Source organism: Cupressus sempervirens, chromosome 3 (genome assembly GCF_028749045.1).
Source record: "Cupressus sempervirens isolate cs-2001-9-10 chromosome 3, ASM2874904v1, whole genome shotgun sequence".
Classification (NCBI taxonomy): domain Eukaryota; kingdom Viridiplantae; phylum Streptophyta; class Pinopsida; order Cupressales; family Cupressaceae; genus Cupressus; species Cupressus sempervirens.
This window is the reverse complement of record NC_143120.1, coordinates 43,438,413-43,510,501: the sequence shown is the minus strand read 5'-3', so window position 1 is coordinate 43,510,501 and position 72,089 is coordinate 43,438,413. Positions and strand designations below refer to the sequence as shown.

Sequence of the window (72,089 nt, the reverse complement as noted above, 5' to 3'; positions counted from 1 at the left end):
TTATAGAGGTGTGTAGGTGGAATTTTAGAAGGTTGTGGATATTTTATTAAATCATGTATTTAGTAATTGTTGGGTCACATGGCGGTGCTTAGTTGTATTTGGGTGGGAATTAAATATTTTGTGGACATTTTATTAAATCATGCATTTAATATTTGTTGGGTGCTTAGTTGTATTTGGGTGGGAATTAAATATTTGTTGAAGGGTAGTTGCATTTACCTTTTATCCCACATTGGTTGTGTTGGTAACATCTTGGGGTAAGTGCCTATTTAAGCAAGGCAGGTGAGCATTTCTAATCAAGCTTCAAGGTGTGAAAGCTTCAATGTGTGATCTTTTCTTAGTAGAAGCTTGGAGAGAAGGAGGAAGCTAAAGGGTGAGTTTTCCTGAGTTTGTGGATAGAGCACCGAATGTGAGGCAGTTTATAGTAGGATTGTGGTGGAGTTGTGAGTGTGTGGACAGAGCGTCGAATGTGAGGCAGTTTACACTTGGATCTTGGATAGAGTTTGAGAAGAGCTAGTAGTTGCAGCTTAGAAGACAAGGAGATTGCTTGGTGGGCTTGCGAGCACAAGTTTAGATCTTCCTTGGAGATTTCTACCAGAGTGTGGATCTGGACTAGCTAGTGTATGGGTTGGATCTTGCATAACTATTATTGTAATTGTTATTGTATTTGGTCATAACCGAGAAGGCCTTATAGCCTAGTACATTGCATGTAACAATTATTTTATGAATAAAGAGTCATGATTTGGTATAAGATCTTGCATTGTTATTATGTTTCCACTATGTGGTTATTTGCCGGGGGCCAAGACATCTCCTTTGGGGATTCTCCTACCTTGTGCTGCATCATAGGATGATAACAAGGGTTAGTGGAATAATTTACAGTCACATTACAGAAAGTACGACATGAGATAGATGAATGGGCCTACTAGAGTATAGGAAGATTATGAATAAGCCCGATCAAACTTATTATACAAAGAAGAATTGATATAATCATATATATATATATATATATATATATATATATATATATCATTTAATCAAGGAGATGTCCTTTAGGTTTACACTATGTTTTATCTGATTGATGCTATAAAACATTAACACTCCATCTTAGCTAGGGAGGATAACAAGATTCATACACAATATGAATAGCATATTACCTCAACATAATATTTTTTAAAAAATGGATATCAACTCATTTGACATTTTGTATTATGGATATCATTATAGTTTCTTTAATGTCGACTCATTCGACATTTGAATGTCAACTCATTTGACATTCACTAGATGTCTTTTAGTAATGGCCTCCCGAATGTTGAGTTGCAAGATATTCGCCAAGTACTATGAGTAATAACCTCTTGAATATCAATTTCTATAACATTCACCATGTATTAAAAAAATTTCATAAGGTATGTAAATGCACATTCTCATAATGCTTACGATATGAACATCTACGTAATAAAAAATTAAGTTATTATGAGATCATTGCCTTTCAATAACTTCTACAAATACAAGTGATAATCATTTAGAAGTTGTCACTCCATGATGTACATAGGGCCTATATGAAATAAATTTTATTAATAATTAATTCATTAATCAATACTAAGACTCTTCTAAGTAATGAGACTCTTTCTTAGTAATATCGACATGCCAAGTTTATCTCAAAAAGTAATCCACTTTTATTTCGCTAGAACTTGGTGCAGATGATAAGGAACTCCCTCTTAATCTAAAATTTTGCAAAATTTAAGATTTGAAGTTATTTAGAATAGATATTTTTTCTAAATTTAGGTTTGAAGCATTGACTTTAGCAAAGGAACCTTTATGTTTGACTCTGTTAGGACATCTTGCTACAGTGTGACCATATTTGTCGCATCTAAAACATAGTACATGAGAAAGATCTTTTTGTTTCTTGAATATATGTTTAACATTCTTCCCCCTTTTCCTTTTTAAGCTTTTGGAGAGAGCTTGAATGTCTTCATTTACGGAATCTATCTCAATTCCTCTCATTTTTTTATTACACTCTTCTTGAATGCAGTCAACCTTTAATCGATCTAATTTGGGGAGTTTAGGATGAGCACCTATTCCTTGTCTAAAATTTTCCCATGAAAAAGGCAATCCATTCAATGATATCATAATTAAATCATTATTATCATAGTTGTGATCAACTATTATTAGTTAGTTTCTTGACTCTATTATCCTCATAAATTATGAGGTAATGATCTCTCCTTTCTTCATCTTTATATTATTGAGTTGAATTTTCAAAGTGAGAATCCTACTAGTGTTGTTGATCTTGAACATAGCTTCTATAGATTTTAACATATCATATGCAGAGACTAATTTTTTGATAATAGTTAGAAGATGATTTTTTACTCCATCAACTAATAACTCCATAGCTTTGGCATTGTCAATTTCCCATTCATCGGTCTTCTTAGTTTTACGAGCATATTCAACAATTGTTGTTAACTTATGTTTTCTTAGTATCAGCATTATATGTAGTTTCCAAGCTTCAAAATTTGAAGCACTTTCGAGTCTGTCTTCTATTCTCATTCCACTCATCATTTTTATAAGTATAGTTTAAGAATGCTTGAACTCACAAAATAAATAAATCTAATCGAGATTCTCTTTTAGACCAACTCTGATACCATGTTAAATTTGATTTGATTTACAATTTAGATTCTCTATAATATATTATCTTAAAATAATATATAATTTTATAATTAAGAACTCCACTTTGTAATAACACTTTTTATAATATGTATGTTTCAAAGGAGGGTTCTTACTCCCTTTAAATATATCTTACAAAGTCATGAACCAATACTTTCCTAGGAGGTACATCTCCTCAGAAAAAACCCATCAATTTAACAAAAGATGCTACTTCTCATTAGAAAAAGCCAATAATAATAAATGCCTGATGACAAGGTGCTTCATTTAGCAAGATCTATGAAAAGGAAGCCTGATACTATGGACGTGATAGTTTAATAAAGGAAAGCCTGTGAAGTTGACTTTTCCACATACATGTTACATGTAAAGACATTTATTTAAACCTTCTCAAATGCCAACAGTTATCTCATCCAAGTTAAGAAATGATAGCAAGGGTCAGGGAAATATTTTATAGTCACATCATACAAAGTCTGACATGAGATAGAAGAATGAGCCTGCTAGAGTATAGGGAGATTATGAATAAGCCCGATTAGATTTATTTTATATATATATATATATATATATATATATATAACACTTAATCAAGGAGATGTCCTTTAGGTTTACACTATGTTTTATCTAACTGATGTTATAAAACATTAATACTCCCTCTTAGCTAGGGAGGATAACAAGATTCATACACAATATGAATAGCATATTACCTCAACGCAATATTTAAATAAAAAAGGATATCAACTCATTTGACATTCATTGAATGTCTTTTAGTAATGGCCTCCCGAAAGTTGAGTTCCAAGATATTCACCAAGTACTATGAGTAATGGCCTCTTGAATATCAATTTGTATAACATTCACCATGTACAAAAAAATATGCACATTCTCATAATGCTTACGATATGAATATCCACATAATAAAAAATTAAGTTATTATAAGATCATCACCTTTCAATAACTTTTTCAAGTACAAGTGATAATCATTTTGAAGTCATCACTCCTTCATGATGTACATAGGGCCTATTTCAAAGAAAATTTATTAATAAGTAATTCATTAATCAATACTAAGACTCTTCTTAGTAATGTGACTCTTTCTCAATGATATCAACATGCCAAGTTTATCTCAAAAAGTGATCCACTTTTATTTTGCTAGAAACTTGGTGTAGATGAAAAGGAACTCCCTCTTAATCTAGAATTTTACAAAATTTAAGATTTTAAGTTCTTTAGAATAGATCTTTTTTTCTAAATTCAGGTTTGAACCATTAACTTCAGCAAAGGAACCTTTATGTTTGAGTTCGTCAAGACATCTTGCTATAGTGTGACCATATTTGTTGCATCTAAAACATTGTACATGAGAAAGATCTTTTTGTTTCTTGAATGGATGTTTAGCATTCTTCCCCCTTTTCTTTTTAAGTTTGTGGAGAGAGCTTGAATGTCTTCATTTATGTAATCTATGTCAATTCATCTCATTTTTTGATTACACTCTTCTTGAATGCAGTCAACCTTTAATCGATTGAATTTGAGGAGTTCAAGATGAACACCTATTCCTTGTCTAAATTTTTTCCATGAAAAAGGCAACCCATTCAATGATTTCATAATTAAATCTTTATTATCATAGTTGTGATTGACTGTTAATAGTTAGTTTCCTAACTATGTTATCCTCATAAAGTATGAGGTAATGGTCACTCCTTTCTTCATCTTTATATTATTGAGTTGATTTTTCAAAGTGATAATCCTAATAGTCTTGTTGATCTCAAACATATCTTCTAGAGCTTTGAACATATCATATGCAAAGACTAATTTTGTGATAATAAGTAGTGTACATGGTATAATTGCATATTCACAAGACTTTAGCGCAAAGTGCAGATAAAATGACAACGAACTAAACTAAACCCAAGAAATCATTGTCAGAATGTAAGCTCTACGAACGTCCCATGTTGCCCTAACTACAACCACTAAGAAAGCTCTTAGACCAACATCTCAGTGACAGTTCTAGAATGGGAGTATGCTTAAAATGTAGATTAAAATGTAGATCTACAAGAATGCATGCAAGATCTATGACTATAATGCAAATTATATGTGGGTAACAACTCTTAGAATGCTATCAAAATGGACATGCAATGAGCTACACATATGCTAAAATGATACTAAATAACATGAAAACAAAGCTATAATGCTATTAAAATGATATGAACTTACTATAATGACAATGCTACAAAGATGATGACTAAGAATGTGCCTATAGTGCAGATGCCTAAAACTTGGGTCCCTTAGTTCTTGAATTTCCCTCCTATTTATAGGATTTCAGAAGGCGTTGGGGTAAGAATTAGGATTTTTACCTTTGATTGGTGGATGGAGGTGAAATTGAAAATATCTTATAAGAGACTAGGGGGAAGAGTCCAACAGACTTAGTTTTGGGGATAAATGAGGATTTTTCCAATTCTTTTAAATGTAAAAGGGGGATTGTCACCTTTGTGAGGATAAATGGCTTTATTGATTTAATAAATGTTCTATTTATTTTCAAAAGTTGTCATTTTCTTTCTCCCTTTTTGAATTTCATTTTATGATTTTGAATTGTTTTTCTCCTCTTTTTAAAATTGATTTAGGTCTTGTTAATTTAATAGATTATTAATGACCTGATGTGATCCTTGATTTGAAAGTTTGTTATGTTCCTCTGATTTCCTCCTTAATTTGCATTGATTGATCAAAATTGTGTAATTCAGGTCTTTGCCAATTTTTGGGTGTCTATAGGTAGATGATGATATTTTACTCCATCAACTAATAACTCTGTAGCTTTGGCATTGTCAGTTTCCCATTCATCGGTCTTCTTAGTTTTATGAGCATTTTCAAGAATTGTTGTTAACTTATGTTTTCTTAGTATCATCATTATATGTAGTTTCCAAGCTTCAAAATTTGAAGCACTTTTGAGTCTATCTTCTATTCTCATTCCACTCATCATTTTTATAAGTATAGTTTAAGAATGCTTGAACTCACTAAATAAATAAATCTAATCGAGATCCTCTCTTAGATCAACTCTGATGCCATGTTAAATTTGATTAGATTTACAATTTAGATTCTCTATCATATATTATCTTAAAATAATATATAATTTATAATTAAGAACTCCACTCTGTAATAGCACTTTTTATAATATGTACATTCCAAAGGAGGCTTCTTACTCCCTTTAAATATATCTTACAAAGTCATGAACCAATGCTTTCCTAGGAGGTACATCTCCTCAGAAAAACCCAATAGATTTAACAAAAGATACTACTGGTCATTAGAAAAAGCCAATACTAATAAATGCTTGATGACAAGGTGCTTCATTTAGCAAGATCTATGAAAAGGAAGCTCGATACTATGAACATGATAGTTTAATAAAGGAAGGCATGTGAAGTTGACTTTCCACATGCATGTTACATGTAAAGACATTTGTTTAAACCTTCTCAAATGTTGATATTTATCTCATCCAAGTTAGGAAATGATAGAAAGGGTCAATGAAATAATTGCTAGACACATCACACAAAGTCTGACATGAGATAAATGAATGGGCCTGCTAGAGTATAGGGAGATTATGAATAAGCTCAATCAGACTTATTATTATACAAAGAAGAATTGATATATATATATATATATATATATATATATATATATATATATATATATATATATATATATATATATATATATATATATATATATATATATATATATATATATATATATATATATATATATATATATATATATATATATATCAAGGAGATGTCCTTTAGGATTACACTATGTTTTATTCTAGACCAATGCTATACAATATTAACAACCCTCAAGTTAGCATATCCCTTCATGTTACCATTTTTTGTTGTGTGCTTATTTCCCTTGATATGTTTCTCTTCTAGCGAGCATCTCATAGTGGTAAAATTCTTTAGTGGATACATGTAAGCTTCCATTCAAGCTATTGCTCTTGTTATGGTGTTTACAATCACTTTTATGTGGGTGAATACACTTTGCTAAACCTTTTGACCATGAAGTTACAAATATGGATTCTATATATAGCTTGGAGTGAATCCTTGAGCGGTTGATATGATTTATGAGTTATTTCCAAATCTATGCATTGTGACTTCATGTTTGTTTTTCCTTCTATGCATTATTAGTTTCTTGGAACTATTAATAGTTTGGGATGCCCAATTCTTGTTTCGGCCCTTCTTTTGACTATTGACAATTTGGGAAGCCTGGTCTTGTTTTAATTCCTTAAGGATATGCACATCCTTATGCATGGGTCACTTTTATGATTCTTCTTTTTGGGACATGGAGTTTCCTTGAAGTTGGATCCTTTGATGGAGTGACTAGCATGCGACACACTTCCTAGACCATTCAACTTTGATGGGTTGACTAGTATACCACACACACTTGCTAGACCATTCAACTCCATCCCCTTTTACAAAAACCTTCCCCCCATTTATTTTTGTCTCTATTCTTGTGTAGTTGACAATAAGGAAAGCAAACCTTATTGGATGAGTAACTCCACCACTCAGTAGCACTTATATCTCTTATTAGGCTTTCAGATGTAACAAAGACTCAATTATCTTGGGGGGCTTGATGATTTCTTTTTCTCCTAGACCATGATAAGATCAACTCTTTTATTTTTATCTACTTTACCACGAGTTTGAGGAAACTCATACTCTTGCTAAAGTGGGGGCTAAAAGTACCATCTTAAAATGGACACACTTGCCTTTTAAGACCTTTTAGCACCCTTTCCATAATGCCTTCCTAGACCATGGATCGACCTGTGCTTAGTGCTTCTTTTTCTCTCTTTCCTTCCCCTTTCTTCCTTATTCCTTTTGGCTTCCACCTAAGCTTTATGTGGCTCTCATGTCCTCCCCTATGGGACCAAGCCAACCTAGGTTGACTTGAACTGGTCAAGGTTGACCTAAGTTGACCTTGACTAAGTTAATGTTGACTAGGTTGACCTTGAACCTAGGGTTTACGGGGCCCGAAGAACAAAGAGTTTTGGGGGTTTAATTAGTTTAATCATGCTCTCTAGTTAGCTTGTATTATTTTCCTGCCCAAAAACTTGTATATAAGGAGGCTTGGAGGCTTCATTTTCATATTTCATATCTCAATTCACACTCATTAAGTATCCACACTTTTTAAGAAGATGAAAAAGCTATACTTTGCATTCAAGGACTTCAAACATTCAAGAAAGGGAGATTTCGATCAAGCATTAAAGGATCCTTTGTGAGCATTTCCTCTTCAAGGTCTAGCTTATTTTTGGCCATCAAGGGAGGAGATCTACATTGAAGCATTAATAATCTTCTACATTAATGCACACTTACATCCATGGCAGTATAATGGGACTATGGTAGACCCATTGCGAATTGTGGAGATACATTACATTCTTATACCAAATTCAAGATATACAACACACTACAAAACAAAATCCTTATTGACAAGGGTTTTAATAAAGGTGAATCCTAACATTTATCTTGTTTGATTCATTTACATTTACATTTATCATTTACAAGGTCGATTCCTCAATCTAGGGCTTGACCAAGGCAAGCCTTTACCAGCAAACAACAAAATCTCTTCATTTTGTGTGTAGGAATACGATAGCAAGATTTTTCACACAGACTTGGAAATCATTAGAGAATTTCGTTTGACTTCATTATAGTGCCCCTACTACATGTCAACCTCATGGGAATCTAACCCTCTAGGTTCACCTGGACCATGTTGCTCTTCTAAAAACACAATCTTCCTAGTTAAGCTATGTGAACTAAGCTAAAGCATGACATAAACTAAGCTAAAACATATACCATAATGCAAGTAGATTGAAGACTAGCTAAGAATTCAAGAATTCTCCAAGTGCTCCAAAATCACCAAGAAAACCTATAGCATAAGAATAACACAAGAGAATATGATATGAGAGAGCGATGAGAGAGCCTCCTTGTAAAGAGAAATGGAAGGTAGAGATTAAGAGGCAAAATCAATGGTGGAGAATGATTCTTGTGTAATCCATGTGCACAAGAATCTCACCTAAGAAAGATCTACAATGATGTTTAAGAGGCAAAAGATGTGTGGAGGAGAATAAAGATTCCACCCACCTTGCGAAGTGTGTCCCTAATGTGAGAAAAAATGCATTTTTATTTTGCTTTTAAAATAGGAATAATGTTTTTCATGTGCACACTTAGGATAAGTGGGACTTTAGGGAATTTTATTTAATTAAAAAGGAGCAAGTTCTTTTAATTGAATAAATACTTTATAATCAAATAAATAGAAAAGTGATGATTCGATCAAGAATAAACAATGGATAATTTAAACAAAAGTGATAGAAAAGGAGCTAATAGTCTAGATGACCATTTTTGGGTGATTACATTTTCCCCTCTTTGACTAATGTGTGATTGATCTGTGAACACATTAAGTCAAAGAATGAAGAAGCCAAGCTGATAGAGAAATCTGACTCCAAAGAACGAAGCACACAGAGATAGCTAATCTTGAATGCATGATCGATAAGTAGTGAGACTAAACACTAGGATAGAGATAGATCCAGATCAAATGGAAAGGTCAAGCATATGTCCTAGAGAGATAGATAGATCAAGAGAAAAAGGTCAATCATGTGTCCCTGAGAAATAATTTATACTAAAAAAAGAAATGATAAAGTATTCCTGCCCCCTCAGGATCAAAATAAAAATGAGGTAGAGGAGATGCAAAAATGAGATGAATTTGATAAAATCAAAATAAAAGATCCATAATGATAGATAAGTGATAAAGACCAAAGAATGACCACCAAGCAATGAAGAGATGCCTTGGTGTGACCAGATTTGACCCAAAAGATAAAGCATGAGAGTTAGGTCAAAACAAGGAGAAATGTGAAATGAAATGATCAAGAGAAGAGATGAAGAGAGTAGAAATCAAGAAATGATGATTTTCTCAAAAAGAATCAAAAGGTTAAGTCTCAAAAGACTATTCAATAGCACAAAAGAAGAGAAAAATTTAAAATACAATTTTGACCATAAAAATGATCCTAGATTTTGATTTTGATTCTAAAAATGGATCCGGGTGCAATTTTTATGCAAATCCAAGAGGTTCAAAATTAGGTCAAAAAGAGGTCAAAAGATAAGGGGTCTAAAAGGATAGATTAGATAAGATGATATGGTTAACTCTTTTCCTGACAAGAAAAGAAGAAAAGAGTGATGAAGTGAAAATACCAAAGAAGATGAAGACATGATTTAGAAAAATCAAGGAGATGAATGCAATTGAATGACATGTACATGAAAGATAAAGAAGACTTTCTTGACACTCATGTGAAAATTTAGTCTAGGATTAACCCTAAAATGCAAGCTAGTATGCAAAGGTGCAATTGGAAGGATTATATAAGTAGGTCCTCACTATTATCATCGAGCCTTTTTAGGGACATAAGAAGATCATATAATCATCACTAATGTGAAATATGAGGATATGAATATGATCTATATCAGATAAGTATGTGGGAACCCAACTTATACATTAAAGACATAAAGGTCACGATAACTATGCAATTAGATTCCCTAGGTTTATTGTAGCAATATTATGCTTGCATCAAGACACAAAATGTTGAGATGGCCACAAGCACACACTTTCAAAAAATAGATAAGGACGTAAGTTTGAAGACCCTATGTTTCAACTGGGTCAAGAAAGATGCTCAAGATAACCAAGATCTACAAAGTACATCCATAGATAGAAATCAAAAGAGAACATGTCACATGCCCCTAGTCCTCTAGTTTATGATATCCTTGAGAGACTATTAGGGATGAAACACTCAACAAAGCAATCATTATAGACAATGCACAAAGAAAATAAGTCAATAAGTCTTATTCAATTTAATTGTATGTGTGAAAGTTACATGAGAATCTTCTTGGGACTTAAGTTTATTAGTGAGAAATATCACAACATCATAGATTGTAGCCAACACATCCAATAAGTGCTGAAAAACACTCAATGTCAAGGGAAGTCTTGAAAAAACATTATTTAGAGAGCTGTCAAAGAAACACCAATGCAACCAAGAGACCCAAATAAATAATATAGTTTGTGCCCCCTAGATGTAGACAAGAGTCAATTCTAAACTAGGTAAGACAAAGAGATAGGAGATTAGTGGTTCATGAGCGCAAACTGAGATGTTGATAGACATAGATGCAAGGGTGTGAAGTAATGCATATTTCTAGGTTTTCACCACTTGGCAATATGTTTATTTATTTATTTATCTTTTAATGACTTTTTATGAATTCTTTATATTTTTAAAATATTTGATTTTTTTGTGATGCATCAAAGCACCTTTTGCTAGGTTTTCACTAAGATGATCATTTTTAGGACATTTTTCTTCTTTTAAGGAATTTTTCAGCATCATATATGATTTTTTTTGGATTTTTTCAGCATCATATATGATATTTTTTGCACTTTTTTCAGGATCATAAAGCATGTACAAGCTCCGAGTAGGGAAAGCACTAAGCATAGAACTTATTTAGATGTATTATGTTGATGGGCTTAGGGTGTTGTTCTCCCACAGGTATAGAGAGATGATAAGCACCATAGCCAAAAGAAGAAATAATAATGTAAGGAACCAACCAATTAAGTTCAAACTTGCCCCAAAAAAATGCAAAAAGAAGAAAAAATTTGTAATGCTCAATTTGATGGATATGCCCCCTTTTATTCCAAATGGGGAAGGTTTTAAATATTCAAGCACATCAAACACACCAACAACTTATTCAAGTTTCTACTAGGATGCACAAGCTCAATTAGGGGATGTCCCAAATATACGTAATGTATGTGAGGTCCAAATCTGTAGATGAAAGAGAATATTATCAAACAACCAATTGGAGACAATAATGCAATCTCCACCTTCACTTCCCAAAGGTATAAATCTCTTTAGGGCTTAGATAAGATTGACAATATTGCTACTTCCAAGAGGCATGTCTTTAGATTCAAGCTGCACTATTTATACTCTATCAAAACATGGGAGTTGAAGTCATCCCCTAGAGTGATCACTTCTCTAGGCGTCCCCCCTAAGAAATAAAATAAAGATCCCTTATTTACGTTGCACTAAATCTCCTTAACAAGGATCCATTAGGTATCTTGATATAATCCTTGATATAGATTCTCCAGCTAATTTTGAGGGACACTATAGTTTGGTTGTCATTTACTAAAGTGTTTAGGACAAGGTAATCCCCCACAAATCATTCCAAAAAAGAGCACATCCCCCAATACCAATGTCCCACAAAATTCCCTCAAAGATAATATCCCTAAATTTTCATATGAAATTCCATACTATAGACTCATTAGGAGTTGTTGGAAATATAAGAGGAGTAACTAAGAGGGGAGGGGTGAATCAATTACCACTAAACTAAATCCAAAATCCCTTAGATGTCAACATAGAACATAAACTTCACTTAAAATATTGATGCTTGGTAAACACACAGGCACTCAGTTTACACTAGTAAATGTCGTAACTCGACAAATGCTTAACATACAAATCTTATGATATTTTTTGTGATTAGCCTTACTTAACTTAGTTTCATACATAAAAGAAATAGCATCAACACAAGTGACACCAAGATTTAACATTGAACCCAATTTGGGAAAAACCACCAATTGCAACTAGTTATTGATTTTCACTCTTCTGAAGTGAGCCCTATTAGGAGCCAACCCTGTTAAAGGTTACAAAACACATTGTTAGGTGCGACCCTATTAGAGGATTTAATCACCCTGTTAGGAGTGGCCTTGTTGGAGGTCTTTAGACACTTCAATGTAGAAATACCACCTTAGAGGATTTACAAATAGTTGTTAAGCCAACTCTGTTTAAGAGATTTAGATCACTGCTACAATGGTTAGAGAGTAACAATGAGATGACCTAATTTTTGATGCAATTGAATTATTGATTACATATCTCAATTCTGGCTTGTATACTTGATCCTTTCTGATCGAATGTATCTTTGCAGCTCCATAAGGATATTTTTCTTATCCTTCTAATTTGCTTCCTCTTAACGTCTTCAATTCTCTTTTTCTTGCACACATTCAATCCTCAACTTGACCTTATATTTATATCTTACACATTGCCAAGTCATCTTGGATACAATTTAGAATAATTAATATTCATCTCCTTAGTCAGCTAGAACCAATAAACAAATCTATTGAACTCAATATGCCAAAACAAGATAATCCTTCGTTAGCTGACCCTGCTCAATAGACATTAACTCAAAAATGATTTTCTTGTGTTAACCAAGTGAACTTGGTTAACACTGCATCTACACAAAGTTCCTTTAGTAATCGAGTGAGCTTGATTAACACTAGTTCCATCCAACTTTTCCTTCATTAACCTAGTGAGCTCGGTTAACACTCAATATTTTGTGAACTTCTCTTTGTCTCCTGAGTGAACTTGGTTGACATTGTCTTCTGAACTTGGCAAACTTTAAAATGCTCGACAGATACAGGAAATTGTCTTCATCACTCGAGCGAGCTTGACATACACTAATTGGCAATGATATGACATTTTGTGTAACATCAAAGACAATACACAATTAACCAATTGTATTCAACATGAGTCTCATGCCTAAAGATACTTAAAGGATCAATTGCATCTAAATATTTATATCTAATAATCTTGACCTATTTTAACTTTGGATCCTTATAAATCTCCCAAATTAGTTTTGCCCCTAACACTATATTTTGTTCTTTTATCCCTTTTCAATTAATACCCTCTATGTGTACTTTTATTACACTTGCCTCAGTAAATACAACACTTCAGTGGGACATTAAAACCATTGTTTAGTCAAATACAAATTAAAAAATACATTTCAAACAACCAATGAAGATCATCCTATTGCTTCCTATATAGAGTGATTTTGATTATAATTCAATGTGCTCTTAGAGTATACTGATCCTAACTAGTAACAATGCAATATTAGAATGAAAGATTTAATAAATAATATCCTCAAATTAAGCAAATAGGAATGATAAATTAAGCTAAGACATGATTGAATTGATTAACCTATTAACACAACTGAGCTAGAATGCAATTAGCTAAAATGATCTCAACTGAATGCAAGTGAGCTCTCAAATCTATAACATATAGCTAAATATGATGAAAGTGGATCCTTTGAACTTAGAATTATGAGTTTTTATAGATATGGGGATCCAATGGATGATTGTGGTTGATCCACGATGAAGGGTTGTTATTGACTCTTACTTGATCCATGTGATTAAATCTCATTAGTCTAATTCAACTTAAATCTCCTTAACTGGTGACATGTATTTTAGAACATTTAATATAGGATTGAATTATTTAAGTAGGCCAAGGAAATTAATTAGGGGATTGGTCAATTTGATGAGATTGATGATTGATTTTCTCATTTGATGATTTAGATTAATTATGCAAGTTATTAATGAATTAGACTAGCATAATTAGGAGGTTGGTTCAGAATTAGGGAAAATGGTTATACTATCCAATTTTAGGGTTCTTACACCCCCTCATCTCTAGGCTTACAAATAGAATAAGTCCTAGGAGAAGTTTCTTGATTCATTTTGCCAAGTTTTTAGTTAAGATTTTGTAAATGGTGTTATATAATGAGATAAGTCAAATGTCATCAAAGTTTGTTATGTTCATTTTCTTTGGACTCAAGGTTATAAAGATATTATTCAACTCCTTCATAAATCTACATGAGATTATAATGCTTTTAAGAACTTTCATAACTTCATCTCCTAAAAAGGGCCAACATTTTTGATAAAAAAGAGTTGGAAACCCATTAGGTCAAATGTGCCTTGTTTGGATGCAACTATTTGACCAAGGTTTTGAGTTTTTACTTTGTAAATTTTACATTTAGAATATTATTCTAAGTATTTGTAACAATATTTAGAATATTTTCTAGAATAGTCTTTTGAGTGTTCTTTTTTAAACCTTCTTTGTCACTAAGAATGCCCACGAAGTATGCCACAACTTCATTTACAATACTCTTTGGATCCTTAGTTGTTTCTCCATTTTCTGATTTTCATGACTTTTTAGATTTCTCTTGTTTTAGTATTGTTATGAAAGAATTTTGTATTCTTTTCACCTTTAGCTTACCATGTTTCTCTAAATCTTTTACACCAAAAATCTCTTCCTTAGCCAAAATGTCTCCATACTTATTTATCAGTTATCTTCCCTTCAAATAATTTTCTTCATTAATTCCTTTTGCAATCACTTTATCCTTCAAATCTTCCATCTCCTCCAAATTTTATTTTATCTCATATTACTTATTCCATTGGATAAGTTTCCTTTTTATAGATTTTAGCTTTGTCATAAAAACAAATGCCCTCTATTCCTCAAAATGTTCTTTTTTCCATCAATGCTTAATAATCTTAATGAGGTTTTCATCTCTTAACCATATTTTTTCAAACTTAAAGGGACATCTATTCCAACTATACCTTCCAAGAGAATCATTGCTTTGAAATTATAGTTTTAATCAATCTAAAAATTATGTCCAACTTCTTAGCTATATGAATCACGTTTATCGGTTGTTCCAAGTGTATTCACTATTTTCTGATTCAATTTTTAAGATTTTCCATATTACAATTTTTTTTAGCGAGATTTTCAGTAGAAGTTATATACGAACTACTAATGACAATCTGTTTACATAAAATTACAAATATTTCTACTTGGCAAATCACATATTAGAATAAACTAGATAATATATAAATTATATTGATATAAATATATATCTATACATTCAAATTCTATAATAGTTAAATTAATATAAATATAAATATCTATATATATAATTATTATATTATTATAATATATCACTATTATATATTTGAAAATATTTATTATATGAAACTTATAATAGAATCTTTAGGGAGAAATAAATTAATGCTAAAGTTGTCTTCCACAAAAGCCTTAAAACTTTGATAGAAAACTTCACTACCAATAAAGAACATAACCCTCTTCTTAGCACAAAGGAAATTGATAGAAATAAGAGGGAGGACTGTAGATGGACTCTCCCTCCCGAGGGGTGGTGTAAAGATAATTTTGATGGAGTTACCAAAGGCAACCCTGGTAAGGCTGGGGTGGGTGGAATCATCATAAATATCCCAGAAAAAGGAATTGCTGCTATTTTGGCTCCTCTAGGTATGCAAACTAACCACTATGTGGAGATGACTGCGATACATCAAATAATAAAACTTGCTCGGGACATAGGAGTTAGAAATCTATGGCTGGAAGGAGACTCCAAGAACATCATTGACTATCTTAATGAGAAGAATGAACCTACGTGGATGATAGGGAATATCATTGAGGATAACATTCAAATCCTCAAGTCTTTTAGTAATAAATATGTGGCTCATGAGTACAGGGAAGCTAATCAAGTGGCTAATAGGTTGTCCAACTGAGCAGTCATGAATGATGAAATAAGGAAGTGGATTAACAGGTATAATATTCAGCCAGAAATCCTAGAGTTGATAGTAAGGGAGAGGATCATTAGAGGCTAATTGTGGGCAGAGTGGGAAACATTAAAGGCTAATTGTGAAAGTTTATGTGTTATAGGAAATGAGCCGAAATATTATGTGTAAGTACGATTGCCAAAATATGAAACTCATTATTAATTTTAATCATCACACTTTGAGGCTTGATTTTGGGAATCAAGTACATAAGGTGAAAAGGAGTTTTGCGAAAATCATTCATATCGATTGGAATCTGATTTCAACTACCAGAAGAAAAACTTGTAGAAGGGATGAAAACATGGTGGGAGAAAGACATAGGAGGGAACCTGAGGATGAAGCAGAGAAGTCATGTCAACGCTCTAAGGTGTGGAGCATTTTGAAAAAAGGCGACGTTACCACTTTCATTGAACGACTTTATTGGTGAAAACTCTCTATTATGTGAAACATGATCAAGAGCTGGAATGAGGGAAGTGTTAAGATCAATGAGGTGGAATTCATGGTGGCAGAGGAGGTGATCTCTGCGATGATGAGAATACCCATTATTGGGAAGAAATTCTACATGGATAGACAGATTTTGGGGCAGGCAATGATCGAATTTACCAAGGATGCGAAGGAAAAAAAGGTGTTAGTGAAGAAAAGCACCAACTACCTGCCAAGCTCTATAAAATTGTTGTGGAGGTTCATGTTGAGGGTTATCATCAAGTACATTTCCCTTGATACAAGATTCAATCGCCTCTGCACTCATCATTTCGTGCTTCTTAACAATTTCCGGTATGGGCCGAAGATTTTGATTCCTTTTTTCCTATACTCATTAATTAATGAGAATATCAATGACTATAGGGAGAAGCACATAGACAATCCTACCTTCCATGAGGGGCTTTTGTTGTTAATCTATGAATTTTTTAAGGCTAGGACTTTGGGGAAAGAAATAAAGAATAGGAAGGCGGGAAAGGAGGGTAGGGAGGAGTTAGATGTGTTGGGAGATGATTATACCCCTTCTGATACTGAGGACAACCAAGAGATGCATTCGAATGTGGAGGAGGAGGCTACCCCACAACACAAAAAGGGGAAAAAGAGAGTCAAAATGGAGAAAAAGGTGAAAAAGGAGAATACTGATCCTAAATAGGGTATCGAGATTTCATTTGATAGAGACTACAATGAGAGGGCAGAGGGTATTGAAATAAAGGGTGATAGTGCTGAAGGGGAGGAAAATACTATTCTCAGAGAGGAGGGATATGAGGAGAGGATAGGTGGAAAGAGAAACATTAATATTAAGATACTTGCCAATAGAGAGGAGGATTACGTGGGCAGGCCTTTTAGGAGGTTGAAAAGAGGGAGAGATATCAAGTCCAAGGAGGAAAGGCAGGAGGAGGGGAAATTAATGATGAGGAAGATGAGAAGTAGGGGAGTGGGGAAGAGAAGGTGCAAAATTTTGAGGAATTTGGGTCCAACCACTACACTTATATGATTTCAAGCAAAGACATGAATGTGGTTTGGATGAATTTCAATAATGTTTCTGCGAGGATAGGGCTTAAGAGAGAGATGATCAAAACTCTATTTAAGGAGAATAAAGAGGGCAACATACAAATGGAGGAGTTAATTGATCCTACCCTTATTTTTTTGAGCGAAAACACCAAGGAAAACCCTTAGATGGATGTGCTTAACAATGCAAAAAAACAATGCTATTAATAACTATCAAACCATTAAATGGACTTACCATGAAATCCAAGAGCTCAAATATAGAGTGGGTAGATTGGAGAGGGATAATTGCAACACACAAAACAAGAAAACTGAGGAGGTAAAGGAGATGGAAAACAATGTGGAGGAAGTGAAGAGTAGAGTTCACACCATGAAGGGCACCCTGCAGAAAATTGCTGAGCAAAGCCATAACATTCTGAAAGCATCAAATGATAATATAAAGGTGCTCATAAACAAAATTGAAGAACACAAGATAGGTAAGGAATGACCAATCTCCCAACAACGACAAAGATAAGTCACTTGAGGATGAATTAGGGAAGAGAACTAGATCCAACACAAAGAAGAAGGACATTCAGGAACCTGACAAAGATCTTTCAGACTTGAAAGACAGCTGGAAGAATGTCTAAGCTGGAGATTCGAGCTGCAGGAATCCTCAGAGAAATTGCCTGAGTTGATCTCCTGGCTTTTGATCTTTTATTGGTTTTTTGCTTCGCTCCTTGTTTTTCTATGGTTTTATCTAGTTTTTCTATGAGGGGCTATTTCAAACTGTGGCTTTTATGTTGTTGATACTTTAAGCACTTTTTATATGTTAAACTTTAAGTTTTGTAGGGTTTCAGGGCCCCATTAAAACCTGTTTTCCTTAATAAAAAACATATGCATGCTATAAATAGTTATTACAAATTAATTTTTTTATATTAAAATTTGCAATTTTTAAAACTAAGATTTCTGTTTCTATTACAACTTACTATAATGACAAATACAACTGCTATGTGACACTTTTCTTTCAATGCAAGGCTCCTTGTGCTTTTCCATCCACTTGAGTTTCCTCTTAAATCCTTCTAATTCATTTATAAGCTTAGGGATAATTTGCAATTTTTTCTATTTCTCTATAAAATAGCAATTAACATTATTAAATACATTATTCATTTATTAATTTAACTTTTAATAAAGTAATAATTAATAAATATAATTTTAATTCTTTATCAATTAATAAAATTAGTTAAAAATTATTATTTTCAATTAAAAAATTATTATTTTTTGATAGACAAGAGGCTGAAACTAAGATTAATTATTATTATTATGTGTTAAGATTAATTATCAAAATTTATTAGTTGAAGATCTTGCTCACAATTTACCGTTGTCTTGTAGTTCTTGCCTTATTTTTTATCAACTCATTTAAATTAAAAATAATAATATATTAAAAAATTAATTATTTGTTAAAACTATTAATTAAGATTTATAATATAATTGATTTAATTTTTAAAATTATATTATAATCATTTTAAATTTCAAATAATAATTAATAACTCAACACATTAAAAGAATTATATAAAATATAGCTCTAACTTTATAATTTAAAAGTATTATAATTTGTGATATTCTATCAGGTTAAGTGTGTGATTTTGAGTCAAACTCATTGACCCATGTTTCATGAGTAGTGATTCAACATGAATCCATCTCTATGAGAATAAATTGAACACTTAACACTCATTGGATGTAGGTGATGCTCACAAGGGCATCACCTAGATCCAATGAGTATAATTACTTATTATAACTTATCGGTATAATTACTTATATCATCACCATTTTAATTATGATATTGCTATAGGATAAATTTTGAGCTAAACTCATTGACCCATGTCTCAAGAGTTTGACTCAAAAACTACATAATAAAATCCTCACAACAATATCACAATTTGACTTGTGTGAAAAATATCTCTTCTTACCATTTTAATTTTTTAAAACATATTTCTTTTTATTAAATAATTATCATTCAAAATCATTTTAATTAAAAAATAATTAATTATTTCTTACATTTGTATAGTTCAATTATAATTATAGTTGAAGAAAAATTTAAAATTATTATAATCATCACAATAACTTATCACAATATTAAACACAATTACATTTACTTCATTTCAATTAGAAAACACCAAGTCTTTTATGTAAACAATTAATTATAATCAATTATGTTTATTTACCCAAAGGGATTTTCTTCTCCCTTACAAAATATTACAAGGAATATCGATCACTTGTCATCAAGGTGTTAAAAAAGAGTCTTCGAGGGAGTCCTAACACGAATAACTTAATGTAAATAAATTCATTCCAAATCAGTCGTAAAAAGACAATGCAGGAACCTCATATGAAGGATCCCTCTTAGACCCGTAAGAATGAGTAAACGCCATGAAAGGGATGAAATTTTGTTTCAGAGAGTTTCAAGTGATTTAGACATTGCTTTGACATATTAAATCCTCCTTTCCCCTGCAATAACATCTTTGCAGGTGAATGAGGAGAATGGAAAAGAAACAAGCAAATCAATCTGTTTGCAGCAGAGTACCAAATCTAGTCTCAAACTTTGTAGATTCCTTTGTAGACTTCGTAGTGGGTGGGCAATTTTTACCGCCAAACTCAACAACAGTGGACACTTACAATACTAGCAGTTCTGAAGCAGCACTGGCAACAGAAATAGTCACAAGAATCCCCCCGGTCGATCGTTTGATTGCAGTAGGAGACATTCATGGAGACCTCCACAAGGCCAAGGAGGCCCTCAAAGTGGCCCAAGTCATGGATGAAAATGACAACTGGATTGGAGGCAACACAATGGTAGTTCAGGTGGGTTTTTTTTCCCTATCGGGGCAGTTTTTCTTTTCTTTTCTGTGTTTAGGTCAAATTTGTGGTTTTACATGTCCGTGTGTCTGATAATCTATATGTATGAGCGAAAGCATGTGTTTTTAATTCAATCTCTTTTGTTTTGTTTATTATGGATGCTCCTTAGAATTAGCTTATGATGATTGCATTTCTTGGTTTTCGAATTTAAAGGTTTTAGCCATTCTAGGTATTCCAGTTTACCAGAGATCAAATGTACGAATAGTAAAATGTATTAGAGTTTTGTAGCTTCCTCCGTCTATGAAGATCGAAAAAGAATTTTCTAGAAACTAAACTTTTGAAGAGTCTAATACATTGTTTATGATCTTATCACCGTGTGTTAATTGTGAGGATGAAAAAAGTGTATGCTGTTGTGGAGTAGAGATCCTTATTGACGAGTCTAAAATCCTATGTCTTGCATTCCTTGAGATTTTCGATGGTTCAGGTTGGTGACCTCCTGGACAGGGGAGGGGAAGAGCTCAAGGTCATTTACCTACTCGAAAAGCTGAAAAAGCAGGCAGAGAGATCAGGTGGGGGATTCATCATAATGAATGGGAATCACGAGATCATGAACATGGAAGGAGATTACAGGTTTGTATCTTGACCCAATCTCCAGGTCTCATTATGTATGCTGGGTTAGCTCTTCTAGTAATGGCCTTGGAATTAAGAGTAGCGCATAGCAATTTATTTCATGCTTGTGAGTCTTTCAGGTTGTGGTTGATTAAGCCCTAATTTTCTTTTTTTCTATGTTTTATTGTAATTCCACTAAACTGAATGGACATTACCAGTTTTTCTTCTTATACTCACCACGTTACAAGAAATAGAATCCTCGATGCCATTTCAAGTGCTATCCATTGTGCCATACTAGTTTGCCTCCAAGATTAGGGCACACTCACATTCAAGTGCTATCCATTGTACTTGAACTTTGTTCTACCTCCATTAAGCACCTAATCGACCGCTCCACCAAAACCCAATGGACACATATCAGGTTTTTCATTCCGGGGTATTTCAGTTTTGTAGTTCACTTCATACTATCCTAATTGTATGATCAGCGAGTGCCTTAATTGTATGATCCAATATGCAGCATCTTTAACTAATCATATGATATCAAGGCATACATATTCAACCCCCACAAGATTTGAACTTCTAATCTCTTTCTTCCACCACTAGGCCAAATCAGGCTGTGTGATGTTGCACAACAGTGGAATTAGGTTTCAGATTTCCCTTATAATTGCATGCTGTATGATGCGGTATCTGCTAATCATTCTTATGATAGGGTTGCACATAATCTGTTGCCAATCTTACAGTAGTTTTGTAGATAATCTCTTACATAATTTTAATTCCATAACTATGGAAGGGTATTTTAGGTTTGTGACTCCAGCGGCAATGGAGGAATTCAAAAGGTGGGCACATTGGTATACGATTGGAAATAGTGTGAAAAATTTCTGCAAAGGCCTGGGAGTGCAGAAGGATATTTTTGAAGGCATACCCACAGTTTATCCAGAGGAATGGAGGGCTAGGACAGCAGCCTTGAGGCCTGGAGGACCAATTTCAGGTAGGTTTCTGTGCAATCAGTTGGCCTGTTGCTTGAAATATTGAAGATCAGATAACTAGAATTTCACAGTAACATTTAAAAAAAAAAATTCTGTAGCCTAAACCTTAAAACCTTAGAGTTTTTCAGTTTGCCTGAATTTCAGATTGGTCTGTTATTTATAAAAATAAAAACATCAGATTTTACCCAATTGGCAAATTTATTAAACTATCATTAACTGAAGATGTTAAACCCTGAAGTTATTAGCTTTCCCAAACCTTGTAATTGTAGGATTCACTAGAAGTAACAATATTCTATTGTTTCAGGAAAATCCATTTATAGTTGTTCCAATGTGTAATTTTCTCAGAATATCATTAACCCTAAAATCTAAAACCTATGTTATTGGATTTAGTAGAACTTGCACTAATTGGAATCCCTAGAGAAAAGATTTTTACAATCCATGATAACTATTGTAAGAATTTCTGGGTTTGATTGTGTATAGATTTTTGCATCAATGTTTTGAATCACACTCCGTGATCCATCATCAGATTTTTGCATCAATGTTTCCACACTCTGTGATCCATCATCGAAATGTTGATGGAAAAATTTATACACAATCAAACCCAGAAATTCTTACAATAATTATCATTCCTATTTTTACAAAAAAGTTAAAAGTAAACTTTTCCAATAGCAAATAATCAGCATCCTTAACCCACCACACGTGGATTTCTGGAACTTTCTATTGGCTAGATTTTATCAGAATTTACTATTTGTTAGTTATCACACAATTTGCAGAAAACAGATTACCAAGCTAGCAACTTTTCCAAAAATCATTTGAACTGAACTGCTGAACCCCAAGGCTTTGGGATCCTTCACTAGAACTTATAGCTACTACTTTCAGAATGAATTCTATTTTTTTCTTTCCAAATCGTAACCTATAACATATTTAACTATCTATTAGATACTAATTTCAGAATGAATTCTATTTTTTTCTTTCCATATCTTAACCTATAAGTTTATAATATATTTAACTATCTATTAGATACATCAATATCTTACTATGTAAAGGGCAGATTCACTAACTATTCTTTAGTTGTACAAAACTACAACATTTTTAATTTTTCTTGCAGCTAGATTTCTGAGCACCCATCCTACTGTTGTTGTGGTTGGAGGATCTGTTTTTGCTCATGGAGGTCTTCTTCCTGCGCATGTGTTCCATGGATTGGAAAGAATGAATGAGGAGGTGAGAGATTGGATCAAAGGGGGCAAGGGCTCTAGGGGCCCCTCTTTTCTTCATGGCAGAGATGCTGTTGTGTGGCTGAGGAAGTACTCAGATAGATCTTGTAAAGGGGAGGAGTGCCATTGTACTCTTTTGGACCAGGCCTTGGCTTCCATTCCTGGAGCCAGGAGGATGATTGTGGGTCACACCATTCAGACAATGGGTATCAATGGTGTTTGTGGGAATCGAGTCATTCGTATAGATGTGGGGATGTCTAAAGGTTGTGGTAATAGGATTCCAGAAGTTTTGGAGGTCAAAGGGGACAAGAATCTCACAGTTCTCACTGCCAATCCCATCTACCAAGCTAAACAAGAAGCAGTCGGTGTCAAAAATGAGAAGCCGGGACTGGGAATTCTTCTGTCTGAGAAAGGAACCAGAGAAATTGAAGTGAACGTATAATTTAATGGTTTTTAGCCTCTGAAGTTGTTATTCAGACGCTTTTGACAGTGCTGGATAAAGCCATTGTAACTTCTACCCAAATGTTGAAAAGTGACTTATCCTGCTTACAGCTCTCTAAAACTGTCCCTACGTTCAGCCAAACTAGTTGTTTTTCTGATGTACCGGTTCTAACTCTTGCAGGAAAAGCATAGAGAGTTTCTTGCCTTTAACGAGGCTCGATTTTTATTGTTAAAAAACAGCACTAGTTTTCTTTGGAAATTGGAAATGTGGGCCAGTGGCAAATATTTTATAAATTGCTGCAAAATGCTGCACCCATCTCCCTAGCTCTCTTGGGAGAGGAGCTTTGAATGGTGAGACCTCATTGTATATTTTCTGTATATGAAGAAACACCTAATGGGTGCTTTCTTCAGAAAAAGAGGACTCAATTATAATCATATAATGCAGGAGTATGACATCGGATTTGTTCTAGGAATTTGGTTAAAGATCATACAATTTGATAGAGATTTCTACAGTTCACGAGTTAAAGATTTCTGTAGTCCATGAGTATAAATATATTGTATTATTAAGATTGTTTCTGGATTTGTTTATATTTTCAGAAAATATGAATAATATATTGATTGTGAAAAACTTAGTAATCTTAATAATATACATGGACTCGAAACTTAGTAATCTTAATAATTACATGTGTCAAAAACTTACATCAATAAATAATATAATGGTTTTTAGATATAATTGTGTTTATTTTATTTCAATCAATATTGAAAAAGTTATCATATCTAATGATCTATTATCAAGTGGAAGAAAAATAAATAAATGGATTGTATATCTAGTTCAATAATAAGACTTTAATGGGAAGGAAGGGGCATTTACAAATGTTGTGGTTTAGCTATGTAATCTATATTGTAAGAAAAAAAAGACAATAAGATAAGATAAGATAATTTATTAATGTCCAACAAGACCACAAGCGGGTCTAAGGGACTGAGAATACAAATAGGGGCCAAAAAGCAGCTAGACCACCAAATGGTGTTCGAGTACAACAAAACAAAATAGAAAGAAGCAAAACAAGAAGAAAAGAAAGAGGGGGGTTACAAAACCACAAAACTAGCGGTTTGTAACCATGGAAAAGTAGCTCAAAATAGAAGGATAGCTAGCTTTGTGTAGAGAAATCTGAGCCCTACGTCAGGTAGAGGAGGTACGCTGCTGCTGGTGGTGCAAGTGGTCTCTGCGTGGTCTCCTCAATCTGGTGTGAGTATCCATGGACGAGCACCAAGGCTGCTTGGTTCCCCTAGGAGAGGTAATCGGGGTGAAGAAGGAAGTGATAAGCGGATGGAGAGATGTAGACCTAGTGGTAGACAACTCCCGAAGGGTGAAATCTCGAAGATAGAGAGCCTCTTGTAGAAAAAGAGCAAGGCACCGCTGGTCATCATACCTGAAAAAGGAGGACAAGGCCCTGCACTGTCTAAATAAGAAATGAAACCTCCCTCTAATCTCATAGTATATCGGACAATAGAATATAAAATGTATCTCGTTCTTGATCGCATCCATGTCACAACACTAACAAATCCTCTCAACTCTGCTGGTCTGATGATCTGTCTAGAGAACTCGCTTTGAAAAAACCCAATTAGATGTGTAGGGCATGGGGCCATCGATGAGAAGAGTAGTAGGGATGAACAATGATACTGTCCTGGATGTCAATAAAATGCTCCGCATAGAAGGCCATACGAGGATGGAAACCCCTTGGCGAATCAACCCAAGTCACTTGGATATACCTTCTGTAGATGTGCATCCTGGTAATCTTGTTCAACTCTCACTGAGGGGGAAGGAGATGAGTGGTAGCATCAAACAAATACTGAAAAGGGGGAAGGTGATCAATATCAATACCAATACAACTGAGAAGCCTAGAAGCTTGAGCATACCAACAACAAGCACGACCAGTCAGATCCAAGGAAACAATCAAAGCTGAAGAACAATAAGCCAGGTAAGAATAACAATATTTGCCATCAATAGAGTTCACAAAACCCTCGAGTCTGTGAAGTAACAAAACTAGATGAAATATTGTGTAGAGTTTGAAGGGTTGCTCCAAACTTGACTAAGATAATACTAGTAGGAGTAGTCGACTGACAACGGATGAGGCGCCACAAAAGGAGAGTCTGATCTCTCTCCACCGAAGCCCAATTGGTGGTCAGAAGGGACGGTCCCCAGACGGTGGAACCATAAAGGATAGTAGGTCTAACCAGGGAATCTAAGATAGACATCTTAGACGTAGTATCCTGGAAATGATGTCTGAAGCACTGTCGCTCAAGCAAGGCCAGTGAACCCAACCCCTTATTTACTTGCGACGCTATGGCTAGTCTCAAACTGAAATGTGGTCTTGAAAACAAAATGCCCAAATAGGTATAGTTGGAGCTCCTCTTGATCTTGGTCCCACTGAAAAAGAATCGCTGATCAGAGGTTTTCAAGCTATTGAAAACCATAACTTAGGTCTTACCCGAGTTGACCACCAACTATTGAGAATCACAAAAGGGGGCCAAACCATCCAAAAGCCACTCTAACCCATCAGGAGAGGAGGACTGAAGCACCACGTTGTCAGCAAAGAGAAGGGTGGACACCCAAACCTCGTGAAGGTAAGACCCATCCTCTAGATGTGAAAGTCTCAAGCTTATCAATGTAGATGTTGAAAAGTGCAGGGAAAAGAGGGCAACCCTGCTTAACACTGATAGAACTCTGAATGAAGTCAGATAAGCCCTATAGAGTCCTAAGACGTCCAACAACACTCGTAAAGTCTCATGATGGCAATGAGAAGAATCTCGAAAACCCCAATATCTTTGAGTCGCTGAAATAATGCTACCCGGGGGACCGAATCAAAAGCTTTGTGAAAGTCAACAAAGCAGCAATAAACTTTTGTAGAGTGGTGCCGAGCCTCCTCAATAATGGCCCTAAGGGTGAGAATATGGTTGGTAGTATGGAAATTTGCTCTAAAACCTGCTTAACCTCTAGCCCTGCATCCCAAACTGCCCAGTTGTCTCGTGAGAGCGATATGTAGCATTGTGGCATAGAGTTTGGCAAAGGTATGCCCGATCATAATAGTCCTGTAGTTGCCCGGATCAGACGTCATACCAACCTTATGGATCAGGTGGATAATAATAACTTTAATATCTATGAATAAGAAAATATATCAAGTTTTTGTGTAATATAATATAAGATGTAACATTAACAATCAATTAACATCAAAACTAGTAATGTAAAAGATGTTTTATGATTAAGAGCTTTGCAACTTCTCACTCAAAAAATTTCAAATTTTTGGTTTGCACATGTTTGAGAATGGAGGAGGGTCTACACCTCTACTTGCAGACCCTCCTCTCAATGTGGATAAATTATTTCCTTGTAGGGGATGTACTATAAAGATTCCAAGCATTTAGTTTGAGGATTCTACAAAGTTCTTTGATGGTCATGATGACGTCTGAGAGGGTAGAAATAAGGCGAAGCTTGCAGACACCATGAAGTGCACTAATAAGTGGGCATCAAGGTCAAATGGTCTAGGATTTAAACCCAATTTGTATACATACCAAGGAGGGAATTGAACTCAGGCTTTCTGACTTAGAGGTAGACTACATCACCTCATCAATGAATAATGCGTTGGTAGGAGAAATTTTCTCATTTAGGTCGGTGATTGATATGGTGAGGACATGGGTTGTGGTGACATGGAAATTGAAGGGGAGTTTTAGCTCAAGAGCTATGTTAGGAAGCCTCTTCTTATTCAAAATCACCCGTAGAGAAGGACTTGATAGCGATTCTTGCTAGGCCATGGGCAAATGCAATATATTACTCATCCCTTTGTAGATGGAAACTGTGATGTCCCCTTTTTTTTTTTTTTTGATTGATAATAAGAGTTTATTGAAAGATAAAAACTGGGTTATCCTTGGCCCGAACTAGTAACAAAGAGAGGAGATACAATCAACCAGAAAAAAGACAATACATTAGACAGAATCATTTCATTTTCCTCGAGACTGAGATCGGAGAATCATTTCAAATGATTCTTTAACCCCCCGCTTCTCCTTTTTGCCCTTCACAACCTGCCAGCCATCCTCCACCTTTGTAGCTTTCGTCTGCCAAGACGACTCTTGAGAAAGAAAAGCTCCATCATTATCCTTCCTTAGTAATGTCTCTTGTGCAACAGAATCATCATAGTTCTTCCGCTTCTTCCGTCCATCTGGAGTATCTGTGCCTACATGAGACTGTTGCATGCCTTTTCCTCCCTCTGCTGACATATTCCTATTCAATTTTGGAGGCTCCTTCATGGCTGCAGGTAACCTTTGCAGAGAATTTGTAACAACTTGAGAAAAACTCTTCTGATTCTCACCCCCTTTAGCATTCTTCACAACTGTGTAGTGCTATTCCTCACTATCTTTTCACCAAGAAGCTTCCCACTAGATTCTCACTTTTGAACATTTCGAAGCCATATGTCCAACTTGGTGGCATCTCCTGCATCTAAATGGAATGCCTTCATAATCCAAGGGTTGAGTCCAGCAACCCTTTGAGGTTTTGATTTCAATTTCTGCCAGTAGCCCATTTGAGATATTAATTTCAACTAAAACCCGGGCATAAGTGGAGTGTAAAAGGTTTGAGGAGCTTTCTTCAACTATTAAAAATTCACCTAACGTATTCCCAATTGCTTCCAAACAAGAATTAAACCATAGGTGTAAAGGGAAATATGGAAGTCTTACTCAGATTGGGATTTTATCAAAACCTTCAGAATCTGGATGGAAATTAGGGTGCCATGGTTATAGCATAAGGGCTTATTGATCCCCCCCAACACCAAAAATGCTCACATAGGGCCATCTTTCTATCCTGGGTGTTCTTAAACACCACAGTAAAAAATCCTTTAGCTGTTGGGTAAATCTGGACTATTCCTGTTAACAAGGGTCCCCAATTCTCTGAGATCCATGTATGCAGCTCACTCAAGCTTGGCCACAACCCACTGAATCTTCCTATCAGTCCATAATCAGAGAAAACTGAAACATTATGCATAACCTCCTCATCTGCACATGTATCTAAAACTACAGATAAACCCCCTTCTTTTTGTAGCACAGGGGGTCTTCCATGGCAGTCGTTACATGCATCTCCATCCAACCTATCTCCCTCATTGCTTCCTCCTGCATGTTTCTCACCGTCATCCATAAATCCTCCCCCCCCCCCAACTGAAAGAAATCCTTTCGCATTTCTATCTTTGCCTCCTTTGCATCTATAAACTCTGTCATTTTTACTGCTGCTTCCATCAAAAAACCCTACTCGTCCATGACCTCTGTTTCCTCCGATGTTTTTTCCTTTATCATTTGGATCATGGACATTCTTCATACCCTGTCCATTCCTTTTACCTCTAACTGCTTCAAATCCCGCAGCATATATCTCAGGCCCTCCAATGTCTAATCTCCCATTGTTTTGAAAGTGTTGCTGATTCACAGGAGCTCTGGTTTCTCCGTCCTTTGAAACACATCCAATCCCTGACTTTGCCTGCAAACATTTTCCCAAACCCGCAATGTTAATCGCCTTGCCTGGTTGATCCGGAGGAAAAGAAAACTGTCGAAAAAACCCATCACCATGCCGCGCACAAGGAAAGGAAACCCTAGTCGCAATGGCGACTGCATAGCTCAGGAGCGCCATAGAGAGAACAATCATGATGTCCCCATTTTGACATATAATTTAAATAAGTATTATATATAAAGTAATACTAATAATTAAAATAATGATATTATAGTATAATAATATTATATTAAAATGATATTTATAATTAATACTATTATAATCATATTGAATTTATAAATACTATATTATATTATAATCATATAATATTTTAATCATATTATATTTATTACAATCATATAATCTTTTATAATCAAATTGTATTTATAAGTAATATTATATACTATATTATAATCATATAATTATATATTATATTATAATCATATTTATTATAATATTAAAATAATAATATTTTATAAGTAATCTTATATTATTATTAATATAATTATATATTATTATTATGAAAGGTTGTAACTCTTGCTATTAAAATATATACTGAATATTGACGCTGGTAGGAGGCATGGGAGAATAAATAGAAAATTTTATGCAGTCAGGGTTTTTAAATTTAATGTCCTAAAAGGGGACATTACAAATGCTATAAGAGCATTCAATTCTGCCAACTTGTGAAGACTACAAGAATTTGTATCAACATAAGACTACAAGAGTTTGTGACAACTAACATATTTCTCATCCATTTGACCTTCAAAACATACCAACAAAAGAGTTCTAGTTATCGAAAATATCATCATATGACATATGAAGAATCTCACTTTGTTGGCGTCTTGATGTAATAAAGGGAAAACGTAGCATCTCCAATGCTCTAAGGATAAATAAAACACAAGGTTGACACTCTTATGTAGAAGATTATATTGATAGCGGACCTGTGGTTTTGCATAGTGAATTAAGTATTTAAGGAAAATTGAAAAACAGTGAATTTCTCATTTAAGATAGAAACTTCGACACCATACAATATGAGCGAATTAAAATGAAAGTCAAATGTTTGATATTCCAATAGAGCCAATGCAGATCGATGGCAATGGAATTAAATATAAATTTATTCAAACAACAAGCGATTACATTAAAGAAATAGAAGACAATGCTAGAGTTTAGAAAGGCATAGATCTTTATCCATGAGGTGGCAACTTCATTAAAGTTGTTTTAATTATTAACGACAAGAAAATAGAGGTCAACTCTCTCTGAGAGGTAAAGATAGAAACTAATATAGAAAAGAAAAGTTCATTGACTCGATTGGAAGAGCTCGAGGAAGATTTTGTTGGGACCGTTAAACTCTTAATTAGGGGTTTGAATTGGGTTACAAGCTTAATGCCTGCAAGGAAGAGTGTGTTGAAGTGTTTTGCCAATGTGATTGTGTGGACATCATTTGTGTGGATGGCAAACAATAGAGCTGAATTTGGCAAGTGATTAAGAGAGCAGAAAACATCTGAGATTTTGATAGCCAATGAAAACAAATAATTAAACTTGAAATAAGACCATGCGTGAGAAATGAACAAATCTAATAGTGACATATGATAGACATAATGAGAAGATTATACCATTATCTAACCATCAAACAAGTGGGGTCACGATGATAAAAGGAAATGGGATCGATTTCAGAATAGGTTGAAGTATGATCATATTTCAATCAGACCAAAAGGATACAACCTCTAGTCAGTAACAACCTATCCGATCAAGTGTGAAGAATTTATTTCAATTAGTAGAAAGAAAATCATCAAGCAAGATTAAATAAATTGGTTAGCAATACCAGTGATACCAAACATTAGAATAGGAAGCGGATAGAACCAACATGGTCCAATGAGAAGGGAGAGAGTTCAACAAAAATCGAAAGTGAATTCAATATATAGGGATATATTGAAATTAAAATATGAAGTTTATATAACACATGGAAATAATAGAGGGCACCAATATATATTCGTGAATATTCTCCATGGGCCACATGCATAGAGAAGTTAAAGGTAATGTTGAGGTAAGTACTATTTGTCTATTTTCATTATGAATATATGATTTAAATAGATTATTCAATATATTTGCTAATGATAATGAGAAACATATTTACACATTGAATACACACACACACACACACACACACACACACACACACACACACACACACACACTCAAAACATACATGTATGTTGAATGTTTTAATATTAATATATTAAATTTGAATGTAGAATTACTTTCCAAATCATATTAACATTTAATATGGGGAAAATATTGGAATATATTATATTTGAATTCTAAGTGAGATTAGTTTTCAAACCTCAAATAATATTATTAAGTAAAATCAATAAGGTTATCATCTTCCAAGATAAGATAAGGCCTACGGTGGAATGGGTTGGGTGACGCCACTTGGAGGTACTGGGTAAAGCCTACGGGTACTGGGTAAGGCCTATGGTGGAGTGAATATCCTAGGGTACATCATACAAAGGCACTATCTTGGAGATGATGATCGGAGAGAGATAACAATAATGAGAGAGAATGGTGAGGCCCATGATTGGGTAACAGGGCACCCTATTATAGTTTCTCCTCCCGTATTCAAAAAATGATGAGTTAATAAATGCACTATAATTTTGATTGAGAAGTCACTAAATTGAGACCATAAAATACCTTGTCAGGGGATTGATATAAGGTAATCCTAAAAAGGAGAATCTATATATAAATGTGTACTAATGATTTTTTGTGGTTGCCGGTTCACAATCAAGGATAACGTGTGTATTGTCTGTTTGCATCATGTTTACTTCGTGTCTTCATCTGTCTGCATCATGTATACTTCGTGTCTTCATGCATTCAAGTGTCTACCTCGTATCTACTCTATGTCTGTTCTACCTCGTATCTACTCTATGTCTGTTCGTGTTTTCATTCATTAAAATGTTTATTTTATAAATCTTTTAGGCTTTATATGCAAATATGTTTGTATCTATGAAGGAGTTGTGTATGAATGATTTTGCTCGAGGGCAAGCAAATTTTGAGAGGGGAGGACTGTGATGTCCCCGTTTTGACATATAAATCAAATAAGTATTATATATAAAGTAATACTAATAATTAAAATAATGATATTATATTAAAATAAAATTTATAAGTAATACTATTATAATCATATTGGATTTATAAATACTATATTATATAATAATCATATAATATTTTAATCATTATATTTATTACAATCATATAATCTTTTATAATCAAATTGTATTTACAAGTAATATTATATACTATATTATAATCATATAATTATATATTATATTATAACCATATTTATTATAATATTAAAATAATAATATTTTATAAGTAATTCTATATTATTATTAACATAATTATATATTATTATTATGAAAGGTTGTAACTCTTGCTATTAAAATATATACTGAATACTGATGCTGGTAGGAGGCATGGGAGAATAAATAGAAATTTTTATGTAGTTAGGGTTTTTTAACTTAATGTCCTAAAAGGGGACATTACAAAAACTAGGGTTTGAACTTGTCGCAAACCTTAACAAAACAACACTTATGTGGATTTGTAATAGAGGACTTCCACTTGAGTAGGATGAACATATATTATAGATGGACCTGAAGCACAATTTGGGCAGTACGTGGCTATAGATGATGTGAAATGCAAAAATCGAGCTAGTCTTTGCTTGATTTTGTGTGAATGTTGTTGTTAATATGACTCCCTAATTTTATTACATTGTAGTGAAAGTTAGGAAAGTGGACCCAGACACTAGTATATGAAAATGTTAGTTTATTGTTAGAAATGCTCCAAATTGGGGTACTTGATTTTAGAATGCAAAGCATGTTGGACAAGCCAAATAACTAATTGCTGAGAGGGGTGAATTAATTATTCAACAAATTTTTCTTTAAATTAGATCCAATCGGTTAAAAACAAAGAAAACATTAAAATCATGAACAATGCACAATAAACACCAAATTTTACGTGGAACCCAAGGTGGGAAAAATTAGAAAGAAACTAATTACCATGAAAATGAACATCGACTAAGGTGATATTGGTTAAGGTGATTTTTACAAATACTCACTGTAGGTGTAGCTCACCATAGGTCGGGCTAATTTCCCTTAATAGAAAAATAGACTATCATGCCAAAGAGAGGTACACTACTCGTTGGAACTGGTTAGTTTCCATAACAATGTCAATAACAATAAATCTTCCATTGAAACAACAAGCACAATAGATTGTCGCCTTCGGTAACCCACACTTGCACAAAGAAAAGAGTATATAGAGAATCCTTCTTCTATGCTCACATACCACAATTTTATCCACACACGATCATCTTCAATATATACTGATGCATGTTGAATAAAGAACTTTCACATTGACCTAATGCAATTTAATATAGGTCACACCAGACCATTCTCATGGTGGTAAGGAATGAAATATGGATCACACGATCCTCCTCGTGTAAAGCAACATGCTACCTAACCATTAGAGTTGAAGAACAAGGAAATTATACATGTCACAAAGAAAACAATCACTTTGAAACACATCAACCAATAAATAAGGTTTGGACACAAAAGATAAGATCTCAATGCATGTCAACAATGATGGGACCAAGACAAGCACAACGTTGCCTCTTGATATGCAGATAACTAGAACCATAATTACTGGTAAGATATTGATATACCTCAATCAAACCCCATTAACTAGGTAAGAAATGTTGACATCAACGACAACCATCAGTGACAACATCAATCACATTTGTATTAATGAGTCCCTTTGTAATTGATGGCAATATCCATCGACAACAAGCAAAAATATAGCTTAAGTTATCGACATCAAAACTATGATCTTCTCCCCTTTTGACAAAAATGACAAAGGAAAAATACTCCATTTGAGAAAATCACTATGCTCCTCGTGATAGGAAGCCTCCATGCACTGATCCAAAAGAGTATAACTATGCGCTCTCTCGGATGGACTTAGTTTAGGTTAGAAATGGGTAAGTACCCCAATTTCTGCCCAAGATACTCAAATGTGTCTTTCCATAATGATTTAATAAAGATATCCACAATTTTCTCTTTTGATAACCTTTACCTCATTGTCCAAAACCTTTTCCCTCAAAAAGTGATATCTAATTTCTATATGCTTCATCTTGGGATGTTGTATTGGATTATTAGAAATGTTTAAAGCACTGATGTTATCACACATAATTGATATCGGATTGACGAAAAATATAACAATGTCCTTCAACATTTGTTTCATCCAAAGCACTTGAGTGCAACAAGAAGACTCTAAAAAATATATTCTACCTCAACAACGGATAATCTTACTTGACCGTGCAACCAACTAGGAGCCTAGAAACTAAGCTTCCACACAACCAAACCAATCCCCATTTGTGTAAGTTGTCAAAGCAAAATCTCAATCCTTTCGATACCATATTCTAGATTTTTTTTTGTCCCCTTTAAGTATCAAAGAATCCTTTTTACTGCAACAACATAAGATTCCTTTGATTCTTGCTTAAACTAAGCCTTCAAACAAACAACATACATAATCTATGGTCTAGTAGTAACCAGATATAACAATCTTCCAATCATTGAATTGTACTTGTGTCAACCTTTGGCGACTCATCCTCTTTTGTTAGTTTACAACTAGTAACGATAGGTGCACAAACTAGTTTAGAGCTACTCTAATCCAAACTTCTCCAACGATTCTTTAACATACTTGAATCGAGAAATAAAAAACTTCTTTACTATTTTGATTCACTTGCAATCTGAGAAGAAAAATTCAACTCGCGGATCATAAACATTTCAAATTCCCTATGCATATCTTCGACAAAACCTTTACACATACCATCATTTCCTCCAAAGATAATACCATCAACATAGACTATAACAATCAAATTTGTTCTAAAATCACCATATAGTACAAAGTACTATCAACAAATCCCTTGTTTAATTATATACTTGTCCAATATGTCATTCCAAGCCTTCAGTACCTGCTTTAGTCTATATAACATATGCTGCAATTTGTAGACCAAATCTAGGTCACACTCTTACATGAAACCTTGTAGCTTCTCAATGTATACTTATTTTAATTCTACATCTAGGAATGCCTAATTGACATCCATTTGATATACATTGAAATTCTTATAAGCCACAAAAGGAAAAGTATTCCAATTGCTTCCATCAAAGCAACATCAACATATGTTTCCTCAAAATTAGTGCCCTCAATTTGTCTATAACATTTGCAAACCAATATTCCCTTATTTCTTATCATCTTTCCATTCTAATTCAATTTGTTTTGAAAGACTTTTTTTTGTACCTATTTTTTTTTTGCTTGTCGGTTTGGGCACAAGCTGCCAAGTTTGATTCTTCTAAAATTGATTAAGTTCTTCTTTCATTTACCCAACTTTAATCATTATATATGCCTCTTTTGTAGACTTCAATTCAAATTTTTAAAGTAACAAAGCAAAACTTGGTCTCGAGCAACTTTACATCTTGTGATTACTCATTTATTTGTATCTCCTTTAATATGATTTTCTATACATACCTTGGCCTCTTAGTTGTAGATGTTAGAACCTCCTTTGTCACCTGTGTTGCTTTCTTTCTTTTTTTATTTTCTCTATCATTGAGTTCATGAGACTCATATCTAGTGTACCTAATAGGTGTTCTCTGAATATCCTCATCGACCTTCACATTTTTCATTTTTTACCATTTTATTTGGTCTCTTGTTGTAACATTGGTACACTTTGCTCCTTGCAGAATATCCTAGAAAAATACCTTCTTCATTTTTGTTGTCAAACTTGCTAAGATTATCCTCATCTCTTCGAATGTAACATTTACTCACAATATTTTTGAAGTTTTCACAGTCAGTGCTCTTCCATGCCGTAGTTCAAGTTGTATTTCCATGTTTCTTTCTAAAAACTACTTTATTAAGAGTGTATACAACAACATGTACAACTTCTTTCCAACAAACCATAGTTAATCCTACTTCTTTGATCACCGTTCTAGAAAATTTTCAAACTATCTGATTTATTCTCTCTACTACACCATTTTTTGTTGCGTTCTTGAGTCACATAGTTGTCTCTTAATGTCCTATTTCTTACATAAATTGCTAAATTCATCAGACATAAACTCACCTCCTCTATCCGACCTCAAACATTTTATTCTTCTATCACATTTGTTTTCAACTCTTGCCTTGAATATCTTGAATTTTTCTAAAGGCTCATTTCTTCCTCTCAAAAATGTTACCCAAGAAAATCTTGAAAAGTTATCAACCAAAAGCACAAATTATTTCTCACCTTGTAAGCTCCTTTCTTTGGTTGGGTCATACAAACCTTATGCACAAGATCCAACAATCCATAGAAGATTGTTCATTTCCTTTGAATGTTTCTTTTGTTTGCTTTCCTTTCTCAAACTATTTGGTTTTGTCAGTCTTGGTAAATCTCTTACAACACTAGTTGAACTAATTCTCACTATGCTTATCAAATTTTATGTGACACATCCTTTGGTGCCAAAGCCAACTATTATCAATCTGTGTTACCTAGCATTTTTTTGTAAATTGATACATATTTCCCATTGCTCTTTTTTCCAGCAAAAGTAATTGTTCCAAACTTCTTTTGGATTCACAACCATTGCCCTTCTTACAAGCAATAGCGTATTGCATAGTTTGCAATAAATATTGTAACAATCAACTAAACAATTAAAACTATATGACACATTGATGGATGCCTTACATGAGCATAAACAAGGAATTGATCAAATAAGTAAATTACGTGAATAATATTACAATCAGATAAATACCACATTCAAGTAAGCTTAGGGGACTTGGACACTTGTTAAAATTCCTTATAGACCATTGTGCACTCTCCTTCAATTTCCTCTAATAAATTGCCAGTCGTTATTAGTTCCTGCCTTTGCAGGATACTATTGCTTTCATTCGATTCAATTGACCAATCAGCTCATAGAATTTAAAAGATTAAAAGAAACTTCAAATGTTTATATCTTTTTCTAATTCTTCATTATTTTATAAATCACATTTTTCATTCATTCTATTGGACCATCTTATTTTTGGTAGGCAGAAAATTCAATTTTCTTCAACAAAAATATAAATATTTTCTAACAACTCTATCATGCATTAATGAATGCATTAATTACAACTTTATCTTTTCCACATTTGTGACAAGTTGATTATATTTTCAAAAAAGTAATATTTTTATCTTCCACCTCACACCACTTTGGACAAAAATGAATCTCCAATCAATATTAATTATCAATTTTTTTTTTTCTTACCAAGTTTAAATATAGAGTTAAATGTTTTATATTTCTTATTTTAAATATATTTATTAGTTTTACATTGATGTTTATTTTTGCCAGTTGTAAAATGCTATTTCTTTAAGTTTACACTATGTTTTACTAGCTACTATTTTACAATATTGCTCTATTTTCTATTATACCATTTTACAAATTGTAAAACTAATACCACCCCTCAAACTTACTAGATTTTTTGGTAGTTTGAATTAAGTAATCAACAATTTATTTTTAAAAATTAAATATTTCAACTTATAATTGAATTGATAGAAATGAGTAGTTCATTCATATGATTTAATTTCTATTGTTATTTATATATTTCTTAAAATAATATAATTATTAATATTTTTAAAATTCCCCTCAACTCTCTCTATCATTCTACCTTTACTTGTCCTTATAATAACATATCATTCTCTCTTTTATCTCTCTCTTTTTATCCTTCCTTTCTATCTATAAATCTCTATTTTCCTTCTTTTCCAATTATGGGCAGGAACTTAGATGCATTGCGTCTCTTGTTTAAATTACATTTAGGTGAGTACTTTGGTTGACCACTTACAAATTGGACCGCTAACTTACAAAATTATGGTAAAATATGGTAAAAGTACAAACTAACATTAACAAATAACAATAGTAGGAAGGTGGACAACTCGGTCAAAAGGAAAAGAGGAGGAGAGAAGGAAGCTGAGAGGGCTCATGGAAAGGGCAAGGAGAGCACTTTTGAGGCATTGGAAGAGTGGAAGGAGGTAGAGGGCTTGGTTAATACTATGATTTCTCTGGATGTAAAGAGAAGGAAATCTGCATGGAGAAACTTTCATCTAGTATAGTGAAAATGGGTCTTGTCAAAGAACACATAAACCTAGAGGTGCTGGAGGGAAGGGATGGCAAAATTCAGTTGGAAGAGCTTATAGACCCAACTTTGGTGATTCTTAGCGACAATGCTTGGGAAATGGGCATAAACCTCCTTAACAACGCTCACAACAGTTTGGTGGACAATTTTTGGTCCATTAAATGGGATCTTCCATGAAATTGAAGAGATCAAGTTCAGGCTGTAGGGGCAGGAAAGACCGGAAGGGGTGGATAAGAATGTCAGAATTGGCAAGTTGGAGGATAGGGTTTTAGAGATTGAAAAAACGGGTGGAAAGGATGGAGACCATGCTCCATAGCTCAACTAATCAGAGCCTTAACATAATTAAAGGTCTTAATGATAACATCATTCAGCTGCATGGGATGATGGAGGAAAATAAAAAGGGGTAGGAAGATAAGGACATTAAGGAAACTTGGGTGACTGATGAGGATGCATCTTTCCAGGGGGAGAGTGCGAGCAAAAAAAGGAGAGTGGAAAAGAGGAAAAGGGAAGAGGAGGCATCTTAGGATGATAGCCAATTGAAGATAGATGAGGTTGAGTCTAAGGAAGAGATGAAGCTCAAGAAAGTTGAGTTGGCTAAAGAATTAGTACCCTGATCGTTTCTCTTGGTTTTTGCTTGTTTCTTGGCTTTTGGCCTTTTATTTTTTTGCTTCCTTCTGTTGGTCAGTTTAGGCCTATTCTTTTTTTGATGCTTGGTTGCTAGACTTGAATCTTTAGTAGTTTTAAAAGTTTTTAACTGGCGGGTTTCAGGAACCCCTGTAAAAATCTTGTTTTACTTAATCAAAAACATTAACAAATAATAATAATCAATAAAGATACTTGAAATTCCAAAAAGCGAGCCAACCATAAAACCGTTACATGTTATATAGTAGAAAATACATCAAAACACAAATGCAACCCCTGCTATAAAAACCTACAAAGAATTAACCACTTCAAATAAAAATTTGAAAACTAAATGTAATGTTACTAATCTTAAACCATACACATGAAACATATCCAATAACAAGGTGACGCACATTTCATTAATGCATCTCAGTAGCTTTCTCGATGATGGCCTTCTGATTCTGGGCTTTAAGTTTTCGCCAATCTTCCCCTCCTTCCTTCAATCTCTCCTCTAATATGTTCTCCTCACTAATATACTCGTATCTGAACTCCTTGAGCATGTTTAATTTCTCCAATCCTTCAGGAATTATTCTCAATCTGGAACACAACTCTAGCCCAAAACCAGGCAATTCAAATTCAACACTTTGAGAAGCTTCATATCTCCAATGCAATCAGGCAATGCATTAATGTTACTCTTGCTCAAATCAAGAATTGTGAGGGGATTCTAATTATTGAATTAAAAACTGTGAGGGGATTCTAATTATGGAATTGGTATACCATGATAAAGTCTAGAGAATATGCAAGAAGCTTTTCTAGCATGACATCAGAATTTATCCCTTTCTTGGGCAACAAAACCTTGTACCAATTGACACTGCATTTCTTGGAATGGGATTGTGTGAAGGCATTTTCAACATCAAAAGTACAATTATTTTCTTTAGACAGATACACAGCCAAGTCAAGAAGCAAATCACAAACTATGCAATATTTCTTCAATTCAAGTAAACCATAGCCGAATCTATGTTCTTCCTCCTCTACTTCAACCAAACAAAGGTTGGCAAACCCATATAAATAATTCCAGCCAGTATTCCACTACTTCAACTTTTACTTTTTTGTTTTTGTTTTTTAAGGTGATTAAAATATATATATTTTAATTATGCCTTTGTTATACAAATGAATATTTCTACCTTATTGTCAAAATTTGAATTCCCTTTTAAATGTTACACCTTATTGTTGATATTTGTGATGCATGCATTTTCCTTTCATCTTTCTTATTTCCTATTTACATGTTTATTCTTTTATGTTAATATGTGACTTTATTGGGAGTGTAACATGTTTATTCTTTTATGTAAATATGTGACTTTACTGGGAGTGTAATAGTACAGGTGAATAATGTAGAATTGTGAATTTAATGCTAGGATAATTAGATTTCTTGATTAGAAGGCTTTCACTCTAAGTAGACTAATGAATTAGTTTAAAAAAATGAATGATATGGTTTTAAAAATATTTTCATTAATTTTTATTGAAATTCAAAACTAAAGTAGTTAAATAATTGTTCTTTATTTTATATTCTCATTCAGTGGTTGTATTGTGCAAACTATATTTGAAATCTTCAAGCTCTAATAGAAAATCCATGTCCTCAGTAGTAGATAAATTTTGTTTCCATCCAAGCTCACCCTCTGAGATGTTCTTTTTTATTGGCTAAAGGACTTGCAAGATTTGTGAGGGAACATCAATAAAGTTGCACCTAGTGGTCCAAACGACTTGGTAAGATGTGTTGAGTTTGGCAAAAATATTTTGAATTCTAGTCTATAAATTTTATTTATGTGAAGGAACAATTAAAAATAGTTAACTTGGTATCAAAATTGAAGTTGATTGTTGGAAGAAGAAAGTTTGGTACCTCATCCTAATTGTAGAAAATGGTGTTTTGTGATAAATTAATTATTGTATCAATAAAAGAGTTCATTACAAAGGAGAAAAACAAACAAGAGTAGACCATCTTCATGAAATGAGTGATCAAAAGACAGAAGGGAATGAATGTTTATGATGTTAATAGTGAATGTCATGTGAGAAATATTTACAATTTAATGATTGCACATTATCTTCTTTTGGTGAATGCTTTATATGATATTGCAAGCAACCCAGTGATTTGCATATGATAAGGCCAAAGTAATAAGTTGACATGCTTGCTAGATTGTCATTAATCGTTCTTGAATGAAATCCACTTTCTTTTCATCTTATTATTTTTTGTTGCACAACTTATTATTTTAGTTTCTTTCTATATTAAAAAATGAAAATCTTAATTCATAAGATCAAAGACACACAAAATGTAGAGTAGAGTTCTACTATTATATCTTTGAATATTTACATCAAAACTAGCACCAATATATTATATCCTTGAATACAATATACATGACACACTTATTATCTCATGGGTGCTAGCTAAATGGAAGATCATCTTCTTTACAATTAAGAGGATGGTGGTTCAATTCCATCATGCCCTATTATGGTTGAATTAATGATTAAACAAATAAACAAGCAAATAAATGACAAAATCAACTACCAAATAAATGATCAAATAACATAGTAAATAAATGATCAAATAAATGACCAAATAATCAACTGATTAACAATAATAAATGACCAAATAAGCTACTAGTTAACCATAATAAATAATCAAATAAACTACCAATTAACAACGATAAACGACCAAATCAATGATCAAATCAAAAACCAAATCAATGATTGAAATAGTTTAGTCATAAATTTGGCCATGAGATAAATGTTCAACAATAAACTACTACTGGTCACGTGATCAAAATTAGTCACATATCTACAATTTTTAGTAGTTTATTCTTAAGTTGGTCATCCAAATTTCTTCCAAAGACTTGAGATTTATGGATGAATAAGGCTAATATGATTGGTTTAGATGGAAAGGTGGATGTGAAGGGTTCAAGGACGAGTATCTTTGTTGATCTTGAGGTATGATGAGAGAAGTGGGTGATAAGCTAGGATTAAAAGGCATGGGAGATGGAGGAACATAAGGCCCCAATATGGATGAAAGGTTTGAAGGCTTTATCTTAGATGAATAAGGACCAAGGATAGACTTAGGAAATGCAAAGGGATAATGATTAGGAGTATCAACATCTTTAGAGTGAGTAATATGACCAAGGCCACCAATAAGCTCATTAGTAACTTTGGTAGGACCAATATTCTTAGTAAGAGAATTTGAAGCTTGAGCATAGTATTAAAGTGGGTATGGAGAAGTACAACAATTAGAGGAACAAATACTTTGATCTTGGCAAGTTTCTTTGGATAGCATAGGTATAGTGATTTTCTCATAATTTTCAATAAGCTCAATGGAAGTAGTGGAAGTGGTATCATCATACTTAGGAGGTGGGTAAAACATAGAATATGGAAGGGTGACATCTTGAAGGAGGTGAAAGGGTGCTTGATTTGATCTTTCTTGACGTATATATTTTTAGCCTTTTGAGAGTCCTCTTGACATGGAGCCACTTCAAAGGGCAAGGGATATGTGAGGTTTTAATAATAGGATCTTGAAGGGACAATGAAGGACTAGTTAAAATGGGCATATTAGGCATATCATCACATGAAGGTTGATAATCTTTAGTCTTAGTAGTATGGGAAAGGGTTGCAACCAAGTGTAGATTAGATTGAGTTTCTTTTAGAGGTAGTCCTTGAGGATAGGCCTAGTCAACACAGAAAGCATTAGGTACTTTGTTTAATGGAGGCACGTTGGAAAGATTTGAAGTTTTAGGAAGTTCATGCATGTTGGAAGAAGTGGAGATATCAAGGAAAACCATCACTACACTTGGGTTCATCAACATGATCTTGCTCAAGAGAAGTATCCTCACTACACGAGTCATTAGATGCTCCAATATCAACAATCCCATCATCAATAAGATATTAGACTTTATGTTTCAACTCCATCCAATCTGAAGTACTATGACCATTATGTTGATGATAAGCACAATAGATGTCCAAGAATGGGTTTCCATATGAGTTAGATTTAGGCAATGTGAGGAACTCATTAGCAAGGAGTGTTTGCAAAATGACACCAAAAGAATCTTCTAAGGGTCTTTTTTTTGTTCATCAAGAAAATAGGATGCATTTATGTCTTCACCATATTGGTCAAAGATAGGCTTATAATGAAATTATGGCATAGGCTCAAAGAAGGTATCACATGCTTGTTCTCTAGAAGGGTCTTTGGATCTAGAAGATGAAGACAATTGATGCCTTAGAGTAGAATATGTAGACCTAAAAGAAGATGATGACCTTAGATAAGATGAATCACATGCATGTAAAGTGTAATGGGCACCCTTGGATGTCCCAAATAACTAAACCAAATTGCTGAAAGGAATTATGTCAAACAGTTTGCATTCAACTTCTTATTTCTCCGTTTAATGTTTTAAACCCCTTATAACTCCGAAAATCAAACGTTTATTTGTTTGTTGTGTTTCGTGCATGGAATTGGTATCATACAACATAAACAAGAAATAAACTACAATAATATGCAAAATGGAAATGAACTGCTGCTAATAAAATGTTATTTTCAGAATTCATAAAACCAAATACATGGCAGATTTATCAACTCACTAATTACTTCAGCAGTATTGACATAATACTCCAACCCATGCTTACAAACTTGCTGCTACAATACTTTGTCCTCCAATCAGTCCACTACCTTCATAATACCATTCCCTCCAAGCGGCATAAGCGTCGGACAAGTAGTGAAGAAGATATGAGCAAAATATCAAATCTGCCTCTAGCCGGAAATGCAACTAAACTGCCTGATAATGAAGCCAATAACAAAGAATTCCAAAGGCCAAACCCCAAGGGAATGACGTCTAGAATGTTACAAGAGAGGATAGACGTCCTCAAATGCCAAGAACGGAGCTGCAACTCACACACCAATTTCTTCTCATATTCAACCTGTCTAATGAAGCCACAAATGCTTCCTTTTATTCTATTTCCAAGGGTCCGCTCAACTCATATGGGCAATGTGGGATAAAAAATGTGTAATATATAAAACATATAATAAAATACCCTTTATGTCTCCCTTGGGTACACATCACCATAAAATAAATATTAAAGTAACACTTTAATATTTTACAATAAAATTAGACGTTACTTTAATAAAACTTCAGGCATTAAAATGTATTAGCAATCGGACTCCGAATAATGCGAGTGATAGCTCATCAGAAAGCTCTCACCGAAGAGTATCGAATCCAATCACCAAAATTGACCTGCACTGTGTCCTGCCAACTTACTAAAAATAGTAAGTATGCCTGAAACTGAGTAAATCAACTTCGTTTTGGCCCAAACTGGAAAGGACTAGGCCAAAACACTCTAGGATCCCATTAAACCCTTCGTTAGCCCTCGGGACCATGTAGAACAAGGCTAATGCACACACACTTGGTCAACTACTAAAAGAACGTGAAGGCCAAAAGATGGGATCATTACATAAAGGTCTAAAGGAAGATTCATGTGAGGATTTGGTTCTTTCCTCTAACCTTTCTCAAGTTTAGATTTCATTTCTATTATGTGCCTAGTGATACGAAGGTAAGCAAGATCATTTGTCTCTTCTAGTTGTTAGTATCAAGCGTATAGATCTTGAAATGCTTGAATGATATGTAGGAGCTCATGATCATCTAGACTTGGTTGAGGTTTGGTATAAGAAGGTTTAAATCCCATAGTGGTAGATTAAAATTCAAGCATGAAGGAGACTAGAAGAAGATAATAAGACTTGACACAAGATAACTTGATGTCCAAACTAGATAGGTAGAGTTTTCACTTGCCAAAGTAGCAGAGATAGATTAAAGTAACTTGTCAAGCAAAGTATATAAGTAATTTACGACACTTGCGACTCAAGCCAAGAGCTAGACAAGAAGCCAAGTAGCCAAAGTAGTTAGAGTAAGTGGAATGACAAGTGAACACATTTTCCAATCAAAGAGTGTAGTCAAGAGATCAAGGTAACTTTTTTCAGCGAAAAAGAAGGTCCTAGTATGCTAACATAGACCAAGAAGGTGGAAAAGACCAAGAGTGTTAAGACCAAAGATCCATTTAAAGCAAGTTCAAACACTAGAGACATAGCAAAGCCCTAGTAAGTAACATAAGAAAAATGTTTAGACTTGATGTTTCGATTTGTTTGAAAAAGTTTTGGACTTTGTTTTTTTGAGCATTTGATGTTTTATGATTTTTTTGAGTAAAAAATAAAAGCACACAATGAAACCATGCAAAGAGAAATTTCCTAAGGCTCAATTTGGTTGATGTTTCCCCTTTTGTTCAAAGGTGGGGAAGGTTCTAAACATTCAAGCACATCAAAAAAACCAACAACCTATTCAAGTTTCTTTAAGGATGCACAAGCTCAACTAGGGGATGTCCTTGATATACACAAGGCACATGATGCCCAAATATGTAGATGAAAGAGAACACTATCAAGTAGTTAGAAGTTAACGGTAATCCTATCTCCACCTCCACTTCCCAAAGGTATAAAGTTCTTTGGGGCTTAACAAAGATTGACAATATTTCTACTTCCAAGTGGCATGTCTTTATATTCAAGCCCCTCTATTTATACTCTGTCGGAACACTAGAGTTGAGGTTGTCCCCTAGAATGATCACTTCTATAGGTAGGCCCCCTAAAAATAAAAAAACAAGACCCCTTATTTATGTTCCCCTAAAACTCCTTAACAAGGATGCAAGAAGAAAACATAAATAAGAACAGCTTGGGGATTGAAAGACAAAAGAGTTCATTTTAAGTCCAAATCCAAATGTGAATGGTTGATTTTAAGTCCTTTTTGGTGTTGGGAATACACACCAAATAGGTTAACCAAAAGAAATAAATGATTTTAAAATGAAAAAGGAAGAAAATGATCACTTTTTACAATTCAAATAAGAAGGTTTGGAACATATGCACCTTGATTTCACCCTTTCCAATTTTTTCATTATTTACTCATTTGACCTCTAAGTTGCCTTCACAAACTTCAATCAAGTGCATGAAATCATGAAGAAATATGATGATTAAAAAGAAGAAGCATTGAACTAGTTGATTCCATACAAAATGAAAACTCATGTCATGCATTGAAATTTGTGCAAATAAGCAGCAACCTAATCACAAAATGCTCTTTTTATTTTTTATTTTTTGCTTTTTGACCTAGTCAATAAGATTGGATCTTTATGCTATGATTTTAAACCCACAAATGAAAACGTAGAGAATAGACCTATAGTAAATATAAGAGATATGTCGAAAAATGCAATAATTTCAAAGATATCTCTTAATTTATGCCCTAGGGACCCATTTTACCAAAACAAACCAATTTTTCAAAATTAAGTTGTTGAGTCATTTTATCGTATGTCAATTCAAACACAAAGAACTAACCCCCTATAGAATTAAGAGACCTTTCCAAAAAGGTAACATTTTCTTTAAAAAATGTTGATTTGCTGCTAAAAATATTTATTTTATGAAAAAAAAGAAAAAATTATAACTCACACATATCAACTCAAAAAAATTTGAATTTGTGATTGAGTCATCTCTAATCTATTGCCAACTTGCAAAAATAATTTCAACATAAAATACTAAGCCAAATGGAAGATATGATCAAATCTTTCAAAATCTTAGGTTTTTACCTTCAAATCAATCTACACAAGGGTTAGCCTTAAAACCAAAGTAAGAATCCTGCAAAACCACTTGATTAGATCCAATTAGTGGCTGTAAAAAATCACAAATGAGAAATGCAACTAACATTAAAGAAATAAAACTACTAAATTCAAAGAAATGCAAGAAAATGGAGCTAGAAACTTGGTTCTAGCCCTATAGTGGGTGCCAAAGAAATGTATACCAAAAATTAGTACACTCTTCTAAATCATTCTATCCAAGGGATCCAATGGATTAAGAACCTTGAATGGTGATTTAGAGCTCTCTATCTATAACATGCAAGAAGCTATGAGAGGGTGACTCTCAAATGAACCAAGCTATGCAACCCTTGCAAAGTGCACCATAGAATGAGAGACTCAAAGATAAGAGCAAGGAAGCTAATATCCAAGAATCAATTTATGCAAATGCAAGATACACTAGAATAATATGCAAGCTAACAAAGAGAGTTACAAAGCCTCCTACTTAAGCTATGTGATCTAAGCCAGAGCATAGAGAAAGCTAAGCTACATGCAAGTAAGCCATGATTTAAGTATGAGAATGCAAGTGCAAGAATGTTTCAAGTTCTTCAAAAGCTCCAAACTCACCAAGAAAACCTGTAGCATAATGTTAGCACAAATGAACAAGATGAGAGAATGAGGAGAGAGCCTCTCTTTTAAAGAAAAATGGATAGTAGAGAATAAGAGGCAAAATCAAGGATGGAGAGTGCATCTTGAGTGATCCATGTGCACAAGAATCTCAACTAATGAAGATTAATGATTGACTTTAATAGGAAAAAGATGTGTGGAGGAGAATTAAAGCTATTTTGAAAATAAAGATTCCTCTCACATAGAAATGTGTGCATTCAAGTGTTGACAAAAAACTTTTTTTGTTTATTTTTTAAAATAGGAAAATGCCTTTTGATGTGCACATTGGAATAAAGTGGGATTTGAGGATTTTATTTAATTGAAAGGGATCAAGTTCTTTTACTTAAATAAAGACTTCAGATAAAGTGGTCAAACTATATGTTATAATTTAATAAATAGAAAAGTAATGATTTGATCAAGAATAAGCAATGGATAAATTATGCAAAATTGATAAAAAGGGGGCTCATAGTCTAGATAACCAATTTTGAGTGATTATATCAGGCATCATGGACTCCCTATGTCTAGGTTTGCATCATGATATTATGTTCCAAGATGAAGATATATTGAAATTGGTTTGGTCCTATTATGACTTTCTTGTTTTAACGGTCACGTTAGAGAGATGCAGTTTGCAATGAAGATATATGACATGTGATATGAATAGGTGCATTGTTCTATGTTGTAACATGTTTCATCAATCCTCTTATATGTTCACAAGGAATGACACATTCATATGGGGGTTATTCTTATGATTTGGGCTTTGGCCTATCTATTTGTACTAAGTTTCATTTTTCTAAGAGTTTATTGATTGGATAAGTTGAATTATATACATGATCTCAGTCCTAGCAAAGGAAAACCAAACCTATTGGAACAAGAGAAACAAGCTTAAAAACTTGCATCAAAGATTCAAGATATAAGTAAGATTTTTAAAAACTAACTATGAAATTGAAAACTAAGAAAAACATTAAAAAACATTCTTTTATCCATTTCAATCCTTCTATCCACCTTGAGGACCCAAAAAACTCCAATACAAAAAGCTATTCGTAAAATAGAAGGAAATTTTTTTATGAGAAATTAAAAGAAAACAAGGTGAAGACAAATTATTTTATCATAGTATTTAATATGGCTTTATGAGAATTAATATGAAAAAATACTGTAAATTGAAATTAAAACTTATTTTAATTTTATTTTTTAACACACCAATCTAACAGCCATTTATTTGGGCCAAGTCAGATTTTGAACCATAGTTGCACCATTAACATTACACCACAAGATGCTCCCAAAGCTATTTTGATTATTATTGAAAAGTAATTTATTACAAAAATAAAATTTATATTAACAAATGATTGTTTCTCAAAAAAAAAAAATTACAATAAAGTTAAATATTGAATCTTAGTCTACACCTTTTACCATTAAAAAATAAAAATAAAAATTGAATCAATATTTTTTTAATAATTTGTTAAAATATATTATAACAATAATTGTCTTTAAAACAAATTTTTAATATAATTAAATTTTCTCACAAATTTTTATTATATTTTAATACAAGGTTCTTTTAAAAAATAATTAAAAAATATCAAAATTAGTATTTTCCTTCAATGAAATTCTATTAATCATTTCAAATACAAATTTTTTTCAATATGTTTGTTTGGACAAGGCATAGGATCTAGATCGAAGTATCATATCAACCCACAATTATTTTGTATTAGAATAAAATATTTTAAATCAAAATTTATATATATTTTATATATTAAAAATAAATTATTTCTAAAATAAAATTAATAAGTTAAATATAAATTTGTTAAAGAAAGATTTTATTAAGCTGATAGGCTTCACTCCTTGAGAAACCTTCACTGATTTGTTCGGATTTCCCGACGATCTTATGCCGGAGAATGTCACGTTGGAGAATGTCTTCAAAGCATTTCCCGAAAATTGGAAATTATTTGACCAGTTAGCATTTAAAAACATAGTCACCAACAAGCTGACCTATCTTTTTGGTTGTATGCAATATGATCTTAGGAATCAACATAAGATATGGCGTTCTTAGCGGTTCTATCATTGCAACTGATCAAACATATGTAACCTCACAGTAGTTGTTTGAGAATCATGATAAAAAATTAGAGCTGAGATTGAGGCCTCAGAATTTGTGCACATTTTTTTCGAAGTTTGTGAAGAAAAGTATAACTGATGAGATTATTTTAGACAGGGCTATCGCTACGATAGAGGCTAAGATTTCTCTGTCATAACAAGATTGCAAGGAAATACTAGAGGAGCAACCAAATATGTGTAGATGAGTTAAATGATAGAGTGTAAAAAAGTCATGCAGCGACTGAAAAACATGGATGTTGAGTAGCACCAACGAAATTTACACAAGAGAAATATTCAGCTCAAATCTTAATTAAGTAAAAACCTTGGAAAATTCATGGTTTTCTATGAAGAAGAAAATTGCAAATGTTCTCTGTGTAATCCCTATGAAAAATGTGTCAAACAAGGGCTTCCTAGACATCCTCTTTGGCTTTGAGTTTTGCTAAATACACTGTTAAACATGTATAATGCTCTTGTAACCTTATGGCTTCTTATGTGTATTTACTCTTATGTGTTAGTATCAAACACAATTTTCATTATGTATTATCTCTACAAAATTAGCTCATCACTTAACACCTTTTATCTTACATATTCCATTAGTCTCATTATATGACTCCATAAATATCTCCACCATAGAATGATAAAGATTGGTGCTATCCCTCTTTTTGTAGATTAGTAGAATACCTCCCAAATTCTCATTTAAACACTAATAAAAGAAAGATAAACTAGGTGGTCACATTGTTGTATACTTTTTTGCCCAGGTGTTGTCTTTTAGAGCTATATGATGCACTGTTTATGCGCTGACTTGAATAAATCCCTTTATATCATTGTTTGAACATCATGTAAAAATATTATTTCTCCTCTTCCCAATGTATTTGGATTGTTATAAGTCAAATTTTTGTGCCCTATGACTACAATTAGTAACATACTTTGATTTCTGTACATTCGTTACTTTAATCTTTTTGATTTTGTGTATATTTTTTGCACTATGATGAGACTTTTGATCTAATGTTTTTAGCCTTGTTCATGGATAAACAATGTGAAGAGATTTTAGTTAGTCCATTTCTTTGGACAATGAGGAAAGTATTGATATGTGTGAAACATTTGGCCTCACACTACAAAATGTTGGGTCACTCAGAGCTATTCATTTCTACCTTAGAAAATGGTAATTTAACTGTTAAAAAGTAATTGTATATTTGGAATATTATGCTCCATTTAATATAGGGGAGATGTCCTAGTAACTGTTTAGGTCAACTTAGGGCACCTAAAAATCCTAATTTGTACTTTGAAACTTGCCATTTTTTTTGGCGAACCTCTATTGCTGATTGAAGAGCTTAAAGCTAACCTTTCGACCTTTTCGCATTTATGGAGCTTTATGTAGAACTCGTAGTGTGCAAGGTGGTCTAAAAGTCTCATTTTTAAATATTTGCTGAGAACGTGTTTTGTTCACTCCCGATACCACTTAATTAGTGATTTATTTATTGTTCATATTTTAAGAATATACTGGTTCAGGTAAGTGATGCAAGAGCATCTTGCATCACGAAAAAGGGGGTATGATCAAAAATTAAATTATTAAAAAATAAATAAATTGGAGGAGAGAGAAAGTGACAAAAATTAGAGGAAAATAATTTCAAAATAGAAAAAAAGGAGAAAAAGAGCAATTTCAATTTTCAAGGTGCATAGGTGGCGTAAATAGAAAAATAAGAAAAATAGTTGTCATTTCATTTATCAAGGTGTGTAGGTGGCATCTTAGAAGTTTGTGGAAAGTTCCTTAAATCATGCATTTAATATTTATTGTGATCCACAAAAGAAATGTAATTTTCTAATTGGGTCACATGGTGATGCTTAGTTGTATTTGGGTGGGAATTTAATATTTGTTTTAAGGTAGTTGTATTTACCTTTTATCCCACATTGGTTGTGTTTGTAATATCTTGGGTGGTAAGTGCCTATATAAGAAAGGCCTATGAGCATTTGTAATCAAGCTCTCATGATGTAATCTCTTGTAAGCAAGCTTGGAGCTGAAAGACCTTGGTGTGTAAGATCTTGGGAGGAAATATCTTCTTGGTGAAACTCTTCTTTGTGAAAGTTCTTCTTGTAAAATCTCTTGGTGTGCAAGCTAGTTGGAAACTCTTCAAGTAGCAGCTTTTGTAGTGAAGCTTAAAGGTGTGATCTCTTCTTTGTGGAATTTCTCTTGGTGGAAGCTCTTTGTGAAGCTCTTGATTTGGAAGCTTTCTTTTTGGAAGCTCTTTCATATTCTAATGAATTTCAAGTATTAATGGATGCTTTATCAAGCATTTTTTCATCTCTCTGTCTCCATATTGTTATGATTTTGGTTGAGTTGGTAAGGGTGGTGTGGCCCTTCATCAAGTGGTATTAGAGAGGGAGTTCCTAATTGTGTGGATAGATCACCGAATGTTAGGTAGTTTGCACTAGGACCTTGGGTTGGGTGAAGTTTTTCAAGAAGAAGTTCTTAATTGTGTAGACAAATCACTGATTGTGAGACAATTTATACGAGGTCCTTGTGTTGCAAGAAGATTTTTCTTATATAGAATTGAGCAGGGAGAAGAGAAAGAAGAAAATGACTTTTGTGATTGGATGGATTCTGAGGATTCCTAGACTTGAGAAAATTAGAGCAAGAAATCAAGAGGCATTGCGAGTTGCATTCTTTGATTTGCAAAAACAAGTGAATGAATTAGAAGCAGAGTTATGAAAGAGAAGAGCACGTCACTAGAAAAGAGATGCTAATAATTCTTTGGATGTGGAAAGGATAGAAGATCCAGTGGAGTATTACAATGTGATACAAAAGAAGAGCAAGAGGATGAAGATATTAATATTTGTGAACTTGAAGTTGAAGAAGGTGAAAAAGAAGATGAAGAGTATGAAGATGATCAGATTTGTGAGCCAGAAGAAGATAAAGATGATTCAAAGACTACAACAGTAGAGGGTGCATACAATTCCTTAGTTGGAAGTCAAACAAGTGAAGCAGTTACTTGCCTTGTTGAAGACATGAAAGAAGAAATCAAAGATGAAGATGTGAAAGAGGTAAATTTCTATGAATCATGGGATGCTGAATTTGAGATGAATTTGAAAGATAATGATGATGGTTTATATGAGGAACTTTTTAGTGATGTGTGGTATGTAAAGAAAGATTTGTACGGTGTTGTTGAGTTTATTACAGATTTATTAAATCCTATAAGATTGGAGGAGGATGAGAGTTATACTTGGACAAAGTTCATTGCGGAGGAATATTTTCAGCAACATACAATTCTTCTAGCTACATGTTGAAAATGAAGGAAGAAGGAAATATATCGGCAGCAGATACTTGTTCTAGCTAGGTCTTGGAAGAGAAGGAAAAAAATGTCAGTAGTGGCTACTTCATTTTGTAAATTCATATCCACAAAATTTTTCCTACCATGGGTGTTTGATGCAAGAGCATCTTGCATCACGAAAAAATGGGGTATGATCAAAATTAAATTATTAATACATAAATAAATTGGAGGAGAGAGAAAGTGACGAAAGTTAGAGGAAAATAATTTCAAAATTTAAAAATAGAAAAAAGGAGAAAAAGAGGAATTTCTATTTTCAAGATGCATAGGTGGCATAAATAGAAGAATAAGAAAAATGGATGTCATTTCATTTATCGAGGTGTGTAGGTGGTATCTTAGAAGTTTGTGGAAAGTTCCTTAAATTATGCATTTAATATTTGTTGTGATCCACAAAAGAAATGTAATTTTCTAATTGGGCCACATGGTGGTGTTTAGTTGTATTTGGGTGGGAATTTAATATTTGTTTTAAGGTAGTTGTATTTACCTTTTATCCCACATTGGTTGTGTTTGTAATATCTTGGGTGGTAAGTGCCTATATAAGAAAGACTTATGAGCATTTGTAATCCAACTCTCATGGTGTAATCTCTTGTAAGCAAGCTTGGAGTTGAAAGACCTTGGTTTGTAAGATCTTGGGAGGAAATATCTTCTTGGTGAAACTCTTCTTTGTGAAAGTTCTTCTTGTAGAATCTCTTGGCGTGCAAGCTAGTTGGAAGCTCTTTAAGTAGAAGCTCTTGCAGTGAAGCTTCAAGGTGTGATCTCTTCATTGTGGAATTTCTCTTGGTGGAAGCTCTTTGTGAAGCTCTTGATTTGAAAGCTCTCTCATATTGTAATGAATTTCAAGTATTAATGGATGCTTTATGAAGAATTTTGTCATCTCTCTGTCTCCATATTGTTGTGATTTTGGTTGTGAGTTGGTAAGGGTGGTGTTGCCCTTCATTAGTAAGTTATATTTGATTTTTTCAAAAATGTATTTCAGCTATGTGGCATTTATTGAACAATCCATCTCTCCAAATATATACTATGAATAAAAGGAGGGTGTTATGTTTGAATTGACTTAAGGTTTGAGTGAGGGTTTGCCTACTTCGCATGTACAAGTTTTCCACAATGACAAAACATTAATAATGTTTTATATATATATATATATATATATATATATATATATATATATATATATATATATATATATATATATATATATATATATATATATATATATATATATATATATATATATATATATATATATATATATATATATATAATGCTATCGGCGAATCCTTACACCCTTCACAGGTACACGTGCTAGTATATAATTTAAAGTGAAACAATTTTATACATTTTGATAAATTTATCATAATGACAACAATCTCTAATATAAAATTTCAATTTCATGAATTTATTTTAAAAATTTAATATTATTTTGACAGAGCTTTAATATTAAATATTAAGTGTAAAATAGAAATCCAAACTAAATATATATAAAATAATAATAAGATAAATATTTTGACATAATGTACACATGTTAAATTTCATATTTAAACAAAATAATGTTATATGTAACATTTATTCATAATGTACACATGTTAAATTTTATATTTAAACAAAATAATGTTACATGTAACATTTGTTGTACTTGGGTAGGCAATAATACTATTGTATTCACTTTCTCCCACTATTCAATTAATTTACACTAATCACGAGCAAATATTTATGGGCAATCGAGATATTTCTAAAGTTTTTAAATTTACTTATCAATTTCATATATTCCAATAATCGATTTTCATCAATTTGATTGGTTGATTTGCTTTTGCGTTATAGGACCCATTTTTCCGAAGGCTAGGTCCAAAATTCATTTTCTCTTCACTATTTTAGGAGATAGATTATTAATAAAACTATTATTATTATTAAATCTATTACATATTTTAAAAAAATCATCACAAAACTATATATTATATTTATATAAAAAAAATCTCACATACATATATAATTTTACTAACATAAAAATAATCTCACATACATATATAATTTTACTAACATTATTATTTTAATGAGTTAATTGAAATAAATAATTTAAGTTAATTTAAATTTTTAAACATTTCTGTCTATTATATTTTATCATTATATCTTTGACAATATACATGATTTTTACTATTTTACTAACATTTGCAAAAATATATTTTTAAAATTGAAATAAAACTATAACAATTTTTTTTCTAAACTATCTACTATGACTAAAGGCAAGTACATGCCACTATGTGACACTTGTTAATAATGTACACATATTAAATTTTTAAACAAAATAATGTTATAAGTAACATTTATTCATAATTACACATGTTAAATTTCATATTTAAACAAAATAATGTTATATGCAACATTTATTCTCACCTAGATCCAATGAGTGCTAAGTGTTCCATTTATTCTCATGAGAGATGGATTCATGTTGAATCACTACTCATGAAACATGGGCCAATGAGTTTGACTCAACATCACACAGTTAAATCCTAATAGCAATATCACAGTTTGACTTACTGTGGAAATTATCTCCTACTTATCAATTGATGACCTTAAGGGGCTTTCTAATGAATGGTTCATAAGGCACAACACTTGGTGAAGGTTTTGAAAGTAGGGTTGCAAGCTTTGGATTTAACCATGGAGGAAACTCTGTAGTTAAGTGCGCTCAGGCTGGAGTAGTACTGGGATGGGTGACCTCCCGAGAAGTCCTAGTGCTTCACCCCTATGAGCATCACCTAGATCCAATGAGTGCTAAGTGTTCCATTTATTCTCATGAGAGATGGATTCATGTTGAATCACTACTCATAAAACATGGGTCAATGAGTTTGACTCAAAATCACACAGTTAAATCTTGATAGCAATATCACAATTTGACTTGCTGTGGAAATTATCTCCTACTTATCAACATTTATTCATACAAAAGAACTCCATAGAACAACCTGTGAATTAGGGACTTTTACTCGTTATTGGCAATGACCACCCACAGATTAGAGGCTTTAAGTTTTTGCCAATCTTCCCCTCCGTCCTTTAATCTCTCCCTTAATCCATTTGTACCTATTTCATCATAATTGAACTCATGGAGCGATTTCAATTTCTCCAATCCCTCTGGAACTCTTCTCAATTTTCCCACACCACTGTAGCTTAAAAACCTCGAGGTGAGGCATGGCTCCATCTTCCAATTCTAGAAATTCCTCCACTTTAGAGAAATCACTGATCAACAAAAACCAAAGATTTAGAAACCCACTCGGCTTTTAGAAACTCCCTGACATCTCTAAGAAGTTAAAGTTATTCTCCAACTGCAAACTCACTAAGTTTGGCATATTCTGGAATTCTAGATAACCACTCCATTCACAATATTGTAATTTGAGTTCCCTTAGATTTCCAAATCTGCACAAACTACTTGTCACAGTAAATCTATATATCTCTAGCTTTTCAGGATCTCTCATTTTCTCTAGTTTCTTTGGAAACAGGGGATGAAAGTGTGGAGAAAACCTATTGCGAACAGTGAGATGGCCCATCTTCAACAAATACCCCAAAATCCCTTCTTTTATACCTTCCAATTCTGATTCTTTCTCAAGCACTATCATTATTTCTTGTAGCTGGATCATCCTACCAACATCCTCTATCTTCAACACTCCATTGTTTTTGACAGAGAGGCGCAAGGGCCTAAAAGACCTATATCCATAGAGATACGAGATTTGAGATTCCCTTTGGCAAAGAATCAATAGACCCATGCAATATATTGATATGCTCAAGAGATTTCAGTTCACCTATCCACACTGGTATCAACACTAGTTCATTGCAACAAGAAACATCAAGAAAGAGAAGACTCCTCAACCTTCTAACACACCCTAGTACCTCTGAAATCCTTGTCCTTGACAAATTCAACACTTTGAGAAGCTTCATTTTTCCAACATAATCAAGCAATGTATTGATTAATGTATTGTTTCTCAAGTCAAGAACACACAATACTTCCATCTTTACTGAAAGCTTTGAGGGAATTTTTTCTATGTAATTGCTATACAATGATAAAGTCTGGAGAATTTTAGGAGAACATGCAGGAAGCCATTCTACCATGACAACATCAACTATTTCTTTCTTGGGTAACAAAACCTTGCACCAATCAACACTGTATTTCCTGGAAGAGGATTTTGTAAAGGCATTTTTAACATCAAAAGAATATTTTTTTTCTTTAGATAGATACATAGCCAAGTCAAGAAACAAATCATGAACTATGTAAATTTTCCTTCAAATTCATCATTAACGTAACTATATCTAAATCTTCATTCTTCCTCCACACTTCAACCAAACAAAGGTTGGCAAGTGTATATAAATAATTCCAAGCAGTATCCCACTGGTTTTCTCCCTCTGGAATGAAGCCCTCTCCTATCCAAAAATTTACTAGGTATTCACAGGTCTATCTTCTCATCTTCCAGGAAGAAAGAGAGATAAGAAAAACAAGCCCTAAGATGTGAAGTTAAGAAATCATAGCTCAATTTTAGGACTTCCATGGGTTTATCGAGAGCAAATAACTCTTTTAGCTTGTTTAACTTGAACTCCTATTCCCTTGGGTATGTGGTGCTTGCAAGAGATGCTGCAGCTATCTTGATGGCCAGTGGCGGGTTGCCACATTCCTTTGCAACATTGCGAGCTATATCCACAAGATGCCTAGGTGCTTTATTTCCCTGATTCCTAGGAAAGCCATAAATACAAAACAATTCCCAACTGTCTTCTTCACTCAAAACATTCCATGTCATAAATCTCCGCCTTCACATTTCTACAGACTTCTCTGTTTCTTGTTGTGATCACAAGTTTGCACTTTTTCCCAATTGTCAAACCAAGCTTCTCTATCAAATTGCTCTCTTTAATGGGCTTCCACACATCATCTAGAACAAGGAGAACCTTCTTTTCTTTCAAGTGGGCATAATCAATTCCTTTGCTCTTTGTTCAGACACTCCATAAAGTTGATCCTTTACACCTAAGTCTGACACTAATCATGCTGCAACTTGGAAATAGAAAATGATTGGAAAATGGAGAGCTAAATGGAATTCTCAAACCTATCTTTGGTGAAATTGAAGACATGTTGCATAAGAAAAGTCTTCCCTATGCTACCCATCCCAACGACGACTATCACATAAACTGCAGGATTCTCTAACAAGCTAACCAAGTGCTCAACCTTGGCATTTATACCCACTGGATGTGAATCTCTTGGCACAAGACTTCATCTCTTCGAATTTTTTCTTTGTAATTGTTGAAAATTGTATCTTAAACTTGCAAGTTTTTTCCAAAAAATTCTAGAAAATTCTAGAATTTGTTTGTGGTAGTTTTCCACATGTTTATGAGTTGGAAAAAGGTGTATGAGTTGTTAAAAATGTGTCTAGTCCCTAGAACAATATAGGAGGGCTATTTTTAGAATATAAACAACTCACTATATGAATTTTATGGGGGTCTAAACTAGAGGACATAATTATGGACGAAAATGCTATTCTTGTAGTTACAAATGACAAGTGGCTAACATGTGGTGTGGTTGTTTTGCCCATGGTTTTGGCCCATGGCTTATTAAGACTACAAATGGTTTCCAAGTTGTAAATCACTATAAAAGGAGGGCTTCGAGAGGTGTTTGAATCATCGAGTTCTATTTGCAAGATTGGGTGCTCGAAGGAGTATTTCTAAGTCCGAGTTCGAGTTCAAGTTGTGGTGATACACTCCTGTAAGAACTTGTATTGCAAGTGTATTGTAATCTTCTTAATTTGAGAATACATTGTGCGGGTTTTGGAGAGTGGGGTTTTTCTCCCGAAAGGGTTTCCCCATGGTAATCATTGAATTATGTATTCATTGTTATTTTGATTATATTATTATGCATTTCTTGAGATCTCTGCAATAGTTAGTTGAATTTTCATAATTGTCCTCTCAAAGATTAGCGTAGGAAGTGATTCCGCGCACTGTTTCTTCCTTACAAGTGGTATTAGAGCCTGGCTAGTTTTGGTTCTATTTGTTGGGTGTAGGGTTTTTTGAGCTAATCAAGGTTTGAGTGGGAGCTTGTGTAGAGGTTTTCATTTCTGTGTTGTAGGATTGCAAAGATGGCAAGCATATCAGGGAGGATTGATGTAGAGAAGTTTTTTGGCACAAAATTTAAGATGTGGAAGCTGAAGATGGAAGATCTATTGATTGATTAGGATATATGGGATGCAATTTATGAGAAAAAGCTAAGGTCCGCAGATCCAACTTTAGTCACACAGTTTGATGTGACAGATAGAAAAGCTAAAGGTCTCATTAGATTGTGTCTTGCAGACTCGATTCTGATTAATGTCCATGAAGAACCCATCACAAAGAAGCTTTGGAAGAAGCTAAGTGAGATCTATCAAGCGAAATCACTTGTGAACAAGATTTTCTTGAGGAAGAAGTTGTATTCCTCGAGAATGGAGAAGGTGGATGGATTTCTAAGCATCTTGAAAGTTTTAATATGTTGGTGACTCAGTTGACCTCAATTTGGGTGTCAATGGATGAAGAAGAAAGGTGTCAAATCTTGCTATGTTCGTTGCTAGACTCATGGGACAACCTTGTCATGGCCATAGGGACTTGAGTTGTCTTGAAGATGGAGGATGTTGTTGGTTCTCTACTTTCTGAGATGAGAAGGAAGGTCTCTTTGAATGCCAAAGAGGCTTTGAGTGTTCGAGGAAGACCAAAAGAAAGAGACAAGAATGAAAAGCAACATGACCATTCCAAGTCCAAGAATAAGGGGAGATCAAAATCTCTTGGTAAGTCCAAGGCGATTTGCTAGAATTGTGGAAAAGCTAGACACTTTCAAAAGGATTGCAAAGAGGAGAGAAGAAAAAGAAGAAGAAGCAAGAATTTGATTTTGAGTCCGAGAAGGAAGATGGAGATGTTTTCATTGCAACCTTGGCCACTCATGCAGGTGACAATGCATGATTAATAGACTCAAGTGCATCTTTTTACATGACTCCTAATAGAAATTGGATTAGTAAGTATGAAAAGTTTGATGGTGGTAAGGTGTATTTGGGTGATAACTCAGTTCTTGATATTGTTAGTTGTGGAAGCATTCATGTGAAATTTTCTGATGGTAGAATTAGAAGATTTGATGGTGTCTTACATATCCTGGGACTAGCGATGAATTTGTTATCTATTAACAAACTAATAGATACGGGTGTGCATGTAAAATTTTCTGAAGTAGGTGTAAAAACAATGAGAGGTGTTATGGTAATAGTAAGAGGAAGCAGATTGAGTACATTGTACTAGCTTGATGCATGCACAGTTGAGTGCAATAGTACTTCTGATAAGATTGTGAAAAGGACTAGTTTGTTGGAGAAGGAGAGGGTTTCTCTTTCAACAGATGGTTGTGGTCTTTGGGTACCTAAGGGTGCTCTATCTACTGAATCAAAGCCGCCTGCAGAGAAGACTATGTTATGACACCAGAGACTCAGCCACATAGGTGAGAAGGGTCTACGAACCTTAAAAAGTAAAAACCTTGTTGATGGGTTGAATGACTACAATCTTGAGTTTGATTTTTGTGAGCATTGTATCTACAGTAAAAAAGACCGCGTTTAGTTTTACTCAAGTTCTCATAAGTCCTCATTTATTTTCGATCTAATCCATTCAGATGTATTTGGTTCAGTTGATGTTTCTTCTATTGGTAGATCAGTTTATTATGTTTCTTTCATTGATGATTTCAGCGAAAGAACATGGGTTTATTTTCTTAGGAGTAAAGCTGAAGTTTTCAGTTGTTTCAAAGAATTTAAAGCAATGGTTGAGTTGCAGATTGAAAAGAAGATAAAGTGTTTGAGAACTGATAATGGTGGTGAATTTTGCTCCAATGATTTCGACACATTTTGTAAAGATTGTGGTATTAAAAGAGAGAAGACAACTCTATATTCTCCACAATAGAATGGAGTTGCAGAAAGAATGAACAAGACCTTGATGGAGAAGGCTAGGAGTATGCTGAGTGGAGTTGGACTGGAACAAAAGTTCTAGGCTGAAGTTGTAGCCACTACCTGCTACTTGATAAATAGGTCTCCTACATTCACTCTTGTTGATAAAACACCAATGAAAGCATGGTCAGACCACAAGCCTTCACTTAGGCATCTGAGAGTTTATGGTTGTGAGGCATATGCTCATGTGGCAAAGGAGAAACAGACAAAATTGGACAAAAAAGCTATCAAATGTATCTTCATCAGATATAGTTATGGTGTGAAAGGATACAAGCTTTGGGATCCTGTTGCACAAAAGGTATTTTATTCCAGAAGTGTTATATTTAGAGAAATTAAACCTTCTCCTATTACAATAAAACCATAATAGATGGAAGAAAAGAAAGATGTGATTCAACTTCCTGCTACATCTACAAAAGTTGAATTGAGGCCCTTAGAAAGACAAGATGTTGAAGAGAGCTCTATGAGTTCTGAATCATCAGAGGAAGAGGGAGAACTTAATCATGAACCTGAACCATATCTTGCTCGAAAGTCTAGTAGACAGAGGAAAGCACCAAAAAGGTATGAATATTCTCTTGATGATTGGAGGTGTATATTTGCTTTGAATGCTAATATTGATGAACCGAAATCTATAGAAGAGGCTCTTGGTATGAATGATTCAAAATATTGGAAACTAGCCATGGAAGAAGAGATGATAGCTCTTAAGAGGAATGACACATGGGACCTTGTACCATTGCCTGAAGGACAAAAGCTGTTGGTTGTAAATGGGTGTTCAAAAAGAAGATGGATTCAGATGGAAGCATTGAGAAGTATAAAGCATGATTGGTTGCAAAAGGTTACTCCCATGTTGCAAGAATTGATTATGGTGAAATTTTTTCTCATGTAGCAAAAATGAAATCCATTCAATTTTTACTTTCTATTGCAACAACTTATGATCTAAAAGTTGAACAGATGGATATGAAAACAACTTTCCTTCATGGAGATTTGGAGGAAGAAATTTATATGATGCAACTAGAGCACTTTGTGGTGAAAGGTAAAAGTCATTTGGTCTATAAATTGAAGAAATCCTTGTATGGTTTAAAACAAAGTCCTAGGATGTGGTACCAAAAGTTTGATACATATGTATTGAGTTTGGGATTTGTGCGATCCAAACCTGATCACTATATATACTACAAGTTTGATGGTGACAATTTCCTAGTTATTGTCTTATATGTTGATGACATGTTGTTTATTGGCAAAGGAAAAGGTTTGATTACAAAATTAAAATCTTAGCTCTGAACAAAATTTGAAATAAAAGATCTTGGTGCAACAAGGTACATTCTGGGAATGAAGATTATAAGAGATAGACAAAACAAAAAACTTTGGCTAGGCTAGAGTAAGTATGTTGGTACTATTTTGATAAGATTCAATATGCAAGATTCCAGACCATTGAGTGTTCCTGTTACTATGAGAACAAAGCTTTCTAGCTCACAGTGTCCTACATCCCCATTGGAGATGGAAGAGGTGGGTCGAGTACCGTATCAGAGTGTTGTTGGAAGTTTGATGTATGCTATGGTCTGTACAAGACCAGACATTGCCCAAGTAGTGGGAGTTCTTTCCTGTTACATGTCTAATCTAGGAAGAGCACATTGAGATGCAGTAAAAAGAGTTCTTAGATATTTGCGGGGTACCTCAAAGTACTCTATATGTTTCCATGGAACAAAAAAAGAGCATTCCTTGGATATTCAAGGCTATGTGGATTTAGATTGGGCTGGCAATGCTGATAGAAGAAGATCCACCAGTGCATATGTGTTTACATTATTCGGTGGTGCAATCAGTTGGATGAGAAAGTGACAAGTTGTGGTCGCTTTATCTACAATAGAGATAGAGTATATAGTAGCTACTCATGCCTGCAAGGAAGCTATCTGGCTAAAGAGACTGTGTTCAGATATAGAGTTCAAATAGGGTGCATTGACAATTTATAGTGACAATCAGAGTGCAATCCACCTAGCGAAGAACCCAACATTTCATGCCAAGACCAAGCACATTGATGTACGATATCATTTTGTGAGAGATATGGTCGAGGACAACAAGGTGAAGCTGGAGAAGTTGGAGACTTTGGTGAATGTTGTTGATGCATTAACTAAGCCTGTGAGCACAGAGAAGTTCATATGGTGTTCAGAGTCTATGGGCCTCTCAGCCCCTAGCAATTAAGTCCATGACACTTTAGATCCCCTGACTCTTGCAAGGTATTCAACAAGTGGGAGAATGTTGAGAATTGTGTCTCAACCTTGCAAGCATTTTTCAGAAAATCCTAGAAAATTCTAGAATTTTTCACATGTTTATGAGTTGGAAAAAGGTGTATGAGTTGTTAAAAATGTGTCTAGTCCCTAGAACAATATAGGAGGGCTATTTTTAGAGTACAAACACCTCATTATATGAATTTTATGGGGGTCTAAACTACAAGATAAAATTATGGGTGAAAATGCTATTCTTGGAGTTACGAATGACAAGTGGATAACATCTAGCATGGTTCTTTTGCCCATGGTTTCGGCCCATAGTTTTGTAAGACCACAAATGGTTTCCAAGTTGTAAATCACTATAAAAGGAGGGCTTGGGGAGGTGTTTGAATCAAGTTCTGTTTGCAAGACTGGGTGCTAGAAGGAGTATCTCTAAGTTTGAGTCCGAGTTCAAGAGGTGGTGATGTGCTCCTGTAAGAACTTGCATTGCAAGTGTATTGTAATCTTCTTGATTTGAGAATACATTTTGCGGGTTTTGGAGGGTGGGGTTTTTCTCTCGGAAGGGTTTCCTCACAATAATCATTGTATTAAACATTCATTGTTATTTTGATTATATTATTATGCATTTCTTGAGATCTCTGCAATAGTTAGTTGAATTTGCATAATTGTCCTCTCGAAGATTAGTGTAGGAAGTGATTCTATGCACATTTGCTTCCTTACAGTAATGTGCTACTTGATGCCTCTTGTATAGACACAACATCATAAGCTATGTTTAACTGCCTTCCCTCATCATTAAGAAATTCACTCTATCTTTTTCCTTGTTGATTCTTCGTGCCATTCTGTAATGAAAAATCAAATGATCACTAGTCAAATCAGTTAAAAGTCTGCTGGTGTAGAGAGGTTGCATAGTACAGAGCTCAAATATGTCCTTTGTATGCAAGGCAATGTCTTGAACATCTTTCAACCATTGCTTTACAACCTCCTCTTGTCTACACTGTTGATCAACATCTTTGAGAAATCCCTTCATGAACCTAAGTTTATACTTCAACCATTCAAAGTCCTCCTAGAAGTTTATGACAAGGCTTAGTTGTTTAGATAACTTTTGTACAACCATCTCGCAAAATTTTCTAGCAACAACTTCTTCAACTATAGTTGCCATTTCTGATTGATAAAAGCTAAGTAAAACAGAATGGATTAGTTGAATGCATTGAATTATAGCAACAAAAAAAGTAAATCACAACTACATTATGTCATAGCGAGAACTGTAGCATTTATAAGGGTATAAATCTTCGCCTGCAAGTAATTCCTTACTTGCTCCTCATGACTCCAGAGTATATCACTTTAATTGTGTTCCGTGTGTTGCTCTTTTAACACACAAGAGATCACTTAGCAGGTACATTATGCTTGTCGAATATGAGAAAGAAAATACACTGTGTGAAAGTTGACAACGAATAAGCTTGACAACATAAATTTTGTAAAAGAAGGTATGGAAGTGTGTGAAGAATGAAGAAGCAAAGAAATGAATGAATTATTTCACAAAAGAAGGGATTCCATTTCCAATAAAGTGTATTGTGGACATATGCCATGTTCCATCACCACTACATTTGAGGTCAATTTTTCACCTTTAATCTCAACCGAGGCCTTTTTTTGGTTTGTTCAATTTATTTATTTATTTATTTTTGTTTATGAGCCCGATTTCAACCTTTAATTTCAACCAAATTGGGCTCATAACAAAAAAAAGAAAAAGGAGCACGCGAGATTTATTTCATAGTTTGAGCATTTTGGGTGGGAGCTAATTTGGAGGTCTACGCGATTTGGAGGTCTTCATTTCGGACAACTAAACTTGGAGATAGAGGAGGGCTTTTGATTCTGGTGGGGGGGGAGGGGGTGGGGTGGGATGTGTTTCTGGTGCTTGCCAAAAGTTTGTTTGTTAATTTGTTATTCTATCTTCATGCGCTATTGGAGGTATTGGAGTTGAGGATTGCCAGAGCTAAATAATCATATCTCATGAGAGTTGAGGATTTTACGATTGCTAGGATTGTGCCTAGCAAGATCATCAAATCTTTTGGTGATTAGGATTTGAGATTGTGAGACTATGTGTATGAAGTTTTAAGCTGGGAGTAGAGGTGGGCCGGGCAACATCGGGATAGTGAGAGTCGACTTTTCAATGCACAACTTTTCTACCACAAGATGCACCAGCAACACCCCATGTAATTTTAGGGAACCATCGTTGCTTTGCTTTAGTAGTGTAGTACCCCTTTGATGATGGCGTTGTTGTTTGAGAAGGAGGCATTCAAAGAAATTTATCTTGCATTGTATGAGAAGCTCAAAGTTCAAAAAGATTTCATCTATGTTTAATGGTAGAAGGATTTCAAGCAATATAATTTTCTTGTGCTCTTTAAATACACCTATATATTTGTGGGATTATGATTTGTGTTCAATAACGAATGAGATTGATCTCTTCTTTCTGTAGATTGTTACTTGTGGAGTAGCAGTCAGGACATACAATTTTGGTGCAGCAAAATTTAAAGATACACTTGTGTACAAGGAAGCTATTGAGTCTCAAGGATTATTTGAAGAAGCACCCAAAACACCTAAAAATCTGTAAGAGGTATGCAACTCAAAATTGAAAGAATAGAAAGTGATTTTATTGTTTGCATTTGTGATTATAGATTGCTAGAGAGTGGGCATTGAGATTATTTTGAGTTTACTTATCAATGATTAGATCTTGGCAAAAATGAAGTCACTTGAGTCTGATGAACAAGGATGGGAACTTCTTTCATATGTGGATTATACTATAATCATCTGGCATAGATTCAATCAACACAATCAATATCATAATCATATATGAAAGATTCTTTAAATAAATAAATTAATGAAATGAAAAATAAAATTATATTTACTGAAAACAAATAATTAACAATATTTGAACAAATAAGAAAATATGATTTAACTAAATGAATAACTATATAAAATAATAAATTAATGATATAAATATGATTAAACAATAACTCATTAATTCATAGATAAATGCATAAAAATAATGATAACATGACAAAAATCAAACTTCAGTGACTGGAAGAATAACACTAGCATCTGCTAAAATAACCCCTAGATAGATAAGATGATTGCGAATCAATCTCAATTGTTTAATTAAATATATTAGAGATGTCCATGTTGGTAATTTCTCTCACAACAGAATCCACTAGTTGTTGCCAATTGGCCGGCAACACTCGAATCATATTCGATTCTGTTAATGCATATCTTTTACAACCAATTACATGAGCACACTACATTGTGGGCCAATAAAAAAATTACAATGATTTTTCAGCTAATGAGAAAATGACACATGGTATAATGTGATTAACTTTGCTTGAATTGGAATTTTCTGATTGGAGAAGACAACTTGGTGCCACCTCATCATCCTTATCGTATAGCTCCATTTGAGAAGATGTGTTTTGAATACTGGTTTGTGCAATGTGGATATTAAAATTGCAAATATTTCTTTGTCAATTATTAGAAAGTAACTCTCAACATTTCTAACTTGATTGTGCAATGTGGCTTTTCTAAAACTATCAAATTCTTGAGGATGAATGTTCTCAAATGCCTCATCTTGTGAGTCTTCTCTATCTGTTGAGATCTTTCTCATGCCTTAACTTGAATTTGCATCTTGAACTTGTACCTCGATCTAATTTAAACTTGATTGTATTTGAAGATGTCTTCATGTGATTGTACCTGGTTTGATCTTGAACCTAAATTGCACTTTGATGATGTATCTTCCTCTCATTTGGACATCTTGAAGCACTCTTGTGTAGCTTGATCTCGTTCAAAGTCCCGAACTTGAGCTTGTAACATCATCTCCATCTTCCACCTCCCAAACCCTGCATTTTTGACCTTGCAAAACAAGGAGGGAAAATAATCAAGTTTATTAAATGATAAACTTTGGATGTTTTCATAAGACTACATTGCATTAGTATCAAAATAGGCCTTGGATCATGGATTGATTCAAGTTTCAAAGCAACGATCATTCCTCCTGCAAATCTTGAAATGAACTACATATCAAGCCATAATAGATTAATCATAGATTGCCTCCAAGTAGAGGTTGATTTCATTCATTTCTTGCAAGTCTTGGGACGTCAAAATCTAGGAATAAGCAAGTCTTTTAGTTCAAACAAGTTACAGATTTAACTCTATTTATCTATCCCATGAAACATTAAATTGAAATTGTTTATATTTAATCATATTTCAGTTTCCCTAAGATTTTGACCTCCCTCCAATGATCATCCATAGATTCAGATTGCAATATGCTATAAATTAATCGTGAATATGTTGTACTAGAGAGTACATCGCTGCTAGTCCTGGGATATCTCATTTTTTAGTTGTCTATTTTAGGGTTGGAGGGTTGAGTTGATCAGAATAGTCCAAAATAGAACTTAAAAAAGAAGAAGTCTAAAGTCCATCAAATTCTACCTGGATTCTCCTGCTAATGTCAAAATTACATAATCCTAAAAGTAAATATAATTAAAAAATACCGCAGAGCCAAATTTCTCATAAAATCTAGGGGCACTCTAGGGTTACCTTTAGTTATATCTTAAACTTGTATAATCAATTAATCTAAAATTCATAATTAGTTCAAGGTATAGGGTTGCATTTATTACTATATTTTTGTTTTTCTTAATTTTCACCAAAAAGGAAAGCTTAGAGTGATATGAATGTAGGATTTAGTCAGAAGCAACATTGGCAAATCTTTGAAATTTGATTTCAACATGGAGAGGTATAGTTTCAAAAACTATCCATGAGAATTTATCATAGATGTGAACGAGAGTAAGAATCAAAAAGTTTAGATTGTGCAGTAGGACTTAAGGAGCTAAGAGATAAAACCTTTTGATTATAAAGTTCGGCTAACATGTTCCCTCAAGTGAGCTCAAGTACTCCTCGTGGGCGCAGTGATTTATAGAAGAACACCATGTTGAGATAATGGGTGTTGCACACATTGCATAATATTGTTATTTTATTATTTTATTTTATTATGTAATGTTGTGCCTAGATGGACGTGCAACATGTAAAGATTCCCATGGAATATTCTTGATGAGTTGTATTGTAACATTGTGAAAATATTTTATGTAATTATTTAATATTGGGAAAAAGAATTAAATGCCCAATATTAAATGTGGGGTCATTGGATTAGGTAGCACATGGTTTATGTAATACCACTTAGTGGTTTTGTGGGACTTGCTACTATATAAGCAGCCACAAGGGTAGTTGTTGTAGAGAGTGAGAGAGTGACAAGGAGAAGACAAAAGGCAAGAGTCGAGTGGGACAAGGCTTGATAGGTTAGCCAAGGGAGCATTTGTGAAGGTTGAAAGCATGGCATGGGATGTGTGGATTCATGCTTGTTCACATAGTTTTCTCAGTTGTGGCTATGGCCATGAAGGCTTCAATAGTTGTATGGCAATGGTATTTTTGTTGAATAATACATGGTGATGGATGCTTTTGGAGGCTGGGTTTTTCCTTCAATGAGGGTTTCCCAAGGTATATCTTGTGTCACATTTTATGGGTATGTTGTCTATTCTCTTGCATGTGGATTTTAATTCCGTGTTTATTTTAGATCTATTATGGGTTATGTGGAAACGGTTATATTCTTTATTGCCAAGTTTCCTTACAAGTGGTATCAGAGCTATGGTTTTATTATTGTAAACCTAGATTGAATCCATGGGAATGCATGAGAGGATAAAAGAAAGGGCAAGATATATGAATGATTTATTGCAGATTTGAGGGTTTTGGGTTTGCTGTTATGATGGGATGTTAAAATATTTGGGCATGTGAAATTGTTGGACAAAAAGATTTTTTTGGATGTTTCATTTAAATGAGGGTTTTGGGGGGTAGCTTGCAGAAATGACCTCCTGGGCAAAAACAGACCTCACCATTGGATCGGGGTCGACATTTTCATAAATTTTGATATATAATATGCCCTAGTTTGGACATGTTCAAAGGAAATGAAAGAGTTTTTTGGTTTCAGCCCACGATGGCCGTCAAATTTAATCCCGTCGGAATTTTTGTCACTCAAAAAAAATTAAAAAATGAAAAATCGTACTGAAAATAGTAAAAAGACTATTTTAGTAAAACGGCCATAACTTTCTCTCAGAATATCGGATTTCAGAGTTCTTACAGGCGTTGGAAAGCTAATTCAGAGCACTACAACATGGTGTAAGTTTGGTTCTATGATTTTGAAATTTTGTCAGGTTTTAAGAGCCCTAAAGTCAGATGTTATTTATTTTGAGCACGGATTGGGGCATAACTTGGGCATACGGAGTCGAATTTTGGACTTCGAGTAGTCAACGAAAAGCTCTTGGAGAGCTCTACACATTGGTTCAGATTTGGTGCAGGTTTGGCATGATTTATTTGTTGATATATTAATCTGAATAGTTTATTGATATATTTTGACTATGGTAACATTGTGAGTTTATGGCATTGGAGATTTAAGATTTGATGTCATTGTATACTCAGTTCATATTTCAGATTGGTCTCATGATGATATGGTTATCAGTGTTTGGTTTGGATATGCATGATGACTTGTTGGGTCTACAAGTTGTGCAGTGTTGTAAGCGGTCTATACTTATAGGTTGCATTAATAGCTTGGTTATGGGTTGTCTTTGCCCATTGATCTTTCATTATTGATGCATATTCAAATTGGTGGCTTGGATTTGGGTTGTCTATGCCCTAAGTCACATGATTTTATCTTCATGTTGAAGGGATGAGATGTTGTTACCAGGTACAGTCATGGTGGAGGATTGCGGTTGACTATTTTATGCTGATAGGTTGGACAATTTGAGAGCTAGACGCTCGGTTTATGGATGTGATCATGGTGCCATGGATTTTGGAATGATATGATTGGTTATACAGGTACATCCTTGATGTTCATTAGCTTGGATTTTTTTGATTCAGTTATGGTGGTATATCTTCTTGGTTGAGGATCATGGTTATTTGGTTTCTTTTAAGGAGCTCATGATGTGCACTTTGAGTTCTTTGATGGTTTGATACTTTGGTTGATTCTCATGGTTAGAGGATGAGTTTTCATCATGATGTCATGGATAGCTTGGATACACGGTTTAGTGGGAGCTTGTGACAGTGATGGGGTGACAGTGCAGGATTAGTTCCTGGTTTGGTTTATATCTTCTTGGTTTGGAGAGGATGGATTTTATGATGCCATAGGTGACTTGGTACCACAGTTGAGTGGGAGTTGTTGGCATTGATATATTTATTGAGTGTTTGCAGATGTTGGAGGTTTGTCTTAGATCCTGTTGCTGCAGAAGCGTCTTTGACATTTGCATGGTGCACTTGTTATCTTCATGGTGTTTGAAGATGGTTAGATCTTGAGGACTCATGGAGTTCTTGGTTATCTTATGGTGTATGGAGATGGTTCTTCCTGGTATGTGGAGATGGTTTTCTTCATGGTGTGTGGAGATGGTTGCATCTTGAGGACTCATAGGGTTCTTGGCAAAGGTGTGGTTTATGCTTTTATTTGGCATGTTATCCTTGGTATGAGGATGGTTTCATTATTATGTCATGGTATACTCTTGATACGCGTTTAGAGTTGTGACATGTTATGGTATGTTCATATGGAGCATGCTATCTCTTTAGTTGAGATGGTTAGATCATGTTGTCATGTTTATGTTCCTGAGGCCATGGTTGGAACTTTGACATTGATCTTGGTTTAGTTTCTTAGTATTGAGTACACTGATCATAAGCTGGATACTTCATGATATTGCTATGTTTCATTTGGAGTTGGCATGGATTGATTGGTTACAGGTGCTCATGGATACTTAGAGACGGTGGTGATGTTGATTTCTCTTGGATTAGAGAAGTATTTGTTGAGACGGTTGATGGTTTCAGCAGGAATTCCAAGGGGCAGTCACCTGATATGGACTTGAGAGGAGATTATTCTTAGATGAGTCTTGGTTGGAGACTTGGGTATCTTGATGAGCATTCTCATTCCCCACTCTTGGTCTACTCAGCGGTTTGCTACTTGAGAGGTATAGCCCATTTTTTTTCTCAAGTGCATTATATTTATGCTTGTCTTTCATGGATATGGATCTTGCGCTATGGTACATGAGTTAGTTCTGGAGGGTTCATTTGAGAGATGGTTTAGCATTGGTTATCTCCATGTGCATATGTTGTTATGCTGGTTGAATTTGGGAGATGGTTTTATATTGGGCATTTTCTTTGGATTAGGAATGGTTATTCCTTGGTTTAGGAATGGTTTTATTGAGTTTGATCTTCTTGTGAGAGGCTTACATCCATGATTAGTTATATGGTATGCTTTGGGTGTTGTTGAGGCTTCTTGTTGGGGTTTTATGGAGGAGATCATACTTGCACAGTTTACATCTAGAGGTGTGTGTAGAAGGACATGATACAGGTTATGATTTGCATGGTTTCTCTGGTCTTGGTTATCTTCCTGGATGTTTAGTTTTGCCTACATTGGATTTGAGATTGGTTGGAGATTGTGATCACTGGTTTGTGCTCATGTTTTTTCATGTGAGAGATGACATGGTTATTCCTTTATCTCTTTCCTCTGTTGGTTGTGGAGAATTTGAGAGACTATTGGAGACTTGTTATGAGAGTTGTTCTTGCAGGATATCAGTTTATGTATTATGGATGTCCTTGATACTACATGGATTCACTTTTTTGAGATGTGTTGAGTGAATTGGTTATAGGTTTGACATTATCTTTTGCAGTGGGAGCTTCTTGGTATATATGTGGTAGGTATTGCTCTTGAGGCTTGTGATTGCAGGTTGCAGATTGGATATGTTGGTGATATGAGATTCACTTGTTATACCTTTGAGGTATGGATAGTTGGATGGGTTTGGCACTTGCTGTGGGTGCTATTTCAGCTATGGATATTTTGACAACTACGGATACATGTGATTACCTTTGGATCAGGTTATTTGTGCTTGGAATTTTAGTTGGTACAGGATTTTATGATCTTCTAATGCGACAGGTTGGGTGGTTTTCTCTTTGGATGGCTTCTATGTATGTCCAGTGGGAGTGGCATAATAGGAGGTGAGATCATTCATGTTTGAGATGCTGGATACTTTGATTTTGTCGTGGGTACCAGGATGGAGCACTTGGTGTATTTTGATCCATGATGGTGGATGTGCTGGGAGGGATTGTTCCCTTATTCATTTTGTGTGGCTACGGATTGACCCTATGCAATGAATACAACAAGTGGGAGATTATTGAGATAAT

The 72,089-nt window shown here is 33.9% G+C and overlaps 1 protein-coding gene and 1 pseudogene across 1 annotated transcript; one reads left to right on the top strand and one right to left on the bottom strand.

Moving 5' to 3' along the window:
- The first annotated feature begins 19,853 nt into the window (after window positions 1-19,853).
- LOC149564708 (shewanella-like protein phosphatase 2) lies at window positions 19,854-24,150 on the top strand. Its single transcript, XM_089818255.1, has 4 exons — window positions 19,854-20,397; window positions 20,876-21,021; window positions 21,798-21,985; window positions 23,092-24,150. Exons 1-4 carry the CDS (start codon window positions 20,071-20,073, stop codon window positions 23,637-23,639), a joined length of 1,209 nt encoding a protein of 402 aa, XP_089674381.1. The 5' UTR covers window positions 19,854-20,070; the 3' UTR covers window positions 23,640-24,150.
- A 15,232-nt stretch (window positions 24,151-39,382) lies between these two features.
- On the bottom strand, window positions 39,383-64,002 carry LOC149564707 (disease resistance RPP13-like protein 4; annotated as a pseudogene).
- Window positions 64,003-72,089: the final 8,087 nt, after the last annotated feature.

Excerpts from the sequence above, each read along its gene's own strand:
- LOC149564708 (XM_089818255.1), top strand. The coding sequence starts at position 20,071 with ATGAGGAGAATGGAAAAGAAACAAGCAAATCAATCTGTTTGCAGCAGA. Across the intron at positions 20,398-20,875 it reads GCAACACAATGGTAGTTCAG|GTTGGTGACCTCCTGGACAG; the intron begins GTGGGTTTTTTT and ends TCGATGGTTCAG. Across the intron at positions 21,022-21,797 it reads AACATGGAAGGAGATTACAG|GTTTGTGACTCCAGCGGCAA; the intron begins GTTTGTATCTTG and ends AGGGTATTTTAG.